The sequence below is a fragment of the Dermacentor andersoni genome, chromosome 5 (genome assembly GCF_023375885.2).
Source record: "Dermacentor andersoni chromosome 5, qqDerAnde1_hic_scaffold, whole genome shotgun sequence".
Classification (NCBI taxonomy): Eukaryota; Metazoa; Arthropoda; class Arachnida; order Ixodida; family Ixodidae; genus Dermacentor; species Dermacentor andersoni.
This window is the reverse complement of record NC_092818.1, coordinates 97,275,829-97,347,917: the sequence shown is the minus strand read 5'-3', so window position 1 is coordinate 97,347,917 and position 72,089 is coordinate 97,275,829. Positions and strand designations below refer to the sequence as shown.

General features: G+C 43.5%; 1 long non-coding RNA gene across 3 annotated transcripts; it reads right to left on the bottom strand.

Annotated features, from left to right (window-relative positions):
• Positions 1-42,468: 42,468 nt before the first annotated feature.
• On the bottom strand, positions 42,469-54,394 carry LOC126530931 (uncharacterized). Of its 3 annotated transcripts, none has more exons than XR_011894772.1 (4): positions 54,344-54,394; positions 52,535-52,640; positions 49,957-50,026; positions 42,469-42,603 (listed from the first exon to the last, which is right to left on the bottom strand). It is a non-coding gene; the product is annotated as an uncharacterized lncRNA (long non-coding RNA). The 3 variants fall into 3 exon arrangements; XR_008612570.1 differs by lacking the exon at positions 54,344-54,394 and adding an exon at positions 53,475-53,627; XR_011894771.1 differs by lacking the exon at positions 54,344-54,394 and having other exon boundaries at positions 52,535-52,928.
• Positions 54,395-72,089: the final 17,695 nt, after the last annotated feature.

Below are 72,089 nucleotides of genomic sequence, written 5' to 3'. Positions count from 1 at the left end.
CACTCATTCATAGTCATATCACCCATGTTATTGCTTCCTGAGAAAGCACATATAACTGGCACGTCTAGTTTATTCAAGAAATACTGAACCATGCTGTTTTATTCGTTCTATTTAATTTTATTTTCTCCCGCTACCTCTGGCTAACTTTATTTTACTTGTATCTGGATTGTTCGAGTATCATTTGAGTATTCTCCTCTTTAACTTATTTAACACCTTGTTTACGAATTTGTAGACTGCAGATTACTCACTGCTACCAACTGTACTAGCTTTGGGCATAATTTCAACGTTTTACAACCTAAATGTAACACCAACTATGGATAAATTACATCACCATTTTCAACGTTATATATATGGAACAATCTACCGCATTCCCTTAAACAATCGTCATCTTTGAATGCATTGACACACCAATTAAAATATTATTTTTTTAAAATAGTTTTATGCCCAATATGTTCTGCTATACGGTTATGCATCGGATATACATGATTTGTTTATTGTCACTCAACAATATATTGCATTTCGCGCGTTCATTTGTTTTCCTGTACTTTTTGTTTTTTTTAATTTCGCTGCTTTAACCCACGTCTTGTATACAATTTTTTTAAACCGAGGGTGCCGTTGAAATCGCTAACTTTGAGACTCTAGTCTGCATGCTATCTGTACATAATGAGTGCTTGTTGAATGGATAATAAACTGAAACTCAAACTGAATGTGAAAGACATGTAGTGACGACGTCCAGAAGTTCCTGAACTAACTTGCCGTAATGTCATAGCTTTGGACAGCTTCTGCTCAGGTCTAATAAATTGTTTATCGGTAAAGAAATACTTGATTCCAATAAAATGCAACGAAGGTCTGTATCCAGAATGATAGAACTTTTCTGCAGCAAGATGGCTTTAGTTTTAAGGAAGTATATGGAAATTCCCGTCATGACACAGATGTACTGCCGCCGTCGTTCAGGCACGAAATCGGAAAAAAGAAAGAAAACGTAGACAAGAAAAATAGAAAACAAAGTTTTACGAACGTTTTCTGTACTATTGAGCAATTTTCCTATATTAGTGGAAATAGTGCAATAAAGAACACTTTGCCAATTTATGTTTATTTAGTGTTTGTGCTACGCGCTGTTTTAAGAAGTAACGCAGCCTTTATCAGTGACTTTTTCAGCCAGATGTATGTGTAGACCAGTATTACTACTCCTAAGTTCTCGTCTGTAGACAGAAATTACTAAAGAAAAGAAAAATTTATTCTCATAGTCCAACCATTCATGACAGTTTTGCCTATCAGTCCTCTATTTTCTACTTTTTTAACCTTAACTACATAACGATGTCATAGACACTAAGAATCTACGTTGCCGGTGCTGCCCAAGTCGAGTGACATTGATATCTAATATTTACCGGTGTAAACATTCGGGAACATCAGTTGTTTATAAATTTTGAGTAGTTTTGAAGCGCATAGTTATGTTGTCGAACGCGTAGGAAGAAATGCGACTCCGGTACTCTAAGTGCAAATATTGTCGAAGAGGAATAACTTGGAAACTTTGTAAAGCTATTTAATGCGGCATATAATTGTGCATGCAAATCTCCTCGAAGGTTTTCCCTACTTTCGCATTCACTTAACGTTATAGATTTCATTGTGCATACCCTAGTTGTATTCCAGAGCACAATGTTATTACTGTTTGCGACAGATATGTAAACTGACCCAGTGGAGTAGCAGTACTGAATGCAAGTAGACCATAGACACACTGACAAGAATGGTCTTCTTTTTGACAGTGCTTTCTTTTGAAAAGACAAGCTGTGTTAAAGCAACAACATTTTGTGATAATGCTTTCACAAAATGTAAAAAGTGACAGGTGGGTATATACACTGCCACAAGGTCTTTTTCATCAATATTTTCAAAGACCTGTATTTACACGAAACACACAGCTTTTTTACTTCTAACGATGGCAGATAGCTGTAGGGAAATGAACAAGGTTTACTGCTTGTGGAATTTGTCCTTATTGAATTTTAAGCAATGCTTAGATTAACATCCACTGATTCCTTCTGAACATCGTCCTCAGGATCTGAATATCATATCCAACTTTTTCCTCCTGATCATTTGCAACTACACCCGAGGCACCAGTCATGACAAACGGGCCCTCACTATTTGCGTAATGGTCGTTCTAGATGCTTACGCGAATATATGAGGGCGATAAAAAATAGCATTATCTGAAAATGTCCTTTTATTTACTGATATCTGCCCATCCGTCAGCGGATTTCCCTATACATAAATGGTCGGGACCAAGTGCAACTCGCACAAGACCCGATAGCATTTTCAGTTTCATAAGGGCAGCGCTAAATCTATAATATCGTCATTCCTACTTAAAAGGCTTTCTTCAGCAATACACGTAAAATAGCAGAGAGAAAACTCAATGACACTTCGCATTACGAGACTCCAGCCAACAACTTTCTCTTTTTTGGCAATACTTGGCAACATATATAAAGAAAACGCAGAAGAAAAAAAAACTCTACCATGTTGATGCTACCTAAAGTGTCCTCCTTCTTAAATAATTGAAATGAGAATCGAATTCTTTCAACGTTCATGTTTGGCCATCTGATAACCTACCAAGTAGAAGTGCTTGAATCTTTGCAGATGCCACAAAAATATTCAAAAATAGTGACTATATCGACACCGACAGTTGTACTTCTATGTTCAAATACTAGTACCGTGTAGTTTAAATTTAATTCATTTCATGAAATTGCTGGCATTGCGGAATAGATTTGCTGGATTCAAAATATGTAGCCCTCTTTTTCCGAAATCAACACTGGTAAAATATACAGTGCGCTGGGTAATTTTGCATCAGCGCTGCTATTATAAAAATAAATTTCTTCAACATTTACTTTTAGCACGGTTGTAATATCGGAACCCTACAGATGCGTATATAGCTACCAGAACACTGGCAGGTACTTCTTGCGGCGCACTGTTCAGGTAAGATAGATTAGAAACACTTTTCTTTCTTTTCATCCCAACTTTTTCATGTCGAAGGCAATGAAAACAGCCAGTATGCAGTAAAGATATTCTGGCTATCGACAAACGCGTGTCAGTAGTAGCACATAGTCTGTAACCATAATATTAGTTTTGTTCCACTGTTGTTCAACTAAATCACGCAAGGTAGTGGCAGTAGGCGCCATTTTTTTCTCGTTGATTTATGTTAAGGGCATAGGAAGACCTTATAGACCTTATAATGCTATTAGCGGACAGTGCAAGATATTTACAGACATTTGCGGATATTTATGGCGACAAGGCTGGGCCTTTAGTTTAGCACAAAGAAAGCAGGAATTATGATCTTCAATGAAGATACGAGTAATCACGTGCTAATAATTCAACTGCAAATCATACTCATAGCCAAGCAATACAAATACCTGGGCGTATATTTGAACAAATGGGAGACTTACTCAATCAGCAACCAAATAACCTGAAATTAAAGGGGAAGCGCAATGCAACATTAATGAAACATAAGTACCTTGGGGCTAGAATAAATGTGAGGTGGGGCGTCGAATCTGGAAGGGAAGTAAGGGTGCCAGCGCAAATATTCGCAAACGTCATTCTGTGCTTAAAATTGAATATCTTCTCGGGGTTGGAAGCTATCCACAAACCACTAGGCCGGTCGGCTTTGGGAGCCCACGGTAAAACTACAAATGGGGAGTGCGTGTTGCCATTTGATCGGACTACATTGAAGTCAGACAAGCACCGAGCAAAATTATATTTGAATAAAGACTCACGAACATAAATGAAAAGAAATTGCTGGTTAAAGTGCACAAATATCCGTACCTAAAAAGCGTGGACACGGAATGGAGGAACAGACCAAGAAAGTTGGCGACCAAGTGCAGGGTAATTGAACGTGTAAATAGGCAAAGGAGGAGTCATTGGAAAAAAAGGGAGAGAAACAGGGACAGCAAATTGTATGCAAAAAAAAAATGGAAACAAAAATGACCATGAAGATTTAGAAGGTTGGCAAGAAAGAAATTGGAAGACAAAATCGGTACGATAACACAAAAGGTAGTGCGTTGCTATTTGAGGCTCCAGCTGGTGGCCTAAGGACAAAAACATACCGGCGCAAATATTCCCGACAAGATGAAGCACGTGTCTACTGCGGCAGAATCCGGAGTACGTTTACCATATTCTAATGAAATGCGAAAGTATTCACCCAGCGATAGCCGTACGTAACGCACACATTCCAGAAGCGCTTGGACTTAAGGTGACGGAATGCATCAACCAGCCAGCACTCAAGATAAGGAAGAGACATTCAGAATATTGGTGGAAAAACAGCAAGTAAGAGGTTGATAGGACCGGATGCGTTACAGGTATAGGCAGTGATACTAGGTTTTAAGAAAGAGATAAAAGATAAGGAAGACAAAAAGATTAATGATGTGCATACAAAATGCTAAACTGAAACGCATTTATAACATACCTGATTAACTGAAGCAGGCTAGGTGACTATTTGTCAATGCCCTATTTCAAGGGAGGCCAATGAATCGTCATCATTATCATGCGGGAGCGGGGGCCTGCCGTAAATCTCTGCGCTTATGGCATTTGGCTATTTTGCGAATGGCAATACCCATGTAAATGAAAAGAGTGAACTTTATAGTATATCGGTCTTACACAACCTAACAAAAATGCTAGTTTTCAAATTCAGACGCTAGTTTCTTTAATTTCAAACCGCAGAGCAACCTTAATGCTCCCTGTCTTTGGTGTCTTGCTTAAATATTTTTCAATTCCAGTTTAAGCATTTTTTTTTCGATACAAAGAGACCAATGACAAAGCAATGAAACAAAGTTTCCGCACTAATTACTGTCTCTCGTGCTTCGAACATGCGTCATCCCACCTTTTGTTGGAAGTCAAGCTCGGTGAAAGCAGTACAATTATGTAGATTCCAAAAGGGCAGTTCTTAGCGGGAGAGTCCTTTATACTTCTTTATCTAGCTTTTCCCTTTTTCTTCTTTTTTTTTTTTCAAGCCTGGAAATATGGTCGCCGCACATCTTTGCCGACGATATTAGACAAATGCTTTAAAGCTACCGTGGCCAGGATAAAAGCCGCCGCCCGCCGCATGCGATATTATGCACTATCATGAAGGACATTTTTTTTCATACTGCGCTAGCAGTTAGCACCTCCCAACTTGGTTTGCCCGTTGTTATTCTTCTATTTCACTTTCACGTATGTGTTGATAGCCATGCTTGCTAAATGTTTCCTACGTATAAACATTACAATAGTAAAGATCCACGGTCTTCTTCCTTCGTCTTGAGGGTACGGATGTTACTTCACTTTGGCGTCCGAGACGCACCGCCAAAGACGGTCTACGCAAGTGACTACAGGTTTTCCCGTTCAATTGAATCCAAGCGCCAGTCAACTTAATGAGAGTGCCAGTCAATTTAATCAAAGTGCCAGTGATTTTAATCCGAGCGCCACTCAATTTAATCCAAACACCACTCAATTTAATCCCAACGCCAGCCGAAATAATCCAAACGCCAGTGAATTTAATCCAGGCATAGTGGAATTTACGAACCTTGTGATTTCAAGACTTCGGAAAATTTGCGAACACATTAGGAGTTAATACCTTGAAAATGAAATAGCGAGCTGAGAGACCAGTAGCTTTCCTGCCACGTGACTAACGACTACTTTTGGAGGTTTTTATTTTCTACTTCGTTATGAGAGCGACACAGCAGATGACAATTCGTGAAATTGAGAGGAAACGTCAGCATGAGTACGTTGAGCTAATGATACACATGTGATTTGGTCATGGCTATCAAACGGAACAATAAAAAGTGATTCAATGATAATCACCAGGACCTCGCCGGGAGGCTTCGGTCGCTAGCGAACACGATTCACTATTTTACTGCAATATCTGCAGCCTCCAATCAAACACCTTGTCATCGATGCCACCAAAACACTCATAATAAATCATGCTTTTCCAGCGGCAGGCTTCGATTGTTATTGAATATATTGATTTTTTTACTTCTATGCAATGTTTTCAATTCTCGATAAGTGAAATGAACCAGTCGAAAGCATGCTGCTCTCAGCTTCTCCAGCTGTAGCAACTTACCTACATCTCCTGATTGTTACCTAGGGGTGACTTCTTTAACAAGCATGCGAGATTTACAGACAAAGCACGCTTTACAGGCTTTAAACGAGGCAGTCGCGATAAATCGGGAGTTTCTTGTTCTGATGCACAATAGAGGCCAGAGGGGCACGTAGGGTGGGTTGGGTTGGGGGGGGGGGGGGAGGAATGATAAGTAGCGTACTTGAAAACCGTCACCGATTCATTAAAAAAGGTCCGACACAATGTTTAGGTTTAGCACAAGGCCGCTTCCGCAGGGGAACTAAATAGACACTGTTTCTCACATGGGTCATTCGATCTTTAAGATGTCAAGCATCTGCTTAGCAGAGTGAGAGCACCCGGGCAATTCTAGCATGTTGAATAGAATAGGGGATTCAGAAAACAATGATCAAGACATTTGTCCGTAAAAAGAAACACGAAATGAATGGTCATGGAGTTGCTCCGAAGTTATGGGGCACTATCGGTTAAGGATGAGGATTGCCTCGTGTATTATGTGGCTTTGTTAGAAGGGAAATCATCTCAGACAGCATGTATGACGGAAATAAGATGAAACTCTTCTGGGAACATATGCATAGACGTGATTTTTATACACTCGAATAAAGAACATGCGTTGTTGTCGTGTGCAGCAGCTAGTATTTGGTAATATATATTCTATTTATTCATACCTCCTTAGTACTCTAACGATGTATTCTTCGACAATCAGTTCGGCGGTACCATCGCCTTCACGTGACATAGTGCTCAACCAGCCAATCATCTCAACCGGTTTTAACGCGATAGCGTTACGGGCCCCGTGTCAAAAAAAAAATCCAGTATTGGCGTCGGACATCGTTTACGAAAAATCCTTCCGAACCACAGCTACGCAGGCCCTCCGCGTGGCGCAGAGGCGTTACTAAACTAATTGTTTTCCTCAAAGTAAGGTGCGTGAGAAAAAATTTTAAAGTACAGCCTAAAAGCAACCTACAGACATGATAGCGTCGGATTGTAACTTGGATATACCAGAAAACATAATTCTATTACGCGGAAACTCGAACTTAGTCCATTTCGCAGCGTTTCTACCATTCATAGACCGGCGCGGCCCACTCGGTTCTTTGCAATAACACCATCCAGGTGGCGCTCGCCTCCGCCCATCCGCGGCTCACGACAGAGGCCGCGTTTCTACCCGAAAGCTCGTCCGCTCGCATTCGTGCATAGCGTCCGCCGCCAGCCTTTCCCGGTAAACATTGAGGCTAGATAAGGCGCAGTTGCCGGAAAGCGTGAGAAACACTCAGGGATCTTTCAATTCTTTTGCGTTCCACTCTCCCAGGCGAAGCCTAAGCGCCCTGTATCCAAATTTTTCTCAAGCAACCAATCAGCGTGCGCCTGACGGCGATACCATCGTCGAGACGACGCTGTCACCGATAGTGATCTTCGCAGAATAAGTCCCCTAGATAGCTATCGCAGGAAAGGGCGGAAATTACAACAGAAGGTGCCTTAACGAAAGTGCACATAATGATTGTTGTCCAACAGAGAAGAAGCACAACTGCTGTAGAAAAGGCAACACGGAAGCATGAGAATATGTGATAACCAGTTCTACAAGCAATTTTTCCAACGGAAGAGAATTAATGTAGCCAGGTAGCGAATTCCAGTCTTCTATTGTGCAGGGAAAGTAGCTGTATGTGAACATATCAGTATGAGCATGAAAGGGTGCCCGATTGAATTGGTGGTGACAAGCGCGCAAGAAGGTTTGGCGATCGGTAGAAAGTCACCTGATAGATGTCACGATCTGGTAATGATGTAGCGAAGGAACTTTAAAGCTTCTTTGTGACGACGCGACAATAAAGAAGTCAAGTTTAAAGTAGCAAGAGCAGAAGACAGCAAAAACATTTCTCATATCAGTGACAGACGAAGCAGACAGATTTTTTTTTTTTTTTGAAATGCTTGAATTTTACTCCAATCACATTGGCTGTGCTCAGTCAATCAACAGTAGCTCAGTCTATAATAGGACATATGCATGTGTTTATGCAACAAAAGCTTAGTTCCTTTTGGAGCAGTAACGAGTGTTCGACGCATATGCCAATGCTTCTATAGCTTCCTTAAATACTAAACTGATATGGTTGCACCAGGATAAGTTAGAGACGAAAGTGACTCCGAAGTACTTGTGCAGAAAATTTAAAGACGAACCAATAAAAACGAAGTTATACAAAAATTATGGTGATGTGCTTTTAGTGGAAGAAATTGTGGCACTGCTGGGTGAAAGTAATACTCATTTGCCACGCTTCACATGAACTGCAAAACATGACAAACGAATTGTTTAGAAGAGTGATGGTGTGTATACGCCTTTCAGAGGCAAGAAGTGGCGATACCATAGCGGAGATGGACAATAGTGTACGTCGAGCCGCGAGTATTTCCATGAAAAGCGTGCCTTCAGTTTGGTGCATGTGTGTAGTCGCAATCAGACCTTGACTGCACAACTTTCGCTCAGGAATCACCGTGAAATATCAACGAATCGTAGAGAACACTTCAGTCGGGAGGTGGCGTTACCATCCTTTCTGGACTTCAGGTAGAGCATCGAGTGATGAAACATTCTAGAATACGGAACGTTCTAGAATAGTGAAGGCCACTGCCTACGGTTAGTCAAAGGTTACAACGTGGCACAGAGAAAGTCCATACGCCTGCTAGAAGTTATATTTACATTATTTTTTATTTATAATGTTCTATTGGTGTTTCTTTTTCATCGAAGCACTTTTGTGTGTTACGGTAGCACATATTGTCGAAGGTTTGTGACTGACGTGAGCTTTGCACATGATATCAGCCTGGGCTGGCTCACAGTCTGTTTTTCTACGCATTGCTGTACGCGTCTTCTTATTCTCCCACCCTGCGCTGCGATTCTGAATGGTTACGAACTTCCCAGACTGGAGGCGCTAAGGTGCAGCATTACCGGAGTGTATTGAAAGGCTACATCTGCCTGCAGCCAACACTCTCTTGTTCCTCTTGAGCTCATCCAGTAACCGCATTCCTCTCACTTACCGTGGCTAATATGCAGCGTTATTGTTTCTTCTGTGCGCAAATTTGCAGATCGAATTTCTTCTTTAGTACCCGCATTCTTATACGGCCGGAATTAGAAAAGGCCCATGATTAGCCTTGGGTACGCGCTAGCGGTAACCGTGCGTCACAGATGCGCCGAATCCTCGCAGCAGCGAGCTTTTTCCAGAGCACAGTTGTTTTGGGCTATATATATTAATTAATTTTGTTACCTTGTCTTCTTTTTGAGTGGTGTAGGTAGCACGCACCATTTTTACTATACTAATAACGAACTTCTTTTCTTTCAGGTAAGCACATCAAACCTCTTGTTGAAGTCCCATAAACAACAATGATGGGTGAGTACAGTTTCATCGTGCCTGACTGGGCCCCGCCGAACTCAACAAGCATTGCAGAATTACATAGACTTCTGGCCCTTAACTACGAAACCGGCTGGAATTAATAGTTTAATGTTTTTATCTCTCAAAGACAGGTTAGCAAAAAAAAAAATTACCGACGATTAGGCTAGCACACTCAGACTTCTGCAAACCCGTTCGTATCCCTCTCCTCGGTCTCTTAACAGGATAGATCCTGCCCACTCACAGTCGTGCCCCAAATGTGGTCACGACTCATGCTCTTTTGAACACATGCTCTGGCTGTGCCCAGCCCTTAACGCCTCTCCACCCATCACGAAAGAACAATGGCAGGAATCGCTCAAGAGCAGCAATCTCCACATGCAACTCCAGGCTGTCCAGAGGGCCCACGACATTGCGGCGGAACTTCGTCTCCCGGTCCCATCGTGGGTGGCGCCACCGACTTGATCTTCGGGAGCCTTCGGTTTTAGCTCCCCAAGATCTCAGTCCCTCAGGACTCAAATAAAGTTCTTGTCATGTCATGATTACGTTACTTCCTAATGCGAAATTTGAGCGCAGCAAATAAGCTGTTTCACCTTTTCGATAGATTGAGGCAAAGAAATCGAGCAACACATGTATGCGCTATCACAGAATTTTTTTTTTATTTTTCACATGTATTCCTTTAACAAAGACTCCACTAACAGTTCTTGACAGTCATGAAGGAAGCTTTGTGGTCGGAGAAATAGACTGATATATGTTCGACTTGGTACACCAATGCTTGATTCTCAAAGACGAGATCTATACAAGTGCCTCGCGAGGTTGTCACAGCCGTGGGTCGCGTTACGAGCGAGAGGAACGGGATGTTCTCCCGCATAAGTGTTAGGAAATTGCTGTTTGTCTTTATGTCAAGCCGCCACCGATCTGGCTCTCTGATTGCCACCGCACAGGGCGAACGGCAGCGGCAATTTCGGCTCGGGCGGTGCACATATGCAGATCCGCCGCCACCGATCTGGCTCTCTGATTGCCACCGCACAGGGGTTGCATTGGAGGAGGAGCGAAGAAAGGAATTAAGTTCGAGCCGGCGCTTTGACAACCGGAGACTCGCAGGAAGAGGGGGGAGGGGGGCGGCGTGTACACCCAGCGGCAAACGATGGGGGCAGAAGCGCGCGCAGCAAGCGGACAACATGATAAAGGGAGGAGGGAAGAGATAGCAGCGACTGACTGATGCCACTGACGCCGATAGTGAGTCAACCCCAGCTGCGGAGTTGGTTTCAGGGACAACGCCGCCGATGCCGACACAAACAATATGATACCCTCGCTTCCGCAGCGCTAAGAACCAGGTCTCGCCGTGGGAAGGTGGTCACGTATTCGTCGACGTGCCGGGGCCTACGTGAAATAACCGGCGCGTCGGCAACTGAAGAGCACCCTATCCGCCACACAAGAACAGGGGGGGGGGGGGACCCTTTCCTCCTTTTTCTGCATGGCGGCGACGGTGTTCTATGCAGTCACGTTATCTTGACTCTCTAGCGGCGTCAGCGGCATCCAGCGGTATCAGTCGGTCGCTGCTAGCACTGGGGGGATGAAAGGGGGGCGGAGCTGGTTACGAGGCCGACGACAACGCCGACGACGACGCGAAACCCAGGAACGGACGCCAAAGAGCTGCGCTCTAAAAAAAGTGCGCGTAATTGGTTAAATAAGCTTGCATACTAAGGTAACAGAATGTAAAAGCTACACCAGTATGTCGCTGCAATCATACGCGCGCTTTAGGCAATAAGCTTTCTAGACGTTGTGTGCATTACGGATAACTTATATGCGTCATAGGCAGATTTCACACGATTTCGTACAGTATTAAAGTTTACGGGCCTTGTGTAATGTCTGTAGAGCGTGCACAGACTGCGCACATGACATGTACTAGATTCTTAAAATGTCACTAGCTGTAAACGATGTTAGTATCTCAGTACTTTTCGAACTGCACTAGGCGTCGCTTTCATTGTGGTCATTACTGCTAGTACAAAACAGGCGTTGATGAAATGTTGGCGCGAATAAGAAAAGGCCATTACACACACACAAAGAAAAGAACTTCTGCTTGCGCTACACTCTGGTAAAAAGTGGATGGCGTCCTCTAGTAGCAGCCACAAGAACTGGCACGGCGGTCTGCTATAGTTTGTTCAAAGCTGGAATTGCTGTATGTACGGCAGTGACCAGGCTAAAGCAGTGCTTAAGGTTGTCTTCTAAATGCTGCATACGGGAAGCTCATGAATGCGGATGGCTGAGACATCTTAGTTTAACGAACGTAAAATAGTTTTTTTCTGCTGTCTCTGACTTGGAATGAACACTAAAATACTGCATCGTATCGGCACCATCGGTTAGCATGTCAATTTTTGGCACACTTAAGGCAATACAAGTATGCTGGCGATAAGTATCGTTCAATTTCTAAACGTTCAAGTGTATGACCACTGCTACATAGAGCGACGGCTGTTCGCGTAGCGCGCAATTTCGGTTTGAATATTGGGCAGTAAGATTACACAGCGAGGCAGCCCCGCACTTTCTCACCAGCCAGACCAACGCAGTAGCAAGAGGCCGCTATAAGATAAATTATCATTTCTAGGGAATGATCACAAACATCTTGCATTTACGAAGGAGCTATTGGTGGCTTCTTCTGTATTCGCATACTTCCTAACTAAATTAATAAGCAAGTTCTCAAACGTGTACACGCAAACATGAACACATCTAACTGTATGACGGCGGACAATCCCTGTCAGAAAGCTCGTGTGATGAAGGGAGGCGGCAACTGCGAGTGAATTTCCCTATTTGCTTCCTCTCACTTCAATGCAAACTAGGCGCGCGAGAAGACAGCGCATGCAAAGCCATCACATATCCCAAGCCGCCTAGCGTTCTAACCCACTGCAAATTACCGCTAAGATAAGGTGTGCGCCGCCCCGCACTGCCGCCGCAGAGGGAGTAGAAGGAGATGCGTATTAGCCTGCCCCCCCCCCCCCCCTTCCCTTCTAGCACGCGCGCACCATCCCCGCCTTCCTTCTTCGCGCGCGCGAGAAGACGCCGCCGCATCTTTGCATGCCATATGATGGCGAAAAGTAATGGAGCTGGCACATAAAAAACCTTGAGCATAATCATTGCCATATCATTGCCATAATCATTGCCATAATCATTGCCAAGTCTATAAAGGATGGTAGCGCCACCTCCCGACTGAAGTGTTCTCTGCGAAACTAGTAGAAACGGCCATCCTTCTCGGCTCAGCCTCACAAGCTCTCCCATGCACCTACAAACATGCGGCGCGCGGTCGCGATGTTGTCGCACTTAAACTTTGTACGGAACATCACGGCGACGGCGACGACAATGGCGAAAATTCGCCTGGAGTGTCCATTAGTTTGCTATCGCTTTGAAAGCTAAAAATATAGATTATGCTCAAGGTTTCCTCTGTGCTATCTCCATTACTTTTCGCCATCATGTGGCATGCGAAATGTATTATATCCGCTATTGCCCCGGTTCACCGTTCAGATTAGGCAGGAAGCGCGTGTCACAAGAACAGTCACGATGCTTAGTAAGGCGTCGCCACAAGAAATACAACACTAGTCCAGGGAATATCTTGAACACTGTTACGCAATCTATGAGATAAAAATATAGGCAAGAAAGCAATAATCAAACTACACTTTATTAAAATAATAAGCCACATATGAAGTCTGAAGTACACACTATCAATATAGAAAACGGTTTTTTTTATGTTCATCTTTTCTAATAGAAATGGTACCACTTTTACTTACATTTTTAGTTATAAATGTGCTATGTTGCGAAAGACTACGTTTACATTAAACAAAAAAAGTCGCTTCCGCAAGCAGCCCTTCAGCGTATTCATTTGACAGCCGTGGTTCTACAACCCAGCCACGGCAATAATACCCCGCCCCTTACACAGCAATGCACGCCCACTGCTAACAATTTCGTGTCTGCATCTGTGACAGTTCAGGCGCAGCGCCTCTGTGACCTGACGTTGGAACATTGATACGAGACATTGCCAATTAGAATACTGATTTAGCAAATTGAAACGAAGTTAGGATTTGAAGCATATATGAGAAATTCAGAACACTGTTCAGCGACCATGTCATAGAAGCAGTTCTCGCAAGCCTCGGAAGATCACGTGATTATGTCTGAGTGAATTTGAGTTGAAATCATTATGATATACGATCATGTTCCACTATCCACCGCTCTCTTTCTGTTTCCTGTCGCCTAAATTTCACCGCAGACACCTCGAAAACATGTGTTTTATATATTACTGTCGTCTTTTTTATGCATACAGAGACTTGGAACGCTTTAGCACGCTTCTACCTGTTTCGATAGAGTATGGTCTAAAGGCCGAGAGGTGGCTTTCTATTATACAATGCGTTTGCATCGTTAGTCGCGCGTTGAAAGATCTGTTCTGCGAAAACCTCCGAGTGTTTTAAAAAAATGATTTTCCAGTAATGGATCACGACGTTCATTAAAGTTCACTTAATTATTACGGGGACAGAAGTCTTTATTTCCAGGCAAGGCAAACAAGGAGGTCTACGCATTCAGATTGTAATGCCTGGGTGATGGTTAAACTATCCGGAGAACTTGTCAAGCGCCAGGCATCCCACCAATAATGTAAGCTTGCAACAAAAGTCAGGGCTCTTACTGCGACTTAGGGTGGATTACCGTGGACAAGCAGCTGATAAGCTATTTACACGACTGCCGCACATTGTCATGCTTCAAACCTCGCTCTTTTTGTTGTCGAAAAATTTCTTGTAAGGGCGCCGCTTCCTATACTTAAGTGAAAAGAATAGTGGCAGCAGTGTAGCGCCTTGTATTGAAGAAAATGAACTGGAGGAATGGTGTTTTTATCAGCGAAAGGACCAACAGATCGCGTGTTCTTCTCTTTAACCGAAATTCTTTGGAAAGGACGGATGCCGCACTAGTATAGCGGCTAAACGTTTGTTTCACAGCACAGTTTCGCCTGTTGTAATGGGGCACCTGCTAGTGCTGACAAACTGAGGAGCTCAGTCAAGGCGACGTGATGATCAGGGGACCATAACAGATGTAGTGGCTTTATTACCGTTCCTAATTCGGTTGCTTGAAGTTTTAGCAGAATTTCGGGCAACCTAAGTGGTGTTATAATACGTCATGGTTGAGTTGCAACCAATAATGTATAGTAACATAGATAATTATGTCAGTTTGCATAGGACGAAAACCGCCATAGTGCCAACTATTATAGCAGTGATATTCTCTACCTAACCGTTCAAAATACCGGCAGACGGACGCCAGATATTGTGGCACAGTGCTAAAAATGTTGTTGCCGAACAAGAAAACAAGAATCTATGCATTCTATGAGGTAACCAATATCCGAGAACGGTGTTGCCTGTCTGCTGTCTGCACGCCACTTTCAAGACTGAGCTTCCTTTTTTTTCTGTTTACGAAGATATCAGCACGAAAAAAAAAACCCCAGTAATTTCAGCGTGGGTCAATGACTCACGAACACGACACAGCAAACGATCAGTGGACGGCAGATATCATCGTGATAGGAGGCCGCTTCGATGTTTCCAGCAAAAGAATTGCAAGACAGGAGCGGATGACTGGTTGCGGCTCGACAAGAACCGTACAAGCCCCAAGCTTGCAAGAAATCACAACTAAAGGACGAAAAATCGCTGCTGCAAACCACGATCGAAATGTACAGCGTAAAAGAAAGGTTTCTTGCGCTAATGAACTCAACCACCAGAACACGATGGTAGCATGAAATAAGAATGAGTGGGTGGCTCGTAAGCTCCCACAGAAAAAAAAAAGAGTTTCGAAACTGGCTAATCAAGAAAATTGCTGGCCGACGTATATCATCCGACGTTTTGAGATTGGGATAGCAAGATTGCAACATGTGCGGAAAGCAGCAAGGAGGCAGAGATACAAAACAAAACGTGCGTTACGGACTGTAACATGTACAGGCCGAGTGTCTGCGACGAAGAGACGTCGCCTGATTGACGGGACCCAAGAGGCGGCCTAATGAGGAAGGCTGGTTAAGAACATATATGTGCCCAAAAAGAGCAAAATGTAAATTACACGCGATCAGTACCCATATCTTTTTATTTACTTTTTGCGAAATACCATGTATGCCCACCGAAGCAGGGACCGTAACGCTTATATTAGTTGACAGAAAATGTTGACTAGTAAAGACGAAGCATATACATTCAAAATTCGCACATAAATGTGCGTGTGTTTCTTATACTTTATTACGGGCAGTTAAGTGCACGCTGTTTGTAAATGTATTCAGTTAGTCTATAACTCGGAGTAGCAAATCCAGATAATGAATCCCGTGATGCTTACAACCTTGTCTTGTTTTCCTTTTAACTGTAGACGCGCATAGAGGGTTCTTGAAATTGAAATACTAATTGAAATAATTGAAATGCATGTCATAAGCTGAACTTTTACTGTTAGAAATGTTTAGGCGGATTTTTGTAGGGCGTACGTACTTGTAAATACTACTGCTCTGCAAGTTGTTCGAAAGACGGCATGTGTTTTAGAAAGAAAACAAGACAGTTTGCAGCAGCGACCTTCGAACAACCTGTATCCCGTAAATACAAAGTTAGGTGTGTAGATAAAAGAAAGAAAAATAATGCACGAATTTTTAAGATATTATATAGTTCTAGAATCGTGTAGCGCAAAACTATCCAGTTTTATTTTCTTCAAATCTGCTCACGAAAAATTTACGCAACCACCTACGGTCACTCTAAACGTTGTTTCAAAAGCCCAATCAAGCGTTCTCCTCGTTCATAGGAGATCGCTTGTGTTTACCTGTGTGCCCTCGTCATCCTTGAAAGGGTTTCCTTATCTGATCGGCTGACAAGAGGCGATGAGCTCGCAGAAATGGAAAGGATTTCGGAGGAACCACCAGCTCAGTGAAAGTAGTTAGCCGGATGGTGAGGGCGTGCCGGCGTTGAAAATTGTGGCGGCGTGCAACGGGAGGTTAAAAATGCAGCTGAAACGGATCTTCAGCGAAAAAGAGTTGGCAGAATGATGTCGTACACGTGCTGAACGTGCTCGACAACATTACATTTTCTCGCAAAAGTGTTTATTGAACTGAAAAATGTCCATTATGCCAGCCATCTCCGAGTAGCCAGTGCCAGTGCGATCAGCGGGCAGCCATATTACATTCCTTTCGGAACGTGTTGAGTTGTCGCGGTCTTTTTTTGGAGTCGCGTGAGAGACAGGCGAAGTGGGCGCAGCCTCAAAATTTTAGATCAGTATAACAAAGCGTAATGGCAAAAAAAAAGGCGTAGAATTGCAAATAATTATTTTTTTCTTTTGTGCGGTCTAATTATACATAATCAACATGTACACGTCATATTAGACGAAGAGATTTTGCGGTTTTCATGACGTCGTGTGGCAGACAGGAAAAGCGGGGGTGGTCCGAAAAATTTGTTTCATCAATCATGGAGAGCTAGACGCAAAAATGAAATAGAAACAGATTGCAATAACTTTGAGCTATAATACCTTGGTCTTCGTTACACTTTTTATGAAGAGATCACTATGCCAAACCAACCAATGAAACGGCGTTCCGCGCTTCGCGAAGTTTTTCTTGAGCAAATTGCGTTGTCTCATGTGACAGCCTACTGCTCTCGAAGTAAATGAGTTGAAAGCTAGACGAACTGCTCAATTCTGCAGATTTCTTTCATGTGCCGCTTCGGTTCAGGACAGGTCGGAATATGTATACTGAAAACGGAAGTGACGTCATTTTTTTTTTTTTTTGTCCAAGCAGCTGTATGGTTCTCCTGTTAGGAAGCGTATGAGACGTAACTGATGAAAGAAGCGCGCTGGGTCATGCGCATGGCGTTCGCTTCTGGTTCCAATCGGTCGGCGAACTCAGGAAAATGTACTGCGATAATGGCAAACGTACAGTGGCCTTATGCTTTTACAGAAACCCCCTTAGCCTCTCTCCTTAAGCCAATTAAGCCAATTAGACTTGTGCTATACACCTGTAGATTCCCTTAGGGATGAACGATGCTTTTACTTCGCATAGAATAAATTTTATGAGGTGTTGCAAAAACTTTCGTAGAATACGAGCGTGAATAAGAAAAGACATATCAGTGACATCCATTTACGCTTGTCCTAGTCCAAATGAGCTTAGCGTGTAGCCATTATTATTTCTGACTCTATCTTTTTCATTAGGGTTTATTTGACACTGGATATCTGGCTTTAGTGTGTCGTCACACTTTTATTCTTTATATTGCACTTAGTTGTAGCTCAACCACCAGCCATACGGCATAATACAAAAGTTCGCAACAGCTACTAATTTCCCCAGCACATTATGGCGGAATTCTCGTAGCATTAGAGATAAAAGTTAAAGTTTTCAAAGGTGTAACTTCAGAGCATATCGTGCTTAACATATCAAGTAATTAGCGGCATCAGATTTTCATTATATTATATCTTACCCCTTGTCCTTGCGTGAGCATTTGACGAAAATAGTTTTTGAAATTTGGCTTTACAGAAATTCGTCATATAGTGGCGCAGCCAAGGCAAAACTTTATGCCGCATTTCACTATTGCAAAACTCTGGAGCATACTCTGTCTTTTGTTTTGATTGATTTCCTCGGTGAGATTTCCGCCTCGGTACTCTCACTTTCGGTGAGCCCGTAGTTTACGATTATTCATAGAAGGCATTGTAAAGACGGGAAAGCGTTGGACTGGAGTTAATTATATGCCATTTCAAGCGTCCACAGCAGGTTCTGCAACAGCGACGCACTCAACTAATTTAGCCGATAGAGAAGTAGGCAGACAAAAGAATGAGGATGGCATTTGTTAATATTGTTAATTCGTAATATTTTTTTTCTTTTACTGTTCAGAGTTTATTTGAATATCACCTAGCGGATGACGGGGAAATCGGCACTGTTAAAGATCCTGAAGGGCTTTCCACAATTAATGCCAGGAGCTGGTAAAGATCTGTGAATGACTTAAATAGTTTGGACAACCTTAAGCCTGCTCTTCTGTTTGTTTTGAGTTTTCCTTTTTTTTTAGTGATCTCTCTGGCTTAAGCGCATTTCACTTTATTGGGAAAAAAGTGTACGTTGCTCTGACGGTCACTCGGCCATCGGAGAGGCGTGATGACGTATGGAATTAAAGTTCCTTGAAGCGTGTAATCATTTTTTTTTTCGTATGTCTTATTAGCTTCTTTTCGCGTTTTTACGACGTCACCATCAAAACTCCCATTTCGCTTTCGAAGTACGCCGAAATTAAAACTTGACCATTCGATTAGTTATTAGCCATTCCGCCACCATTGAGAATATCTGATTGCATGTCTGCACACCAAGAATTGCCACAGCACCTTGCTCATTCTAAACGAAGTAATCTATTTCTTTCCATACTGCCGTTATCAATCAGTGCTAACGAAATGAAGGAATTGTTACCTAAGTTTTCTTTTCACTTGAACTGTGTACTTCCCTTTGGAATGAGCAGACAAAAATTATCGTAGTGAAAGCCAACACAGAACATTTGCATTCTTTACGTCTAACAGTATTGCCAGCCTGCTCCTCGCTTTCTATTTCCTTTTAGTTGTATATATGTGTTCAAAACAAATAATATTACATGAAAGTTATGTAAGCGTCTTAAACATTTTTCATATACGCATTTAAAATGCAGCCTTGGAAATCCCATCGCGAAGGTACGCTCGATTCTATTGGTTCTTTGGGTTTTTTTTAAATGTAAAATCAACACGAACCACTATACTCGGTAGATTTCGGCGCTGTTTACAAGCAGTGAAGCATAATGGTTACTTTGTGAAAAATTTTCTCAATTCGTTTCATCCTATATTTCAATTTCTGGCTGATTCATACATTTAATTTTGACGCGATAGCGTTAAGGGCCCCGTGTCAAAGAAAATCCGGCGTCGGCCATCGTTTCGGTAAAAAGCATTTCGTACCTCGCATACCCAGGCCCTCCATGTGACGGAAGGAATTTACTCAACCAATTAAATTCCTCAAGCTTGAATTCCTTTACAATATTGTAAAGTACGATCTATACTCAAGCTATAGGCATCATAGCGTCGGATTGTAATTTGAATATACGAGAAAACATAATTCTACTACGCGGAAACTCAAATAAAACACGAACTATTTTTCTAGCGTTTCTACCCTTTATAGAGCTGCCAATGTCTATTCGCATCGGTAACGCCATCTATTTTTTTTAACATATTAGCTCACATGATTCACATCAGTCACTGCAAATAGACACGCAAAAAAATTTAGTTCATTCAACTCTTGCAATGGACACGGCTTCACAATGGTAGTGACATGGGTCAACGTTCTGACGACTCACCGAGCTTGGAAACCGAGACGTCTTGAACGCGACAACAGCCGCATCACTATCGAGTTATACAATGATTTACACAAATACACTGAATTCTAAAAATGATGTAAGAGAATTTTACATTTCAATGTCATTTCAAATGACACGCAGCTGACACGTCGTGTGTGTAGGGGCTCGGAAGTTCTCTTACTGAGTTATAGAAACAGATAATGTAAAGATATGAAAGCATTTCTCGCAATTATTACACTTAACCAGAACGCCACATCACCACTATATATATATCAATACCGTGCAATATTGCGGAATCTACGCAAGACGTTCGGTCATCAAAATCTATTGCTAGGCGCGTTTTAGACATCCAGCACTGCATAAAAAGGGCGTGTGTTCAACGCCCTACCTGAGAAATTTCCTTTGTTTCTGTTATTGGGATAGTAATCATAGGAATTAACGCTCGAAGGTCGTTCGCCGTTAGCGCCGTCATAGTCGTGCTACCATGATATGGGTGTGCATGTGCGACCCCAGCGAGGAGGGAGAGAAGATTTTTTGTAGACATGCAGTGCCTTTGGCTGCAAAAGCAACGAAGCCAATCAGACCCTCCTTTAAGCTCAAACGCGGTTGCATTCTGGACACAATAAATTTCCGCCACAATTGCGAAATCGCCCTCTAGTCACCTGTCATTGGCTCACTGGTTTGCTGGGGCTTCTCTGTACGGCGCAAGACGCCGCCGTAGAAGAATTTGACAGCATGGCTGCCGGGCCCAACGCAGTGCTCTGGTTTCCTCTGCTGGCATGAGCCTTGTGTGCGCCCAGATTGACGTTCCTGCAGAGCAGCTGTGTGCATAAGACAGCTTGGTGCATGCACTGGTCTGTGCGGAATGGACAGTGAATGACAAGCTACAGCTTTATAATCTTTCCTTTGGGCGTTGGAAACGCCACAGAACTTTTTCGTTGGTCGCATCTCCTGTACCGCCGACTTGCGAGGCTGTCGCTGCCGGTAGAAACGCTGCTGGCGTTGCGCGTTGCGACAGCGTCGTGACACGCCTGTGCTCCGTTTCAGACATTAGGTACAAAGCTGTGGTAGCTGCACAAGTTCAGTCACGCCCGCTGTGGCTGCATAGTCGTTATGGTGTTGGGCTGCTAAGCACAATGTCGCCGGATTGAATCCCGGCCACGTCAACCGCATTTCGATGGGGACGAAATGCGAATACACTCGTGTACTAGGATTTAGCTGCACGTTAGAGAAGCCCAGGTGGTCCAAACCTCCTGAGTCCCTCACTACGACGTGCCTCAGAATAAGATCGGGGTTTTGGCACGTTAAACCCCATAATTTTTTTTTAACAAATTCAGTTACGAACATTTACCATCTTGCGTTCCGTCCGTGCTTCACTCCGTACCAATAGCGCTTGCTCGCGCGAGAATGCACGTGATTTTGTCGCGACAGGCTGCAAATAAAAAACACAGAAAGAAAAACAACTATAAGCAAGTTGATCTAAAACAACGAATTATCAGCCGTACGCCACTGTCTGTTTGTCTATAAGGATTAAAACATTTTCCATTCAGTATACGAGCCTATACACCGGGTGTTTCAGCGAACACTTTCATTTTTTTTTCTTTGGCGTATAGCAGAATTCTAGTCCTTGAGCTGGTCTACTCAAAAAGGCGGACATTACTTGCAAAAAAATTGAAATGCATAATCGACTACTTCACAAAATTCACTAATTATGTTAACTAATTAGCATACGGCACATATTGCCATTTACAAATTCCAGCCGTGGAGTTCGCGGGGCGGATCCACATCGAACGAATTAATTCTCGAACTATGAGGAGAAATGCATTGGCGTTCCAGTCAGTTTTGTACTTCAATGCATAGTACGACGTTTCGTTAAGAAAGTAAGCGGAACGTCAGTGCATTTTTACCGCAAGTTTGACGGCGCATGTCTCATAAATGGTGTCATCCACACAATTCTTTTCAGGCGGATATGCCTTGCAGTCTCACCTACTGGAATTTGTAAATTTCAATACGTACCCTAAAGGGGTCAGTTAAAAACGTAGTGCATTTCTGTTACTTAATCGAGTATGCACTTCAATTTTTCTGCAAGTAATTTCCACCTCTTCGAGTAGACTAGATAACAGACCAGAATTGTGCTACCTGTCACAGGCTATTTTTAAAGAAATTTGAAAGTGTTCGCTGAAACAACCTGTATAAAGAATGATTTTGCACAATTACTGTCAAAAGACATCGAATTATTTCCAAGTGCGAACGCAGCCATTGCTTAAAATTATACAGGAATTCTGAGAAAGCTCTGCTAATGCGTGAGGATTCATTGGCTCTGCTCTTACTTAGCTTTTGCTTTTGCTTCCCAAACTTCAAATTGACCTGCCCCAAATTTCAAGTTGGCCCACGGCCAAATTGCAAGTTGACCCAACCCGAAATTTAAGTTGGCTCATCCCCAAATTTCAGTTGCCCCACTCACAAATTTCAAATTGGCCCACCACCAAATTTAAGTTGGTGCAACCCCAAATTTGAGGTGGCCCACCCCTACTATAGGCTTTTACATGCATATTCTATATCGCCTTATGTATCCCTACTGCTTTTGGTGTTGCGGACACGATTTCGCTAACCAAGCTGCCGGGTACTCACCAAAGAATGCTTAGCATTAAATAACACTATTTTTAATTGTTTTTATCGCCCATAAAGCTACCACTCATCAACGTTTACGCTATTATATCGAGTAAATGTTTAAACTTCGCAGATTACGCATTTTTGTGCACATAGAAGGCACTACACTTTTCGCGGTACAGACATATTTTGCTGGGGTACTCGCCAAAGAATGCTTACGCGTTAAAGGTCTTTCTACCATCCGCAGCGTTGCAGCTGACGTCTGAAACGGAGTATAGTATCTGCCGCAGCGCCGTTCCTGTGGTAGAGCTGCAGTTGTCCTACTTGCGATGGTACTCCGTGTCATCTCCGCATATTGTTCGAACAACGTGCGAGGAGCTCGAGTGCAACGCTATAGAGGAGGAGGAGAATCAAGCAAGGCGGATTATTCGCAGTGAGGATAGGCCAGGACATGTCCATAGCAGATAGTGTGCTGCGGTTCGCGCACTGGTGTCTCATGTTCTAAGCTTTGCTATTGTTTTCGATGCTTCGACTTTGGCCGAAACTGACAATTTCTTTCGTATCCAGGAATATATAAAACTTTTACATTTCCATAACACAGTTGCGGGTGTATTCCGAAACTGTGTTCCGCGGTGTTAGCTTAAAGAATATGAAGAAAGCTCAAGCAAATGTATCTTGCTTGTAAGGAAAATCATGTGTGCGGACGAAATCCAGAGGACAACCAGAGAATGCATGGAGGCCTTTCAATATAAGATGTATTCTCAGTGTTCTGTATTCTCAATATGTATTCTTAATGTAATGATGAATTCTCAATATAATGTATTCTCAGATATAATGCGAAAGCATTATATCTCCGATGCGCCAGAAATACTGGCATTGTCCGCAACAAGCGCTACCAAAAATTACCATCGGCGGATTAAGATGGATAAAAGTGGATTAAGGTGCATCAATGTAGGTAGAAATTTGAGCAAGCTGCTTTAAGAAGTATTAAGGTGGATTAAGCTTGGTACAAATTATAGCAAGCTGGATTAATGTAGATTAAGGTAGGTGCAAATTATCCCAAGGTGTATTAAGATGGATTAGGGCGGATTAAGGTAGAGTTGTGCAGGACACGTGACAATGTACGACCTCACGTGTCATAGTCGTAACGAACTAATTAGAGAGGTCATAATGCTTTTGCATTCAAATCAAGTATAGATGCTTAAACGACTGTCAATTTTTGGATGATCGAAGAATCTAGCAATAACACGACGACCATCTGTTGTTCTCTGGGAGAATGCTGCTTTCACGGTAAATAAGTCCAAAGCTCAAAGAGTCTCCGAAGTGCGCTTTTTTTCGCCAACTGTATAGTAGAGGCAGTGCATACTGCAAAGCAATGATATAGGTCTTCTACAAACGGAACTAAATCATTTGGAATGAGATACAATTTGTTTGGTACATGCTTTTCAATACACCAGAAGCATCAAATTGTGGATTAAGAGCCCACGCCCTTACTGAGATTAGGGTAGCAAACCGGATGCAACCTGGTTAAGCTGCCTGGCTTTCCTTCTTTCTCTCTTCTATAATGGATGCAAAAATGAAGGACTGCGGTGCATTTCCGTAGAAATTTGTTTTACAGCAAACAACTACCTTTCCTACAGACGACGCTGATTCTTTCCGTATTCTCTCCGTTTCTTGAAACCCTCTCTCTAGGCCTTCTTTGCTGAAGAAAGGAGAACAGTGCCATCCTTGCCGCTCACCACACCGCGTCGCACGACGAACACGGTACGCTTGTTTAACAAAAGCAAGGAGGTGAAATATCCTAGGCGATGCTGGCAGTAGCTCGCTGTCTATATATTAGTGCCGGAAGTCCCATATATCTTCAAGCATATTCTGGCGCCCTCCATATCTCAGCGCGCTTGCAAGCCTACTCTTTGCTCCAAAGAGTGCGGGTTTCGTGAAGAAGAATTCAAATCTTGAAATAGAAGTGAAGAAGATGAAATAGCGGCTCAGCCACGGCGGCTGTGCTTGAACGTATAGATGTCTCCGTTGTTTAGTTTCTGAAGTCGGTGATGAATTCTTTACTGCGCCGTGACGGGTGCTTTCTGACAAGCATTACGAACAAGTAACGCAGCCACTCACGATACGCAGAAATCATTCCTCTTACATGTGCAGCACGCTACAAAAAACACTTGCAGAGAGAATATACCAGCCAGGGAGCGTCGCATGCGTGCAGTTCGCGCAGAAAGTTTAACATGAAGAGTACTCAGTTATCTTTGGGTGAAGTGCGAGAAAGCAGGGGAGCAATGCAGATGTCTTCGCTCATGACCGCATCAAAGGAAGCCCTTTGCTGCTCTTGCCCTCTACCAACGCCACTCGCAGCTTGAAGTGGCTGAGGAGTTCTGTGCGCGGGTTCAGAGTCCGTGGTCGTCACTACTGACACAGCACTGAATGAAGACCCTGAGGCACGTGTAACAGAAAGTAACGTGTCAGTTTTACTGGAAGAGCTCGATGCTGCGTTGGCGACCTGCAGGCGTTCTTCGTCACCAGGACCATATGGTTTCACGTACGCTGCCGTATGCCACCTTGGACATGACGCACGTGGTGAGCTGCTCAACTACTGCGATGAGACTTCGCACAACAGAGTCGTTCCTAAACAATGGAAATCGAGCCGCTTGATTCCTATCCTGAGACCTGGAAAGTATCCGCTTGGTTTATCATCATATCGTCCGATTGCGCTAGCGAAGTGATGGAAAGAATGATGCTTGTTCGCTTGGAATGGTACCTCGAGCGATTCCACATCTATACCGAAGCCATGGCGGGCTTTCGTCGAGGTCGGTCGTCCATCGACAACGTCAGGGACCTCGTTACCTAGGTCCAAGAACAAAAAGCCTCAAGAGCCTATCAGTGGCACTTTTTCTAGATATAAAAGGAGCATATGACAACGTCGCCCATGAGGCCATACTGAACTCACTTGAGGCTATGAGGGTTGGTGGCCGGATGCATCAAAGGATTCGGGACTGTTTGACTGAGAGGTGCTTTTTTCTACAGACCGAAGACGGCCCAACTTCGGAACATTACATCTGCCGTGGTCTTCCGCAGGGTGGACTGTCGAGCCCCATATTGTTCAACCTCCTCCTGGCAGGACTAGATGAGTACTTACCGCGGACAGCTCATGTCTCAATATACGCCAACGACATTTGCATCTGGGCCTCTGCGGTGACTAGCCCTCAGGTGCGGCCACACTAGGCAAACATCCAGGTCTTATTTGCCTTTTTTATTGAAGTATAGCTTTAGTTCGGAATAGAAGGAAACTCCTGCTTCTTTTAACATTAATCAAGTGACTCCAAGAAACGGTTTACTTTTCCAGCCGTTTCATTTCTACCCAGGTTAGATGGTATACCTAAATATACAGTCACAGTGCACATCTAATGCATATTCAAAAGAAAGACCTGTACTGTTTTATTTCGGAGGCTAAGTCGGTTACTGCATAAGCTGCGGCCGCCGTGTGCCGTAAGGACACTGAATATAGTAATTCACCATTGAAAGGTGTATTAACCATCGGAGAACAGTAAATTTCGTTGCCATAACAGAGAAGGGGAAAAATATTCATTAACGCCAAGAAGTGCAGGGTAAGATGTCGCTCACTGAACGAGGCTCAGGAGTGCAATTACGCAGCTGCGCGTTCTCGAATCATGCAATCACTACAAGGGCGATTTCATACTTCCGAGTTGAGATGAACCCTAGCAAAGATAGCGTGTATGTTTGCGTGTGCTCCCAGAAGCAACGCCAGGCCAATACAATAGCACGTGATGCGTTCCACTTCTGCGGTAAAGGCATGCGTTACGGAATCGATCGAAGCGACGTTGTGGTGAGCCGGCGAGACCAAACGGCACACCTAGGGAGCATACATGCAGACTCCTGGGCGCACCTCGACTGCAGAGACGCACAACGGACTACCGGCGATAGACGGGGCCCGCAACCGTCAGCCCAGACGGTCGAGAAAAGCGACTCAGCGCCACCACCGACCAAAGATTCTAAACCTCTCGCGTAAGAGCACGTGCGTCTCAAAGAGCTATGCTTGACCCTTTTACCCGTTTGGGCGAGAGCACGTGCCCTTAGCGGAGATCGTCTGAGTATGAAAACGGGGCGAAAAAAGAAAAGCCAAAGAAAGCTATTCGCTTCGAAACGCGGGAAAAGCAAAAAAATCAATTCAATTTAATTAAATAAGGGGTGCATACTTGAAGACGTGCGTTTGTTGCAGCGAGAATATTTGGGAAGGGTTTGTTTCTTCGGTTCCTAATTCGGCAGCGAACAGATACGGTGACCGTCACATGGCGAGTTTTCATTTGTGTGCTGCCCTGTGATGGATTACCGCGGGTGAGGACTTCGTTTCCATGAAATAGTACTTGGCGGGATACCTGTGTTATTTCTTTAGTGCTGGCGCACACGACAGTTATGTAAATTTCGAAGCACGGTACTATTTCTAGGCTAGGATACATTGTTAGAATATCAGCTTGTCTCAATGACTAGTCTTTGAAAAGAGCAAGAAAAATGTACTAGTTTGTATATAACCTGTTTCTGTTAAAGTATTTTTGTGTAAACTTCCCTTTAAGACATACCGCAAGAAAAACTGCTTCTGTTGAGCAAAAAAAAGGAAAAAAAGAAAAGATATTAGAGGAAAAGAAAGATAATTGGCATTAGATTCGTCGCCTCTATAACAAGCTTCGGAATCTCTGTTTTCCTTTATACTAGTTCTAAGAGAACCTTCGGAAGTTGCGTGCATGCAGGGAGGAGGAGGAAAGAGAAAAGTAGAAGGCAGGGAGGTTAACCAGAATAACGTCCGGTTGGCTACCCTACACCGGGGGAATGGGAAAGGGGGAAACAAAGATCACAGGGAGAGAGAGGAGGGAAGGAAAGAAGGAAATTGCGGCGAGTTCGCTGACGCGAGTGGTCTTACAGAAATCGCGTTAATAGTCACAGATGGTCGCACAAACCCGTCGTCCTTAAGAAACACAAAAGCGCCTTCACCGCTTTATGGGCCGACGGGCGATGGGGGCGGTGTTCTAGCAGCACCTGCACAGAAAGCGGCCGATTGTCCAGTTTTTGGAAAGCTTTGGCGAGTTCTTGTCTCTCTGAGGCATATCTTGGACAGTGGCACAGCAGATGGTCGGTGTTTTCTTCGGTGCCACAGACCTCGCAAGCTGCACTGTCAGCCATTCCAATTAATGTAGAGTATGCCTTTGTGAAGGCCACTCCTAACCAAAGGCGACAGAGAAGCGTAGCTTCACGTCGAGGAAGTCCGAGTGGAGGTCGGAGTTGCAGGGAGGGGTTTAGTCGATGCAGTCGCGTGAGTCGTAAGTTTGGTGAGTTCCACTCGGTCACTGTGAGACTGCGTGCCAGGTGTCGAAGCTGCTTTGCAGCATCAGTCCTCGAAAGCGGAATTGAAACGCTGTGCTCTCCTTGATGTGCTGTGCGAGCAGCGTTATCGGCGGAATCATTGCCACCGATTCCACAGTGACCAGGTATCCATTGAAAAACGACCTCGTGACCTTTTTGTTGGACATCATGGTAAAGTTTCACAACTTCGTATGTCAATTGGTCATGACAACCGTGTCGGAGAACTGACTGCGTGCCCTGTAGTGCTGGTTTTGAATCGCAGAACACAGCCCATTTTCTAGGTCTTTCAGAATCAATGAATTCCAGTGCTCGACGCAGGGCCGTTAGTTCTGCCGCCGTTGAGGTCGTGACATGCGATGTCTTGAACCGCAGTGTCATTCCTCGCGTTGGTATAACCACGGCACCAGAAGAACTGCACGACGTAGTCGATCAGCTGTTTTAGAAGCTCAGCTGTTTTAAAACAGGGGCCGGTAGATCTGTCTTCTTATGTAGTCCCGGAATCATTAGATGTACTTGTGGACGGCTCAAACACCACGGAGGAAACGCTGGCTTGGCCGCAGGTGCGTACCCTGAAGTAAACGACGCACGATGTGCACTGACAATACTGCTAAATGTCGAGCAGGGCCTTGCAGCAGTGAGGCTCGCCAAGTGGTGGGAAGGGGTCCTAGCATAATGCCTGAGATGCATACGCATTGTCTCAACGGTAATGTGCGTCGTGATTGGGTTATCCTGCGCAAGGGCAATGGTTTCAGCCGTTGATGCACTGCGTGGTAAGCCAAGACATATCTTAAGGGCTTGGGCTTGAATACTCTGAATCGTACGCAGGTTAGTCTTGCAGGTGTTGGATATTGCAGGCAGGCTGTATCGCAGGAATCCAACGAACAACGCCATGTAAAGCTGTAACATAGCCTGTATAGATACTCCCCAACTTTTTCCTGCAAGGAACCTGAACAGGTGACAGATAGCAGTCAGCCGCTTTTTCACGTAATTGACGTGCGGAGTCCAAGACAGGTCTCTGTCAACTATGACTCCCAAGAATCTGTGACTTCTGCTGTATGGTATAAGTTGTCCGTTAATAGATACGCCGTAACCAGACATTGGCTTCCTCGTGAATGCCACCATTGCGCACTTTCCGCACGAAATTTCAAGTCCTTGTTCACGAAGGTAGCAAGATGTCATTGTGGCTGCCTTCTGAAGCCGAGCGCGAAGCTGAAGTCGTGTCACACCTGATGCCCAAATGCAGATGTCGTCCGCATAGATGGAAAGTCCTACCGTGCTTGGCAGGTTGTAAACTAATCCACTGAGGGTGAGATTGAAAAGAGTCGGGCTAAGCACTCCTCCTTGAGGGACTCCTCGGCTACCGTAATGCTCGGATGTCGGGCCATTTTCTGTGTGCACGTAGAATGGTCTCCTCTGTAAGTAGTTGAACACCCACATATACATCTTACCACCAAGTCCGACGGTTTCTAACGTGCTAAGGATGGCTTCATGGGTGACAGTATCATAAGCTCCTTTAACATCTAGAAACAAAGCAGCAGATAGTCGCTTACAGGCCTTTTGGTGTTGCACATAGGTTACCAAGTCAACAACACTGTCTGATGACGAATGGCCCCGTCTGAATCCGGCCATAGCATCTGGATAAATTTCATAGTATTCTAAGTACCATTCCAGACGTGCATGCAAATCACAACATTTTCTAAGGGAACTCAGAGCCAGAGAACAGAGCCTTTGCCACGATTTCATATGATAACTGCAACAACTGTGTCCCATGCATTCTGACCATGGTTAAGAACCGCATGCGGTCAAAATTAATGCGGAGTCCTCCACTACGGCGTACCTCATGATCAGATCGTGATTTTAGCACGTAAAACCCCAGACCGTAAATTTTTTTCAGCTGATAGCTGAAGTTTGATTTGTTGTTAAAATTAATTGAAGCAGGCAGATAACTGTTGGCGTCTTTTGAAAGAGTGATATCCAAATTTAAAAGCTATTGCATGTATCGTAATTTACGGCAAAGTGGTTCACGTGGCTAAAGCGGCATTAGCATACCTAACGTCAATATGAGAAGTGCAGCGTGCAGTTTTTTGCATAACGCACATATCTCATCAGTGCCATTGAAGACTATTGAAAGTCCCATTGCATCATTATAATATACAATTTGCAGCAAGTACGAAAATATTATTGGTAAAAATGTGGGGAGTTATACCGCCCGAGTAGCAATATATGACGCCAGCTTAATAGAGAAGGCACACACAATAAGGCTGCCATTCCAAGTGCAATGTCCCGCAGAGCAGGAAGCATTCGGAACACAGCAATCCGCAGTCGGCGCTTGGCGCGATAGGGTCCGCCAAAGAACCTTGGTTGCCATGGGAACTGACATTCACCGTAAATAGGACACCCGAGTCATACTGCGGAGATAGGACCCCAGGGAAACGAAGCCGGCCACGAATGAAGAAAAACGCGCCCATGGGTTTTCGTGAGGAGCCGTGCATTCTTTGACAGAATAAATCGACCTCCGGGATGCTTATGACCACGAACTCTTGTGACGTGTACCTGCAGATATAAGAGAATTTATTACGTTGACGTGCAAATGGTGGGAGCGATCTGCGGCAAGCATGTCTCGGGTTTAGGAAAGTGCTACATTGTGCCTTCTGGTGTATTTCTCGCTTTTTTTTTCTTTTGTCGCTGATTCTTTGCGTTCATTGTCGCTAAGTTCTTTACCAGCTTGTTAGAATATGTTACCCTTACCATCGTTGCGGACTGTTCTTTCTCCCCGATCAAGGAAAGTGTTATTGATCATCTTCTGTATATAGTCTTCCTCGTGCTATCGGTGCAGTACCTTTTCTCATCCACTGCGCCTTGTGTATTTGCATTGGTAGTCACAAAAAAAGTACGCATGAGTGTCCCGTTTTTACATCATTAAAACTACTACCTTTAGATCTCGTCACAGTCAAATAAAGACAATCGGTTCAGAGAGGTCCCCTATGTTGAGCTCCGAACAATCTCTGGAACTTCTGCGCATTTACGGAAGCAATCCATCGCTGCCCAGCAGAATCAAGGGAACGCTTGCGCCGCTAGTCATTGGGAATAAACTTCCTTTGTGACGTAAGTTCTGCGATATTAGAGAGTTATAGCTAAGCGGGTTTACGGGCCAGCAGGCCCAGTGAAGATGCCACTTCGCATCTACGGTACTCTGGGGCGGCCAGCGTTTGTACGCAACGGGCCGCTCGCTCACTGGTATCCTCTCCCCAACGGTGTCCTCTCTCTCACTGGTATCCTCTCCCGCTGCCATGTTGGTAGCATGTTTACATTTAACCCGCGGCCAGCAGCCCCAACCCGGCGTTCGATTTTGCAAACTTCGGGGAGCTTCGGGTAGTCTTGAGATCCCAGCCCACGTGACTTCCTATGAGGAGCGGAAGCAGCTGGCTGCCGTCTGGCTGCCAGCGGGCTGCCAGAACTCCAAAAATCGAAGAGGCCCACTAACTGAATTAACAAGCTTGGTGTCAGGGCGCACAAGCAAACATGAACACATCACACTCGATGCTCACGCTAGCAAAACGCTGGCGTGAGCAAGCGCGGCAGCAGCAGCGAGCGAAGTGACCTTCGTGCTGTCTATTGCTTCAACGCAAACTGAACGGCGAGAACACAACACTTACAAAGGTGTGAGCCGTTTTTTTACCTTAATACGTTCGATAACATTACGGGCACAAATATAATAAAGGTTACTTTTGAAGTTTTCCTGCCTGTCAGATTTTCTTTGTGGTTCCGCAAAAATTGCGAATAAAGAAAGCAGTAGCAAATTAGTTTGTAATTGCACTGCTTGGTTTGAAGATGTCAGAAGAATGCGATACCTCCCCGGCTAATTGCATAATGAAGCTATTCATAGTCGCCCGCTTTTTCTTACGCGGAACAGTGCATTTTTGTTCGTGCAGCTGCGTAGATCAACAGGAATTACTTACCGCCGTTTAAGGCAGAGCACCGATACTCCAAATAAAATAATGCGCGAACAAGGAATGACTAATAGCAAACATCAGATAAGAAACCAAGGCAGTAAAACACCGAAAAGGTAACACTGTAAGACGGCTTCTAAATAACACAATCCGTGAATTATTTAGTCTAGTATTAACTGTCAAGTAGATCGCCATTTTATGGCAATCGTCGAAACAAGCCAACTGCGACTATGAATCGAATTTGACACATTGCACTGTATCCAGAGGGTAAAATACATTGCTGTTAGTAGAGATTTCTTGCATGTTTGTTTGTTACACGTGGAGTTATTTGTCGGACCTGGTTCTTTCGACACTGTGTTCACTTCGAACTTATTCACATTATAGGTGTGATTCCTATTCCCCTGTGAGCCGATATGCTCTCGGTGCTCTTTGTTCGCCGGGTTGCAGCTATTGCATGTAATGCTTGCGAGGGTGTTGAGCCATTGGGCCTATGTGTAGATATCGCCGCCATAACTAATAAGCATCGGTGGTTCTAAATGCAAGTAACTCCCCGTTTTCTCATTTGCGAACGAAGTATTCACGCTGAGCCATGATTATCTTATTTATTTTCTTCATTGCGCAGCTGCAATCGCAGAGGAATGATCGTTCGCAACGCATTTTTTTATCCTCATTTGTTCTTGTCATGTCATGTCATGCCATCGTCATTTGTTCCACAAACCCAGTAAGTGTACAGTGTCAAATTTCATTGAAGAATGCCGCTTTTTTGTATACTACAGAGCTTGATTTTTATGTTATGCTATAAACTAAATTGTCGGAAAGTGCAACATATATAGGGTGTCCGAGCTAACGTTAGCCAAGTCCGTCAGCCAATTTAAATGTATGCTAAATCATTCTAGAAGGACACGACCAAATGCATTTGGTTTATTGTCGTATGGAGGAAGTCGCACTATGTTTTGTCTTCTGCGAATAATTAACATACTCAAGATTAATTAACCAACATCGCTAGTATTAACTTTAGGGCGAGACATTCAATGAGAAAAATGCAGAGCGTCCTAGAAACAACCTAATTCAGGAGCTTATAACTTCCTTTTTGTCACGTAATTCTTTCTTTTTGCTTCCAAAGAGCCCACAAGATATTAAAAAAGGAAAAAATCAAACACGTGAAATGCCTGCTTAAGCGAGGCAATTGCAGCTCACTCAAAGGTACCGCGTACCTTAGCACAGCGGATGCTACCGCTTAAGAAGTGAAAGGACAGCGTCGCTAGTATTACCTGGTCGATTTACACCAGTGCTATTCCTTCCTCGTAGCGGTTTGTGGTAGCAATAAATAGATCAGGCAGCGCACCAGGCCAAATGTTTGTTAATCGCGGTATGTTCGAAGGCAAGGCAGTGCAATCACGTAGCGCTACCGGGCATGTCACGAGCTTTTTCTTTTCATATATCAGGGGCTTCCTTAGGACGCGGGAAGAAGGATTACTTAACAAATAAGTTCAAAGCAGCTGAGTTAAGAGTTTCGTATAACGCTCTACTAGTTTCTCAATGAAAGTTTTGCCCTAAAGTTGATACTTGCCGTGTTGGTTGATTATTCTTCAATAAATGTACAATTAGGCATAACACAATAAATTGTGCGAGTTGATGCATACAATAACCAACGATATTGAAACACCTGTTTCAAGTATTATGGTATAGTAGTCTGCTACACTGGGTGGCGCAGGGACGCCAACGGGAAAGAGGTTCTCAGGAGTGCGAGTGCCACGCGCAATGCAGCGCATGGAGCGAGAAAAGAATCAAGCATGAGCCATACCACTCTGGGAAGGTGGATGACCAGCAAAGCTGCGTAGCATAATAGATAGCTTTTTTTAATTTTTGTTATACATTCGCATGGACGGTGGGACTGCCACCCCGAGCAGACGAAGGAAACTAGCCACGCGTGACGTTTCGACGGGAGGGCCACCGCGGGAGAGCGGAAGGAAAGGAAACTAGACACGCAAGTTGCTTGGAATGCCGACAAAGAGAGGGAGGTGCGAACGTAGACATGGGGCCCTATAACGTAAAACTATTCCAATGTGTTTTTATTCCAATCTCCTGACGTCAAATTTGCGTAACCACCGACGCAAGCACCGGGCGGTCACCCGCAGGGTTCTCTGAACCGACCAATCAAACGCTCTCCTCCTTTATAGGAGGTCACATTTGTTTGCTTGAAAAACGAATAGCATTGCCTACACTGAGCGGCTTGTCGTATCTAATTGGCTGATAAGAGGCGAGGAGAACGCTCAAGTGGAGAGGGATTCGATGGGGCAGAGCCAGTGCACTGCAAATCGACAACCGGATGAACAGGGTGGTGCCGGCGTCTGTGACTGGTCCGCTTTGTCTTACTCAGCTTGCGGTGGCTGGTCGAAAATCGCGGCGGCATGCAACGGAAGCTTAAGAATGGCGCTAAAACGGATCCTTAGCAAAGAAGAATTGGCATAATGAGGTCCTAAACATGCCGAAAGTGCTCGAAAATGTTACGCCGCCACGCAAGAAGATTTATTATACACAAATAAACCCATGCTCTCCGGCAGGTGCGAGTAGCCAGCGCCCGACCGATCGGCGGCAGCCATCTTTTATTCCTTTCGGAACGGGGCAGCCTGTGGCTATACAGAAGAAAATTAAATTTTGTTCGGCATATTAATGCACCTTTAATGCGTACACGTCACTTTGACGCGGTGAGTTTTCGCGGTTTTGTGACGTCGCGTGACAGGCAGGTGAAGTGGTGCAGCCCGAAAACATTTAACCAATAGCCGGGGGCTAATGGCGAAAAGGCGTCGAATCAGAAATAACTGTTTTTCTTTTTTCGGTCAAATCATGCATAATGAGTGTGTACACATCATATCAGATGGAGAGCTATCGCGGTTTTCGTGACGTCGCATGACAGACAGGTGAATCGGGGATGGCTCAAAAAAGTGTTTGACCAATCGCGGAGGGCTGATAGCAGAATTCGCATAGAAAAGTTTTGAATAGTTTTACGTTATAGCGCCCATGGTTGACGCGGGTCGCATAGCGGCAAATCTTTGAGAAACCATTTTTATGTACCTGAGAGTCTACAGGGGCCCTGTTGTGCGAAATTATTCTAATATGTTTTTATTCCAATCTCCTGACGTCAAATTTACGTAACGACCGAGGTACGCATCAGGCGTTAACCCACAGCGTTTCTTGAAAAGCGCAATCAAACGCGCTTCTATTTTTTTAAGTGAATAGCATTGCCCACATTGAGTAGTTCTCGTTATCTAATTTGCGCATAAGAGGCAAGGAGCTCAAGGGAAGAGAGTTTCGATGCGGTCGAGCCAACACAGTGAAAGTAGATAACCGGATGATGTTGGTAGTACCGGCGTCTGCGATTAGTCCGCCGCCCTGTACTAAGCTTGCGGTGGCCAGTAGAAAATTGCTGCTGCGTGCAACGGGAGGTTAAAAATACCGCTAAAACAGATCCTCAGCAAAAAGGAGTTGGCAGAGCGATGTCGTATACATCCCGAAGAGTTTCGATAGCGTTGTACCGCCACGCAAAGCTTTTTTTTATTTTACGCAAATAAATTCATGCTCCTCGGCAGCTCCGACTGGCCAGTGCCAAAGCAATCGGTGGGCAGCTGTCTTCTATTGCTTTCGGAATGTGGCAGTCTCCAGTTACTCAGAAAAAAAATCAATTTTGTTCGGCATATTAATGCGTCTTTAACGCGTACACGTTACTTTGACGCGGTGAGCTTTCACGGTTTTGTGATGTCGCGTGAGTGACAGGCGATCGAGGTGGGCGCAGCCCGATAATCTTTGACCAATAGCATGCCACCATAAAGTCTATGCCACCATAAACAGACCCGCGTTAACATATCTGTATACTGGCGCGCTTTGGCCACATCTTGCCCTTGCGTCAATAAACTCTACAAATCAATCAATCAATCAATCAACATACCTGCATACTACACCCCATCAACAATAAATGTCCACTCCCGGGGATTTCTTGCATCGTTGGAGGCTCACTGTCCTTCCCAATTTGAAGATACCCGAGGTTAAACCCACGACGCATACTCAGCTGCAAGAAACGTAGACTCAACTGCAAGCAATTCAACAAAGCTCCTGGAAGAGAGGGTATAAAGTGTATCTCGTTTTAGAAACGCCCATGATATACCCACAATGGTTTCAACACAAATAAGAACAAATGACGTGGTTATTATACAGGGTAAAAATTTGGCAAGAGTTCGCTGGCAGGGGGGAAAAGTGATGGAGTCTTTTCCTGGTGCCGACGGGCAGTTCGTGCTTTCCGCTTGAGATTGTCGAACGGCCAGGTAGTAACGCGACCTGCGCAGCCTTCGTACACCTTCTAGAAATACGCCCCTAGCACATCTCGCGACGGCAGTATTGAAACGCCTGTTTCAAGCATTGTGGCAGCGTTGTCTTCTACATTGGGCGGCCCAGGGGCGCCAACGAGTAAGAGGTTCTAAGGAGCACGACTGCCACGCGGAATGTGGTGCACAGAAGTCTACTCTGCCTTGTCCGTCCCTGACGACGAAGCCTGCTCTTTACCCGCCGTGGTTGCTTAGTGGCTATGGTGTTGGGCTGCTGAGCACGAGGTCGCGGGATCGAATCCCGGCCACGGCGGCCGCATTTTCATCATCATCATCATCAGCCCAGTTACGCCCACTGCAGGGCAAAGGCCTCTCCCATACTTCTCCAACTACCCCGGTCATGTACTAATTGTGGCCATGTTGTCCCTGCAAACGTCTTAATGTCATCCCCCCACCTAACTTTCTGCCGCCCCCTACTACGCTTCCCTTCCCTTGGAATCCAGTCCGTAACCCTTAATGACCATCGGTTATCTTCCCTCCTCATTAGATGTCCGGCCCATGCCCATTTCTTTTTCTTGATTTCAACTAAGATGTCATTTACCCGCGTTTGTTCCCTCACCCAATCTGCTCTTTTCTTATCCCTTAACGTTACACCTATCATTCTTCTTTCCATAGCTCGTTGCGTCGTCCTCAATTTCATCAGAACCCTTTTCGTAAGCCTCCAGGTTTCTGCCCCGTAGGTGAGTACTGGTAAGACACAGCTGTTATACACTTTCCTCTTAAGGGATAGTGGCAACCTGCTGTTCATGATTTGAGAATGTCTGCCAAACGCACCCCAGCCCATTCTTATTCTTCTGGTTATTTCAGTCTCGTGATCCGGATCCGTGGTCACTACCTGCCCTAAGTAGATGTATTCCCTTACCACTTCCAGTGTCTCGCTACCTATCGTAAACTGCTGTTCTCTTCCGAGACTGTTAAACATTACTTTAGTTTTCTGTAGATTAATTTTCAGACCCACCCTTCGGCTTTGCCTCTCCAGGTCAGTGAGCATGCATTGCAGTTGGTCCCCTGAGGTACTAAGCAAGGCAATATCATCAGCGAATCGCAAGTTACTAAGGTATTCTCCATCAACTTTTATCCCCAATTCTTCCCACTCCAGGTCTCTGAATACCTCCTGTAAACATGATGTGAATAGCATTGGAGATATCGTATCTCCCTGTCTGACGCCTTTCTTTATTGGGATTTTGTTGCTTTCTTTGTGGAGGATTACGGTGGCTGTGGAACCGCTATAGATATCTTCCAGTATCCTTACATATGGCTCATCTACACCCTGATTCCGTAGTGCCTTCATGACTGCTGAGGTTTCGACTGAATCAAATGCTTTTTCGTAATCAATGAAGGCTATATATAAGGGTTGGTTATATTCCGCACATTTCTCTATCACCTGATTGATAGTGTGAATATGGTCTATTGTTAAGTAGCCTTTACGGAATCCTGCCTGGTCCTTTGGTTGACAGAAGTCTAAGGTATTGCTGATTCTATTTGCGATTACCTTAGTAAATACTTTGTAGGCAACGGACAGTAAGCTGATCGGTCTATAATTTTTCAAGTCTTTGGCGTCCCCTTTCTTATGGATTAGGATTATGTTAGCGTTCTTCCAAGATTTTGGTACGTTCGAGGTCATGAGGCATTGTGTATATGGGGCGGCCAATCTTTCTAGGACAGTGTTCCCACCATCCTTCAAAAAATCCGCTGTTACCTGATCCTCCCCAGCTGCCTTCCCCCTTTGCATAGCTCCCAAGGTGTTCTTTACCTCTTCCGGTGTTACTTGTGGGATTTCAAGTTCCTCTAGACTATTCTCTCTCACCTTATCGTCGTGGGTGTTACTGGTACTGTATAAATCTCTAAAACTCTTCAGCCACTTGAACTATCTCATCCATATTAGTAACGATATTGCCGGCATTGTCTCTTAACGCACACATCTGATTCTTGCCTATTCCTAGTTTCTTCTTCACTGCTTTTAGGCTTCCTCCGTTCCTGAGAGCCTGTTCAATTCTATCCATATTATAGTTCCTTATGTCCGCTGTCTTACGCTTGTTGATTAACTTAGAAAGTTCTGCCAGTTCTATTCTAGCTGTAGGGTTAGAGGCTTTCATACATTGGCGTTTCTTGATCACATCTTTCGTCTCCTGCGATAGCTTACTGGTTTCCTGTTTAACGGCGTTACCACCGACTTCTATTGCGCACTCCTTAATGATGCCCATAAGATTGTCGTTCATTGCTTCAACACTATGGTCCTCTTCCTGGGTTAAAGCCGAATACCTGTTCTGTAGCTTGATCCGGAATTCCTCTAGTTTCCCTCTTACCGCTAACTCATTGATTGGCTTCTTATGTACCAGTTTCTTCCGTTCCCTCCTCATGTCAAGGCTAATTCGAGTTCTTACCATCCTATGGTCACTGCAGCGCACTTTGCCGAGCACGTCTACATCTTGTATGATGCCAGGGTTCGCGCAGAGTATGAAGTCGATTTCATTTCTAGTCTCACCATTCGGGCTCCTCCACGTCCACTTTCGGCTAACCAGCTTGCGGAAAAAGGTATTCATTATCTGCATATTATTCTGTTCTGCAAACTCTACTAATAACTCTCCTCTGCTAATCCTACACTGTAAACAAGAAAACACCCAGATGGGCGTTTTTTGCTTGTCCTCTAGCGCATTCCCTTTTGTACATCTTTTTGCTCCCATTGAAAGGGCGTACGATAAAACTCCCATTGACGTGGGCATTAATTGGGCACACAACGGGGGTACGTAATACGCCCACTTCACCCCTCCCCCCCTATTTGACTGGGAGGTACAATGGGAGTATTGTGAAGGAATTAAAGGCATTTTAGTTTAGGTGCGGCAAGCTCGTAGCGAAATGCATGGTGGCGCGGGTCACGCGCTTACGCAGTACCAGACGGAACACCGCAGGCCGATATGTCGAACGCCGGCGATCAAGGCTCAAGGGAACTCGGCCGTCCGTGAGCTGCCACCCGAGCAGGCGTCGCACCTGCTCGGAGCGAACGCCGGCGTCCGACACCTTGGCCTGCGGTGTTCCGTCTGCTGCTGCATAGGCGCGGCGTACCGCCACGAAGCATTTCGCCGCGGGCTCGCCACACGTGGTCCAATCGACGGCACAGGGCCACCGCTGAATCGACCAAGTCACGCGCACACGTGGTCCAATGGCGAATGAACCCGTCACCGCACGTCTTCATTTTTTTTCCCTTTCGCTGATCACAGAGCCCCTCTTTGCAAAGCTTTTATACAGTCGTCCTAGCTTATCGGCAGTGCCTCCGAGGCCAGCAAACGTCTTCGAGAGCAGTTGCTACTTGCTGAAAGGAAAAATGCACGAGACACACTGACAGTGAAGAAAATTTATTTTACACCAAATGTAAGAAATATAATATGTTCACTTCCGGGCCCAAAAGAAAGCACATTTCTGCCCCAGTAAAATAATTGTCTGGATTTTAAAAAAGAGCACCGTACATTGTAAGCATGCCAGTTGCTAGTATTCTACATGTCCTAACACAATGAAATTAGTAAATGAAAGAAATGCTAAGAAATCTTATCTCCTTTCATACTGAACTGTAACTACAGAGCCATGTGTTTGAACTGTTACTTTGTACTGACACTCCACACTTTTGCACAGACTATATATTGAGCTCGCTTGACTAAGAGTAAAACTTCATTTGGCCTAGTTGGTACATAATTCTGAACTTAAAACTTACAGCGCAAACACCTAAGACGAACCGCAAAAGGCAGATACGACAGACGCTGGCGCTAACTGACAACTTTATTTCTTCGTCGTCGATGCATATATATGCCCTAGGCCACACAACTGCACAGGCGCACACATTACATTACAGAGATCTCCCAAATTATCACATATGCAAACGTAGGAACTCAAATTCAGATGGGTGCAGGGACAAAGCTATGTCACTGATGCATTTATCATTTTGCCTTCTTATGTGGTAGGCCTCTAAGGCAAGCCGCGCAAGCTCATTCATGCTTTTGCCAAGAATCGACGTCCCATCAAGTCGTGCCTCACAATTTTTGCAAGAGTTTATATGCGCAACAATGTGCACTCTTCTATCTACATTTTTGTTTACTTTTTGTGCATGTTCCCTGCGCGGTCCCTTAAACATATAAGGTCATGTATCAACTCAAGAAAATTGCTTGCAGTCATAGTGTTCCTTTGGTGTTTTCTGCACCGAACAAGCTTTTAAAGCTATGCTCCCGCACCTGCGGAGAGGTCAGAGGAGGATGCCAAATTCGGCATGATGCTTCATACGTGTTGTGCGCGGTCGGCGTGGTTTATACCATTCACTCTCATGTGGTAAGACATAGCTTGGCTAGATAGGGCATTGCGTCAATGAGCGACTCAGGGAACATGCGCAATAAGTAAACAAAAATGTAGATAGAGGAGCGCACCTTGGTGCGCATATAAACTCTTGCAACAATTGTGAGGCACAACTTGATGGGACGTCGATTCTTGGCAAAAGCAAGAATGAACATGTGCGGCTTGCCTTAGAGGCCTACCACAAGAAAGGCAGGGCGATAATTGCATTAGTAAGATATCTTTGTCCCTGCATCCATCTGAATTTGACTTCCTACGCTTGCATATGTGATAATTTGGCAGATCTCTGTAATGTAATCTGAGTGCCTGCGCGGTAGTGTGGCCTAGGGTTTATACTGCATCGACGACGAAGAAATAAAGAAGTTGTTAGCACCAGTGTGTGTCGTATCTTCCTTTTGTGGTTCGTCTTAGGTGTTTGTGCTGTAAGTTTAAGTTGCTTGACTAAGCCATTCCTAATTAACAGTGGCTGGTATAATGAGGCCGATCAGTGGTATTTTGCATGGACTAGCACACAAATATGATAAATGTCAAAGTACTAAATTAAGAAATTGGGACTCATCACAAACGAGCTACATAATTTAGTGCTGGATTTCTGAGCAAGCTATTAAAAATTATTGTATTTTACGAACCAGAACCCACCTTCTGATTATGACACATGCCATAGCGAGTAACCCCGAATTAATTTGGACAACCTAGGGTTCTTTAACATGCACCTAAGTACACGGGTGCTTTTGCATTTCGCTCCCACTGAAATGCGGTTTTGTTTAAGACTACATTTACGAAAGTTCCAAACACGATCCCCCCTATATTTTTACAGTGGGTGCTCTTTATATGGAGCCTCAAGGTGCCAGGGAAATTGGTTCCATTTACCAGGCATTATATTTACTGAGAGACATTGCAGAGAGCCAACCAATTATCAGGATGGTGTCCTATTTAAGCGGCAGTTTCGAAGCGATTTTCGTTTATCGAGATTCCACTGTAGTCCATAATAGTGGATGAGTTGTGTTCTGCATGGACACATTAGCATGGCTACCATGTTTAGTTGAATATTGTGCAAGCAGCAACATTTCACTGTACCCAGCGCAATATATAAAGCCAGCAATGTAACATGTTGCAAATGCAGCCACGAACAAGTACCTTCCCTGATCATATCCAATAGCAGCATCTTTAGACGAAATTAGTCATGCTTTCTCCCGTTTAAGTGCCTTGTTTTCAGAAATCAAATCCTCCTTATCACATTGACCTCCAATTGTGTCATTCCCCGAGCTGAGGTCATTTGAGATTGCATTTAATTGCCCTTCATATAGCATATTGGTCTTATTTAAAAAGCACATGGCATCACAGTGACCACCTAGACATAGAATTTGAGCTGCAACACAGTAGCAAACATTCTGAGGTAGAAGCCCAACTATTCTTTTGAATTTGGATGCATGCTCAAAACACTGCTATGCAATTGCAGACAGGGCTGATAGTGTAGCAACCAGGACAGATTTAACGGACATAAAGGAGCAAAATTGTGTGAGCTTCGAATTATTATTCTCTCTGAGGAACCATGCTGTCCAATTATAAAACGGGGATCAAAATAAAGTAATTAGATAGCAAATCTGCATTTCATTAAGTAAATAAAATACTGTTCATGCTACCTTCCAGGGTGCACACTACATTCCCTTTCCTTGAATGTGAATTTGCTACCTTTCCATGGGTTACCAAATGTATAGGTGTATTGTTGGTCAAGGGTGGTGGAATGGATATAGGTCTCAGGCTAGAGGAAATATTTCGAGAAGGAGACTTGCCAGGTTGAACAACGAATGTCTCAGGCTGGAGCCATTTGGTTCTCTTGCAAAGATGTTGCCTCCAGCTTGAGACTTCCTTTGTTGGACAACTGTTGATGACTAATTTCGCCATCTTTTCATTTAAACTCGTCTTATTCAACCTATTGCTCCACGCAGGAGCTGCACTTTCTTTAAAAAATAAAGATATTAATGAGCTCAAAGGCTTTGTGCATGGCTGCATCCCCAAGTGCAAAAATTTGTTTTCAATGAATGACAGAGTTGGTACCTTTCTTGAGAATTCAATAGGAAGAACCAAAAATTAAGCTAACAGACTGGTTATGACGACAAGTAAACATGAATTGATGTGGAGTGCCATTTCTTCATTTTGCACCAGGCTTGGGGCCAGCCAGACTTCTTCCTAAAATTGAGAAAATTTTTCTAATGAAATACATATTAAGAGTATTTTCTTCATAATCTGAAAATTTAAAAACATGGTTATTTGGTTATTCATATTTAGTTGGGAACAGTGCGAAGGACACTGACGAAGTAAGGGCTTATGCAGTAATGCCACATAGTGCTGGCTGAGAACAGATTCAATTTTAGAACAGACAAACAGTTAAGTACTTTGGAATGCTTCCTAAAAGCCATAAAAAACCAAAGCAGGAAGCAGTTGTACAAAATAATGTATGTGCATGAAAAATGCATCTGATCATCGGTTCGCAGACATGTATGACATTTGCTTGTCAGTTAACAAAACGTGTTACACTGAAACATTTCTCCTACAATTTGGCAATTCTGTGGGCTTTCATTATTGCTCGGGTCAGTTGGTTGCTGTTGTTACTGCTACTAGTGTACGATGAAGTGTAATGTAGATGGGCAAGTGCTACTGACAACTATGAACATTGGCAATTTTTGCTGCACCAGGATAACGCATGCATTGTCCCGCTGCAGCGAAACTTTCCAGTAAACATTCACAGTTGTCTGTAGCACTTTCCCATCTGTCTCGCCTCACACTGTTCCATCTATAGCGCTTCACCATACTGTAATATGCACCACCGACACAAAATTCTACCTTTCTGAAGTTCTTACTGCTACTTCGCACTCGTCACATTCAGGCCGCCAGGCGTACTGAGCCCAATGCATAGACTGGCAGCTCCTGTCATGGACTTATTCTGGTGTAATGGCACCACAGAAGCAAACGAAGACAAAGACATGCAGGACACAAGTGCCTAACCTCAAGTCTCGCTTTAACAAGAAAACAGACATCATATACAATACATAGTGACAGGAAGTGATGTCATTAATTCAAAAACAAATTCTTTGTGCAATGTAACTGAGAATGACTGATACATTTGTCCTTTTCGTGCTAATCTGCCAAAGCTTAATTATCTTATGTACATCTGCTCATAATTTCTGGCTACGAGTTTTGATGAACACAGGAACGAACCAATCTATTTTGCAGTGCATCACTATGTGCGAATGAGAGTTATTCCACACAAACTTCATTAGCCGCAATCTCAAATTAATACAATGTGTGTATGCAATGCAAGCATGACTGGATGGGAATGGCTGACTGTACATAACCTCCGTTGCACAGTGCACCGCCTGCAAATTGTGCTGCACGCAACAAATTAATTTGTTTTCCTGGCTTGTCTTTTTTTCTCATCAGAGCAAATCTCTCATCACATGTTTCATACAGAAAAAAAATTTTTGCCCGTAGAGACCAGCTACACAATTACCCATGAAAATTACAAATGCATACGAAACAACTGCAACCACTTTTTTACTTCATCTCATTCATTATATTCCATATTCATGCCTAATTTAGTTGCGCAAATCATTGTTTTCTCAGGCCCTTGTTAGGAGAGTTTTGTGCTGTAATAAAAGGCAGAAGCCAAAAAAAAAGGAAAAGGTTGGTTGTGGTTGAAGCACAATATGCATCTAGTGAGCTAGGCCGCAAGCGTTGTGTAGTATGCTGCCATCATAAGGCCGTGCCTACATTGGACAGATGGGATGCTCTATTAATGCGAAATCAGGGAAATTGAGGGAGTATGAGTCATTCGTGTGAAACAATCCTCCATCACACAATGTTGAATACTGCAAAGAATGTGACTGCGGTCCTGTGTTCCACAAAACTTGCGTTGTAGCCAGGTATTATGACCTGACAACATGCAAGGTAATTGTGGCTTGCAACATTTAAAAAGAATGACGAATGTATCAGTGATCCATTAGTTGCACTGCATAAAGAATTTCTTTTAACAGATATCATCACATCATGTCTCCACCTGTTATTAAATATTGCCTGTTTCCTTATTTTAAAGCTTGAAGTGAGATCCGGTGCTTGTGTCATGTGCATACATATCTTTGTTTACTTTTTGTGGTGTCATTACACCAGAATTTATATAACCAAATGGCCACACACTGCTTTTGTCACGTTATAGTGGTGCTTGCAAAGCCTCCCAAACAGCAGCCTATTTGGTTAAAACATGCTTTTGTAAATATGCTCTTCCAAATAGAAAAGCTATCAAGAAGGTAACAAGAATCAAGAGCATTAAGTTAAATCCACTGCAATGCTTTACTTTTTTGCCTTTATTCCTTACACCTAAGTGGATAAGAAAGAGTGTGAATGTTACAGAAATGCACTAAATAAGTTGTTGAAATTATGCAAAAATGTTAACGCAACTAAGCATAGATTTATGTGCAATAGACACCAGTCTCAGTTTCTTTCCTTCTGACACAAACATAGTATATCTTATTCCTTTGGCATGAAGGAAAGCATATGTAGACCAGACAAGCTTATATTTGAATGAGAGCCTTCACGATTAAGCACCACTATAATGTGACCATAAGAGTACATACACTGTAAACAGTGCAGATGACAGCCCAAATTTCATAAGTGCAACATGTTAGCGAAAGCAGCAACCATTAACCCAGAAACTAATCAAATCCCACAAAATAACAACAAGAAAAAAAAAGAATAATGTGTCAGCGCAGCACCTGTTCTCAGAAGTTACAGAAAAGTGGTATGCTTAACAAACCTGAAACCACGGCACATTTGTATCTGACCACCCCCTGCCTCTTTATGTGCTTTCGTGCCTTTGACAAGGCATTACTGGATATTTATGTGCTTGTCTGTTGCAAAAACACATCAATTATTAGTCAGTGCACAGTGCACCATGCCATTTATCTATGTGGACTCACTTTGTGTCCTTAGCACTGCTCTCACCTATTCAGAACTAAGGATTGCAAAAAGACTTGTTCTACTTAAATCTACATGCCTTAATATGTGGGTTCTGCAGTTGAAATAGGGTAATTATAAGTAAAATGCATGACATGTTCTGATGAACTTTGTTTTCATAATCTAATTGTTTATTTGGGCACATAACCAGTCAGATCATTTGTACTAAAACAAGAAAACAAATTCAACACACTGGTTTATACTGGTTGGTGCTCTATTGACTTTAGTACACATTGAACAAACGACAGGCAGTGAGGAATACCAACAACCACTAACTTCCACACGGCATTATTGGTCACATGTGCACAATATAGCTACAAAAACCCAAATGAAAGTAGACAAAGAAAAAAGTACATTTTAACAGAAAAAGAACAAGACAAAAAAACTTCTTTTGGTAGCTAAGTCACAATCAAGGTGTAAATGACAGCTATAGTTTGGCAAGCACACATGTAGTTACTTTGCTCAGTTCCTCGATATCCCAATTTCTTGTTTGACAGCAACACCAACGGGACATCTACGCATATCTATTGCACATGCCATTTTTGCTCGCTCCAAAATCCTTTCATGGTAATTCATTTAGTGCCTGCTTCGCCTGTACTGGCATTGCAGGGGGGGTATACATTCTGTGTAATGTAACTTACATTCAAATCAAGCACACAAAGCACGAAGGGAATTATCTTTGAAAACTATGCAAACAATTGCAGGCTGAAAAACCTTGCAGTCCCTTTGGTCCAAGGAAAAAATGTGAGGCATCACCTATAAGTAAAAGGAAATTAATAAACCTTTTTAGTGTAATCTCTTTCTTGTGAGGTATGATGATAGCCTGATATGAATTTCTCTATCTCTACATGTTTGCAACAGTATATGCTTGAAATAATTTTAACTGAAGAGATTTCCCAGTCTTTTAAATCCTGCCATTGCAGCTTACCCTTACTCTCAGTAATACAAAGCCTTTTAGTATGACTTCCTATTACAAATCTAACTGCCATATTTTGAACATTTTCAAGCAGACCAGCTGACTCAATATTATGGGGATTCTAGCAAACATGTACTTATTTGATTAGTGAATGCACATAATCAAAATACAGCTGTTCTTTGAGGTTTTCGGGAAGCCAACAAAATGTGTATGGGTGGACACACGACAGCTACTACACCGATAAGCATCGTGGCCAACCAAAATTAAGTTTATTCCTATATGGGCGGGCGCGGCGGAGTGTGAGCAGACAATGGTCGGCTTTTTCTGGAGTCATATACAAAGGAACCCCAACATAACGAATGCACTAAAATCAGCAATTTGGTTTGTTGTACTCAGATTCGACTGTTTAGTCAAATAAGTACATTTGCAAATGGATTGTTTTCCCACGGAAAGGGCCGCAGTCAGAAAACACAAATCTGAATGAGAAAAAAATTTTGAATTTGAGAGTCAGTGACCAAAGATACGGTTTCACGGTGTGTTAACGATACCTTCACATAGGTAGCATGAAGCAAACCCAGCCTTGCTTTCGCATCCACCCTGTCCTCTTTGATACTGCCACACACAGTGGAACGACACTATCATGAAAAGTGCTGGCAGTGGAGGCGAATGCTTTGTCTGTCTCAAACTTCAATGCATCTCTGAAACTACAGATTATGCAACCCCGTGTACTAAACACGTGGGAAGACTGTGCACATAATACCACGCCATATCAGCACGTCTAGTCTTTCCACACGCAGCAGATCACCTCTAGAACAGGGTGTGCAGGCTGCAGATGTGCTCAGCTGCGCTCACAGCCATGGCGCTAGAAAAGAAGACGCACGGACTGGGCCCTTCTGAGGGCCCCCTTAAAAGCTCAGTTTGTCATTTTTTGTTTCTGTAATAGGCTAGTGATAAAAGTGAATTTGCTTCATGCCTATTAAGAAATGTTGTACACATGGTAGAAAAATTATGAAAGTAGAACATTTTATTACTTTTCACCCCTCTCAGTTGGAATATCGTACAAATGCATAAGCAGCCATTTTTGCCTTGTTTCATCTAAGATGTTTTTTTCATGCTGAAAGAAAGGCATGTGTTTAAAAAATAAGCTTGGTTGCAACATGTAAAGGAATTGTGTAATGTCACAAGGGTTCCTGAAATCAAAATATATTTGTGATTTCTTTGCGACTGGAACACTCAAAAGAAAAACGACCTTTTAAACAGACTAAAACAAAGCCACAGCACATGCACCCATACTAAGCCAGGGACTGTATCAAGCTGATATGAGAAGACTTTCAAGCAAGAATCTTTCCCGGTTTGGTAAAATTCTTAAAGCAATGGTTAATACCTGGCCCCACGCCTTAAATCTAGAAGGAATAAAGTTTTTAAGCTACTCTGTGTTCTTTCTTGAACCCAACAAATGTGCCTAGAAAAATGGGTCAAGTCTACATCTTGTCGCATCTGTGGCAAGGTGTGAACAAAAAACTCGCTTTAGCTGGCTGCAGTGCTCCCTGCGATGAATATTCAGGCAGAAAATTGTTACCCCAGTGTGACTGTGCACCCAAGAAAACAAAATGTGGTAGACTACATCAATGCAAACGGAAAAATCTTTAGTCCATGCTTGCTGGCAACCTGTGTCTGTATTGGCCTCTAGGAGAATTGTGGCCCCCATGTGCTGGAATATTTCCGTGGAATAGAAAACATTGTGTGATACCAGCTATCAAGTGCTACCATCAAGTAGCTACCAGCTACCAGCTATCAAGCTATCAAAAGAGCTATAGGCAATTTTGCTGCAATAACAGTACTGTTTTTATAGCATTCGTTGTGGGGAGTGCGGCTTGCCCCTTTTGCCGGAGTTCTTGCTGAACGGCGATTTATTATCAGTTTGTTATATGTGGAACTTGAACAGCTTATATTTTTGTCTCCTCAATCCACACTTCTGCTGCACTTTTGTCAGCATCTCTACACAGGGTGTCCTGACTGAGGTCATACCAAGTAGGCACGCTACAAGCCTTGTGTGCATCGTTTTCATGACTCTTTCGATGACCAAATTTCATTTTCAGTGACTTCATCAACTAAGTATCTAGCGGCAGCTTGAACATGGGTACTCATGAGAACTCGCACCAGGCTTGGTCAAATACGTCCAGCACTGCAGCACTGAGTAGTGAACCATGCTGTAAGAGTTGGCAACTAAATTGCCACCTTGTGATTGAAACTTTTCATCCTTACAATCAAGGCTTCAATTGCCCAGCCAGCGAGCTGCAGCAAAGGTGTGAACTATAGTCAGTCATCTGATGTCACATTCTATGTCATAGCGATAGCAGGTGATCCCTCCAGTGGTGGCCCTCAAGGCCAACAGGCATCCCTTTCTATGCACGTGCTTGTGTAGGACTGGGGAGATGGTGCCAGTTTGTTCTTCAGCATTAACACTGTTCACGCTGTATCAGGAACACATTTTCTTACTCAGTGCAATAGCCCTTGAACCTACATAATTGCCAATGAGTCCTTTGTCGACCAACCTTTCCTTTGCCATGTCATTTGCTTCTGCCTTGATGTCACAGCAACTTCAGCTATATGAAGCAATGATGGTGTTTGAGTACCCACACAGCCTTGCAGCTTTCCAACCTGAACATTGCTTCATTAAAAGCTGACATGATTTGGTCTCAGCAGACAGATCAGAGTTAAAAAGAAGCCTTAAACTTCTTTCAAAGTCATTCTAACCTTGTCAATAATCCCGTGCCTTTTGATGTGTTATTCAGCATTGTCCAAAGCAAGTCTGCTCTTAAAAATCAAAATAACAACTTTGTGAGGCCACCTACTAGGCTACCACTGTCTCTTCAGCCAGCCTGAAGTGTCTTGCAGCCATAAAAGCTGGAGTGCACAAAAAACGACAAAGAAAAGTGTGGCAGACAAAATGCTCATGGAAATCCATATGTTTATGGACTGTTACACTGACTGAAAAAAATGGTGGCTTCCCAATACAGTCTTGATGTACGTAGCTGTTTCAGTCACGAAGAAACAGCCAGCTGCGCAGTCCTGCACAAGCGCAGTGTACAGATGCCCATGGATTAAAATTTGTTGTTTGTGCATGTGGTACAGTGTACCACATTTCATGTTCCTGAGGCTGCAGTACACTGGGAAGACTGGTTGCAACTTCAATAGTAGGCCCTTAGAGTATTGCAGCCCTTTGTTCATATTTTGCTGCAGATTGTATCAAATGCGAATGCAAACTGTTTTGCAGGACACGTCAGTTCAGTTCAAGCAATTAGACAGAGTAACCCAAGAAATAGTTTAAGCCTCGAAAAGGTCTTAATACAGTTTCTAGTTTAGTACAGGTTTTCGCCTGATGTTTTGGCTTCTTCTACGGTATAATGCTGTTGCTTGCTAGGTACTGGTGGTGTGATGTGCACACTCTCTTGTGTTGCTATAACGACAACTTGTAAAAAAGATTTTCCTTCCTAACAAACATTTGGATACAGTGCCTGTGAGCTCATCTTTTAACCTGTTTTTCATTTGATCTGTGCATTTACATTGAACGTAAACTAGAAAATATCAGTACTGAGAATCGCAAAAGAACACACCTGTGTAACGATTCCGCCGAGATCGCTGGAGTGGTCCAGCCACAGGATGCAACGCAGGTAGAAAGGCCTCCTGAGTTAAAGCAAAATAACAATCGTTGTAAGATGCGAATAAAAATTTTATTCTGCGAGGCTTTCGGCATGTATACTAATTACCACATTTGTATGTAAAATAGTTTTGCATAATAGCTGAGCAAGGTTAACGTCTCGCCCTGTGACTGTCAGCCAATGCTACTCATGGCAATGGTGGCAAATATGGCACATCCTTTCAAATGGAACTTTTGTGGGTTACATGAATTTAAAAGAACTTAGGTTTACATAATAGATAACACCTGTGGTTAGAAGGATGTCTTGCATGCAGCACCAATGCCACAAGTGGCACTGCTTAACACTTCCAGGGCCAGACTTAGTACATAAACAATACAAATGTGCAACAAAGTGAACAGGTGGTTAGCTGCTGCTATAACTCCAAGATTGCATGCATCATGTAGATGTGAATGCAGCTCCCATCAGGAGCGAGTTGCCCTTTAGTGCACTTCACTTCTCTTCCTCTTTTGTCTTCATTGCATGTTGGTGCCATATGGTAATAATGAACAAAAATTAAGCACTTCAGTTCCCATTCTTGTTTTACTACATGCTGTAAAGTCATCTAAGTGCGCTTAATACTCTTAAGAATATACTTTAGCCATTTTGTCAATATTTTTCGCTTGGCTTCACTACACCTTAATGTAGTGCAAATTCTAGACAATGCTTACAAAAAAACCTACTCCACACAATAACACCTCCAATTAAGAGTACACAGTCTATGGCTTCGACATGTGTACATACATACTTTATACATGGTTACAATGAAAATATAAGTGGCTGTTCTAATATGCACACTTAGCATACTGCATAACAGTCACCTGGTTCCAAAATGGCTTTTTGTTATCACACATAGGACGGCCACAACTATAAATTTAATTCTGGCAGTAACTTAAGCCACGGCCAAAACCTTCATAGTGCAATCAATGAAAATTTTCGAATTTAGAGCAGTTAGACATAAACAGGGCAAGTAGTTTTAAAGTGTTAAATAATGAACTGTTATGGAATATGGCGGTAGAAGGCCATGCGCCTGAAACATAGGTACTGTTTATCATATAAGCACATTCTTATATTTTTGCTTACTTCCCTAGGGATTGCATCAAACAGTTTGCTTGTGTAAATTTTGCTACGTGGCTGTATCGTATTAGCCCTTATCTTTTCACATTTGGCTTACTGCAGCTTTATGCACATGCATAAAGCTACTACTGCTACCACTCTACTGCTACACTACTACCTACTACCTACACTACTACCTTCAGCTGAAGGCCAAGCACTATGCTGTCCAACATACATGCATTTAACAACACCGAACAGTAGACAGAGAATGAGCAACTCTTTTAAAAAGTGCAGTTCTTTGGAGACACATTGATGTATATCTGGAAAACAGATTTTTGCTAAAATTATAACTTAATATAATTGGTACTGAGCATAATGCATCTTGCAATAAACTTGCATTTACCGGACACCACTATACACACTGCGACCTCTGCAGCTTCTCCACAATCTGGCACAATGTGCTCAAGCTGCCTGTAAACCCTGGAAGGGGTCTATGATAGTTTAAGAAGCTTAGCAAACATGAGAAGGACCTAAAATGAAGGTCAGAGAAGCAAAGCAAATTTTTAACCATTCCTCTCTATGTTGCTATGAATGTCAAGGTTCCAGCAAATGATGTATTTGAACTGTATTTTTAATTGTGCAATACTAGAGAGCACATTTTTGCAATAATAATGTGACAGAAAAGAATGACAGAAACTAACTTAATGAATATTTTTCTAAACTTGCATGAGGTTTTCGTCATTATGCTGATGCACACACCTGCATACCTCTACTGTGAAGTCTTGTTTCAGTTTATTTTATTGTCACATAGTAATTTACACCATACACTTGTCCTGAAATACATCACGTTGGGCTCCTTCAGTATTTTTTTTCTTACTGGAAACACACATGCCTATACAGGGCAAGCACTCAATACATGCAAGACTGCCACGGGAATGGCCACTCGAGGTCGACTGTTAGTACAGCGCAAGAGACGAGGACTGAAGGAAGAACACAACACAGGCGCTGTCACACAGAAATATACTCAAGGCACTTTGCGAGATTCTCAGGCTTCTTTCATGCTCTAAAAACACATTATGTAGCACATATTGAGCCACAAATAGCTGTACTGGGAAATTTTCACGTTGCTCTACAATTTTATAATTAAGACTTTTTATCTAATTACATTTGAGAAGTTAATTAATTGATTAAGACTAATTAGGTAATTAGGCAAAATGCAGCAAATCCAAGTATTCCCAAGAGACAGGAAACAACATTACATAGGTTCTGTGCAGCTAGGTGGCATATTCATATTCTTAAAAGTTTGCTAAAGTTACGTGGGATAACCTGCATACCTCCTATGGAACAGGTGTCACACCAATCACTCTAAGTAATGCCGCTAAACTAGCCATTGCGCTCAAAACATACAGGGTAAAAAAGCAAACTCTAGGTAAGAGCATACCAAGGCCTCTATTGCTGAAAAGGGAAACTGATGGGAGGCACCCGATCTCCGGCCATGAAGCTGCTTCATCCTCACAGTTGGCAATGAAACGACCGCAGCCGCAGTCCTGAAATAAAAATGAAAAATTTGACACTACAATGATCACACAGAACACAAAAAAGCTGGTCACAAGCTTATCTTGGAGAACATCTGCTGCTACATTAGGTTTTGTATATTCGTCAGCTTATTGTTAAACTAAGCTTGCCAATATTTTATATCTTAATGGCTCTGCTCTTTACAAACCAATACCTTTGCCCAACTCATGCACATATGCACTACTTAAGCTATGAGATGTTTACTGATCCCTTACAATGAATGGCTTCTAAGACAAATTATTTCACACAAAAGATGCATAACTTATGAGTGTTACTGACATTGAATACCAAGGTAGTACCTTTTTTTTATAGACAATGGCGGACTTGAAGCACATTTTTCTCACAGATACAGGTTACAGGTTGATAAGTCTGCCTTTTTTTTCACCAGCAACAGAAATTTTGTTATTAATACTCGTACAATATAGGATGACGCTGTGATGTGTGATATGATCCTGAGTTGAAAAGCGCAACTTCTTTGTGTGAATTTGGCACCTAGAATTCAATACTAAATATCTGTACCTAATACGCAGTGGCACAGCAGCAAAGTAATTAAACATTAAACAAGTTCAGGTATCCAGAGCACAGCGCCAGCTGTTGAATAACAACATTGCACAAGCATCGACTATATAGATATAGCGTAGTAAGTGCACCGCAGGCGTAGTGGCGGCCTCAGCAAAGAACACAGGCATGGAGCGACGCGCCCGTATGACCTATCACCGGCAATGCTATCGCGTAAATTGATATATCTCGTCACGGCACGGGCACAGTTTTCTGCCCGCCGAGGTGCCGCCGCCACTGGTACTCACCTGCTCCGGCCGCCGAGGTTCAAGTGACGGCGTATCCAGTAATCTGAACCCAAGCAGGACACCTGTTACCGCCAAGCAGTACGCTAACAATAAAGAGGTTCTTATACTCTGACCGGCAGCTCATGCGGCGTTCACCCGTAGTGCCGTTGGAAGATCACCACACGCTTTTAATACCACAAACGCGCCGCCGACATTTCACGCCCGTAGATCAAAGTCGACGGGCGCAGGCTCTACATGCTACGTGCCGCAGTCGCGCACTGCCTGCACAATCAACGACGTGGGTGCGAAGAGACACAGACGATAGAAAGGAGCGTACTGGCAAATCTGCACAATGCGCGCTAAGTGGGCGACCTATTGCACACAATCGCACGAGCTAGGGGATTGGCGCCACGTACGCGCCAGCTAGCAGATACCGCGCACAAAGAAGCGCCGCTGGTTCTCGCTCAAATGATCGCTGTACAAACACTCACACACGCGCACCGCAGTAAACCCTTAACGAGCCGCCACATTTTCAGGCCGCGGTTAGGCGGCGAAGCTTAGCTCACCTCGCACTGCACGTAACTATTATGGTAGTGGCTTGCGCTTCGGGGATCATGTCGAATGCTCACATCCGCCCAATTAAAGACGCGGCAAAGTCCCTCATTATATAAAATCCTAATGTTTAAGTACACTCGCTTGACTCTGAGCACTCAAGTCGATTCGATTACGACAAAGCTCGAAGAAACACAGTGATCGTGCAAAATGGTTCTGGACGGCCAACTGTCGCGCCATGTTGTACCGAGACCTTCAATAAGTCATATCAGCGCGTCTCCTCACTTAGAACACATGCACACTCATAGAACATGTAATAATCGTTCAAAGTCACTTACCGTGGAGTCTTGGGGGTTCAAAGCAGTGAGAAACACCAACCACGGTAGAAGAATGTGCCGTCGCTGGCAAATGGCTGCTCGATCGCAGCTTTCAACGCACGCGCGCGCGCTCCGAAGGCTGGTGTTCCTCCGCGCGTAGTTCCGACTTCGGCGTCCTCTGCAGCACCAAGGCGCGGCTACTCCGAACAGAAAAACAGCGCCGACACACATTGCGCGGGATATTTCGAATCTGACTGCAGAAACAATACTACTGAAATTGTCGCTGCGGCTGACTGCCTTGTTGGTCATGGCTGAGTTATTCTTTTCTCTGTTTGGCTCGTCTCAATTTCCCCTACGCCACCGTTATTCCTTGAAAACCCCCATTTTACAACCGCAATGCCCCATCAAATGGGGTCGGGGGTACAATAATGGTTCTAGCTTATTTTACTTCTTCTCGTGGGAGTACTCATTTTAAGCTAGGGGGGAAAAATGGCATATCAACTGTTAAAACGCCCATATGGGCTCATTTGTGTTTACAGTGTACAGCCTATGCCATATTCCCCCACTGACTTGTCTCCGGCCTGCTTCTTGCCTACCCTGGCATTGAAATCGCCCATCAGTATACTGTATTTTGTTTTGACTTTACCCATCGCCGATTCCACGTCTTCATAGAAGCTTTCGACTTCCTGGTCATCATGACTAGACGTAGGGGCGTATACCAGTACAACCTTCATTTTGTACCTCTTATTAAGTTTCACTACAAGACATGCCACCCTCTCGTTAATGCTATAGAATTCCTGTATGTTACCAGCTATGTTCTTATTAATCAGGAATCCGACTCCTAGTTCTCGTCTCTCCGCTAAGCCCCGGTAGCACAGGACGTGCCCGCTTTTTAGCACTGTATGTGCTTCTTTTGGCCTCCTAACTTCACTGAGCCCCATTTACTGCGCTCTAATTCCTCCAATAGCACTGCTAGACTCGCCTCACTAGATAACGTTCTAGCGTTAAACGTTGCCAGGTTCCTATTCCAATGGCGGCCTGTCCGGAGCCAGGGATTCTTAGCACCCTCTGCAGCGCCGCAGGTCTGACCGCCACCGTGGTCAGTTGCTTCGTAGCTGCTGGGGACTGAGGGCCGGGGTTTGATTGTAGTGTTCATATAGGAGGTTGTGGCCAAGTACTGCACCAGGGTGGCCAATCCTGCTCTGGTGAGAGAGTGCGTTACCGGTTCTGGTCACCGGGATCAGGCCGCACTCCAGGCCTGTTTGTGTAATATTCTCAACACACGGTTCTTTTTTTTTTGTATTTTCCGGTGGAGAATTGTGCGGCCCGGGATTTGAATCACGGTCCTCTTGCACGGGAGACGGATACTCTACCGTCCCCGCAGGAGTTAAATTAAAAATTAAATTATGGGATTTTACGTGACAAAACCACTTTCTGATTATGAGGCACGCCGTAGTGGAGGACTCCGGAAATTTCGACCACCTGGGGTTCTTTAACGTGCACCTAAATCTAAGTACACGGGTGTTTTCGCATTTCGCCCCCATCGAAATGCGGCCGTCGTGGCCGGGATCCGATCCCGCAACCTCGTGCTCAGCAGTCTAACACCATAGCTACTGAGTAACCACGGCGGGTCCCGCAGGAGTTGTACGCCTCATTTAACCTACAGTGGTGCCCTATTTGATCAGTCAAGGTGGACCAATCTGAGCTCGGTTATACCGCACGGATTGCACTCGGCTAGAGAACCTGGTATTTATGACCTGCACATGTGTGGCCATACATAATTGAAGATATATATATTTCTCTTTTTTTTAGGAGGGTTCCCGTACAGTGATAAAATAAAGGAAAAGACATTAAAAAGAATGAAAAAAAAGAAAGAAAAAGGGGGAAAAACAGGAACATAGCAGGTGATTTCAACTCGTGACCCTTGGATGTTGCCCGGAAAGATAGCTCAGTCGGTTGGTTCGTCAGGCCCCAGGCTACTTTCAAGCGCCACAGCTCCTGCTCCGAGCCTCACACTTACGTGGAAAGGGACTGATGTTGTCCGCGATAGTCGGTTTTTGCTGATTCCGAGTGGTTGGAAGGCATACTAATGGGGCCGCATTTTAATGGGGGCGAAATGCGAAAACATCCGTGTGCTTAGATTTAGGTGCACGTTAAAGAACCCCAGGTGGTCGAAATTTCCGGAGCCCTCCACTACGGCGTGCCTTATAATCAGAAAGTGGTTTTAGCACGTAAAACCCCATAATTAAATTTTTTTTTGAGGCCTGCTCTTTCTCCGAAAGAGGCTCTCGCCTTTATAAACGACATTTCTTTAGTCAGTTCCTTCTAGAATGTTTCCACGTATTTTTAAGTCCTGGCTAAGGTTGGCTGGGACTTCATTCATACGCGCAGACTAGTTTTCTTATTTCTCTTTAATAAAATCATTATTGAAATATGCGCGTCATGGTAATTCACCAATCTATTGAGCAAATTCACATCAGTTGGTCATGCCCCGGCTGTATTCTGACGCATCTGAAGTGACATTCTGCGTTGACATTAAAGATGAAATAAACATCGTTAGTATAGTACATGGTAGCTCCGTGTTTAGTCGTTAATAAAACAATTTAGAAAAGCACCCAGGACTTTGTTGTTTGCAAACACCATGTCATGATTCTAAAAAGCCAGACTTTACGTCGCATTTTTGAGAGAATATATTATTCGAGGCAGCCAATTCTAACGCAGCAATAAGTCAACTTTCGATTTATCTGTTCAATATTAAAGGTTGCTCAGGTTCTTTTTACTCTGTTTCGTTCTGTTTCTGAATATTCACGCAGAGGTATCCGCAATTGTTTAAAATATTTTAAAAGAAACAGAAAAGAAAGAGAAAGAGAAGGAAACTTGGTGTAAAAGAGTTATGCAGGTGAGCTGCTTGAGGACAGTGATGGTAAATAGGCCACAAATTCATTGAAATATTTATGAGAGCAATTTTTATCGCAAACTTTGTGCCTAACGAAATCGGGACTTTTTCTACCGGAATTATAAAGAATATCCTTATTGTGGCTAATATCGTTTCTTCTCACAGCTGCATCAATATCCACACATACAGAGCAACAGCTGTGCTCCCCGATATTCACGGTAGCAAAAGAGATTCGTCGTTCCCTGCGGAAAGTGTACAGCAAAATGTTACATGTGAAGCTGAAATATTAAACATCGTATCTTTGAGTGCTTATATACATCGTTCACAAAAAGGCAGGCAACACGATTTACATTAGATTCATAGTTTGCTTATATTGCAACACGTACGCTTGATATTTCAAGCCGTAGACGTAGCGTACAGAACAAGAATATGAAGAAATATTTTAAATGTAACAATGCTTCATAAAGGAACGTAAGATTAATTTCGCGATGAAACCCACGAACGAGAACAATTTCCGACGAAAGTGAAGCTTTACGTAGGTTGTTTCGCCATATGTAATATACTCCATTTCTTCAACGCCGACGCAAAGACTTACGCAACTGAGGCACTAGGGAAGGCAGCAGAAAATGTTATTTCCGTGATTCACATTTAAAAAGCTCATTTCGTTGAAATTGGACCGGAGCTTCCTTGTGCACTCCCAGCATACCTTTTTTCTCGGAGAATGAATGAGCGCTAAGTTAGTACTTCTTTTCGCGCTATGCTACTTGCCTTTTTTTCACCGCCCAACCATCCTTCATAGAAAGTCGCTCGGGGCTTCTGGGATCATGCTAGCAACAAGAATAGCTTTTCGTGGACCGTGTTGTCGCTCTTTTTTGGGCCGAGGGTATTTGCCGAACACAAACAGAAGCGCAAAAGGAGACTGCTAGTCCCACCACGAAGATGTATTTCCCGAGAGATCTTTATGGATGGAAAATACCGTGGAAGGTCAAGCTGAGAAAGAAAATAAGATTGTACAATTTCGTTTGATGCCAAGGCTCAGTCCACCTACGATTTGCCATTTAGACAGCAAAAACTCCGGTGTACTTGAGGATGACGTCATTACACGACGGCGTCGGCCAATACAGTTCAGGTGCAGCATACTGACGCTCTGGTCGTAACCGAAATGCTTTAAAAGAGACCTTAGTTTTCATTGGTAGCCACATACAATTCATTTCAGTCGAAAGGACAGCGTTGTCACGTCGCAGATGAAATAATATCCCCTGATGCCAACAGCAACGTTCCGTCATTGTATGTTTTACTTTTTTTCCTGGTGATGCCTTGGCCGCATCTCAATTCTATATACGTCTTGTAATTTTGAAGGTACAATGGTAGGGGTGCATGGTATGGTGAGAAATGATGATCAAAAGCATATTTATTATTGCAAATGTCGCGATTGGTGTCAAGTTCGGCAGTCCCCCAGTTCGGAAAAGACGAAGGTGTAGCTCTTTTGCAATTCATTGTACATGAGTTTTTTTTTTTTTTTTTTGCACTTAGCTATCTGATTACTGAATTTGTAAAGTATAACTAAGTAATACTAGTTAGTTAGTTAGTTAGTTAGTTAGTTAGTTAGTTAGTTAGTTAGTTAGTTAGTTAGTTAGTTAGTTGGTTGGTTGGTTGGTTGGTTAGTTAGTTAGTTAGTTAGTTAGTTAGTTAGTTAGTTAGTTAGTTAGTTAGTTAGTTAGTTAGTTAGTTAGTTAGTTAGTTAGTTAGTTAGTTAGTTAGTTAGTTAGTTAGTTAGTTAGTTAGTTAGTTAGTTAGTTAGTTAGTTAGTTATGCAACACACATTTCCTTTAACAACATGACAGTGCATCAAAATACGTAACAATGCCCCACAGTGTAAAACAACGGCTGAGGTTTTATTGGAAGAATTTTATTACCATTTTAAGATCCGGACATCAACACGCGAAAAAAAAAAAAGAGATGAACAGGAATTACCTTCTTCGTTCTGTGTTGTTTGTACGGTCTTTGTTCTAAAAATTGAGTGGCGATCGAGTCGGGGAGCGTTGCAGTTTAGCTTGTCGCAAGCACGAGCACTTACGTTACGGAGTGATTTCGGTAAAACTCGAAAGAGTTGCAAACATTGCGAGGTAAAGTGGTGAGGTTAACGAAACTCTGAACAAGAATCGCTCCACGTCGTCTGCGCTGTATAGCCTGTCAACAGCTGTCTTCGGAGCATTCTCATGCTGTTCTCAACAGTTTGAAAACAATGCAAGCAAAAGCGGCCTCTAAAGCAACGCAAACAAATGTGAACTTTAATCGAAAGACTGAGCAATTTCCCATATCTGTTCCCATCGAGCGGAGCATTGCCCTCCGCGATAGCAGGCGAAACAGCGGGACTTTGGACGCAACAGTGGTAAACGTTACATTTTCAGTCGTAAAATTTATGCCAGATTTTATTCTGTGTTTAAGCAGCAGAAGTGTTAGTGATTAAAAAAGGCAATCCCCTAATGATGCATCTTGGTACTTCAATTTCTCTTCCTATTTTTTCACTTTTTATTTACGTACATATCTTGCTTCTTGGTGTATTGGTTTTGCGAATTTATTTGCTTGTACTAGTTTCCCCTAATGTAATCGCTCCTGGCATGGATATCTTACCATACGCTGGAAATTAGCTTTAAATCATATAATTAGTGAAAAAATGACTTCGTCTGCACAAATTCTTTGCCACCGCCCTCTTTGTCTGTCGCACATAGCGTGTGTGCGGCCAATATTCAATGAGTAGACCAGATGAGTAGATGTTAAAGTCGAAGTTTAGCAGAAAATAAACTGCAGTAATGTTGAAATTTGTTAGCGCTGGTGTTCGTTCATCCTCGGAGCAACGTAAGAAGACGGATCATAGAAAAATGGGGCAAAGCGGCGCTGTCTATCAACTTTTCGTGAACTGTTAGCCATCACTGGATAGACAGTGATGTCTTGTATTACCCTTCTTCACATTTACGTATTTCACGGTGTTGCGAGAATAATGCTCTGCAGCACAGAAGAAAGCAATTTGTAGATACTCGTGAGAGTACTAGAAACTTCATGATAAATTCCTGTTGCCGTATTTCGTCAACGATATTGAACTGAGCATTGGTAGGGCAGGCAGGCACGCGACCACGGGTGCAGAGTCTTCTCAAAGTTTCTGACTCCTTTACGATGTCTCTTTAAAGAGATTGCATCAAATGAAAACTGCATTTGAAAATCTTACGGGCTTTTTACTCACCAGTGGTTCGAGTTGAGCACGTTTCTTCATTGCTACCGTAGAACATCGCAGGAATATGACGAATATCTACTCAGAAAGAAAGACAAACTCACAGCACATTTTACAAACGTTTATTTTGCTGGTGGACAGGTGTATATACCCATGACTCAATAAGGTTTGGGCTGGTCCCGTGCTCTTCCTTGTGCGTGTCGTTTTGGTGCTCTTTAAAATTTATAATATATAACGATCGCCACAACAAGATAAGTTTTGCTGTGGCGCTGTAAGCTTCATTGGTTCACTTTAAGCTGACGCTGTTATTCTTGTCTGGCTACGCTATACTTACATAGATCGGCCAAATATCGTAGTCCTATATTTGCGTACTTCGAGATTCTTATATCAAGCCACCATGAGCACGTCTGATGGGTCTGATATTCCGATCCCCGTTCCTCTAAAGACGCTAAGATGGATGCTATATCTACCACGCTTCCTGTTATGAAGAAATCTGTTCCATTCAGTATACCCTGAGGCCCTCTGTCGGCACTCTTCGGGAAAGTCTAGTACAGACGTTTGCATACAACTTCTCAGGTAACTGGAAATATTGGATGCGCTTTGTAGACGATCACAAGGAAGAAGACAGGACAGGCGCATCTTTCCAAATACAATAAACCAACTTGCCCAACAATGCATTCTGCTAAACTACGCTTCTCAGGTAACGAGAGTCTGCACCGGCTTTACAATTTATCGTTCTTTTATTTTGCAGAGAAATTCTCTAGGTTCGGTGTATACCTTAACGCGACAGCGTTAAGGGCCCCGTGTAGCAGAAAATCCGGTGTTGGCGGCCGGCGTCGGGCGTCCCGTAAGCGAGAAATATTTCCGACCCGCGCATACCGAACCACGCAGGAGGGCCTGCGTGGCACAGAGGCGTTACTGAAATAATTGAGTTTCTCTAAGTGAAATGCGTCAGCAAAAGCGTTGAGTATGCATTACACACAACCTACGCACATGATATCGGATTGTAATTTGTATGTAGGACAAATCGTAATTCTGTTACGCGGAGACTCAAACACAAACCCCATTTAGAGCATTTTTACCATTAATATGGTGGCGCGCCCATCTCGGTTCCTTGCAACACCTTCCGGATGGCGCTTGCCTCCGCGCATCCGCAACCGTGGCGCGCCGAGGTCAAAGAGGAGAAAAAGAACCTTAATCCGTGCGTAGCGTTCGCCGCCAGCGTTTCCTGATAAACATTACGGTTATATGAGCTGCAGCTGCCGGGAAGCGTGAGAAGCAGTCAGGACTCTTTGAATGCTGTCGCATAGCAGTTTCCCACGTTTTTTTTTTTTTTTTTTTTGTTGTTGTTGTTGTTGTTGTCGTTGTTGTTGTTAGTGCGCCTACATGTTGTATGAGATGAATAGTAGGACACTTAGGTTTACTACAGCGATGACTGTTAATGGTGTTACCTTGAGCTGTTGCGGTGCCTATCGCAAGTATCGGCATTCTGCTCATCACCCTTATCTATTCTTCGCGGTAGCAGTCACTAAAGAATTCCATTTCTCACCGTTCAAGACGCGTGAGCCTTCATGCCGTTAGTTTACCATCATCGGCACTGTTGTTTTGTTGTCATTGTTGACGTGACGTCGTTGTCGTTTGTCCCTTGTCGTCGCCGTAGTCACGACGCCTTCATGGTCTGATCATCGTCGTCGTAGTCATTCTGGCGTTGTAGCTGTTTCGCCGCTGCCACCAAAGTGGCATCGTTTTCGTCATTCCTGCCACTGTCATGTTCATTTGGCGAGCTGCTGCATTTTCGGATGGCTCTACAACCTTACGTCATATTTCTAGCAGCAAATTCACTAAAACGTGGTGGTGGGCTTTGCGAAAAGATAACTGAAAAAAAAAAGAAATATCTGCAGCAATTAGAGATAGCCAGAAACGCGTTTATGCTTCAAAATATAGAAATATTCACAACGAACAATAAAGAAAAAATTATCTTATAACTCCACATAATTTCACATGCTATCAACATATTTAAATATTTTTCTCGTTCTGAGAGATTACAAATTAGAAACTCCTGCTTGTATAGGAATTCACAATAAAGAACGATGAATACGATTCTTATACGCTAATATTCTTAGTGAAAGGCAACATTTCTTCATCTACAACGGTTCACTAAGGAACGTTGCGGTATTCAACATTTCGACAAGATCACTTGCCTTCATTGGGACAGGACTTGCTTTTGAGATACTGCTACTGTTTTCAGCATGTGCTGTGGAAAGCAATTGTCGTACTGACGAAGACAAATCCCCTTGTCGAAACGTTGGCTACAGTGAAATTACCTGTTCAACCCCTATTGATCACATCGAGCCAGCCTTAACTCCTGCGTTGTTTTGAACGTCCTTCTAATATTTGTTGATTCCAGCGTAGAACACTAAAGCACTCAGAAATAAACTGATCCTCTCCTACTTGTTACTATGGCTGTTTGGTTATGCCGTGAAGTTGGCTCCGTCCAGAGACGAAAACACGGTTCTTTTCAGTGAAAACGCTGCGCCTGCACCAATTTATAGGGCTCCTTTATTCTGTTACCAACAATGCCTCTTACGCTCGAGTGCCACTTAGCCGTGCCTATACGAAGCTGCACGATTGCTCTAGCCTCCAGTGTTCTGCATTGTACGCCCAAGCACTTGCGGCAATGAATCTATAGCGCTGTGCCCAATCCCCTTCTACGCGCACAACGGGTCGAAAGATGCAAACGTTAGCTGTTCTGTATTGACCAGTCAGGTTAGTCTTTTTGTCTTGAAAACAGAACGGTTCACTCGCAAACGTATTTCATCTAGTTAGAGACGGCGGTGTTCGTGAATTTAGGAGATTGGTCTGTAGTGAACTTCCAAATGGCTTACACAGATGACCGTTCAATGATCCCTTCAAATTTAGCAACAAGATGGGCAGTATACTATAGTGCTCGTATAAGCAGATAGTTTCCTGCTCCTGAATGTAATACTGTGGAAAAACAAGCATGTCGAAAGAGCCGATGGTGTAGCCTTGGGAGAGAACATCTATGTAGAGATTCCCTCTATACCGACAGTGACAGTGACAGCATCTCACAACCTATTCCTACCCAAGCCCCAGAGGACGTAGCCAGCAGTGGGCTAAAAACATGCTACCCCCAAAGCGCTTCTCATCCACCTCCACCCCCTCTCTATTTTTTCGCTTTCTCTCCGTGATGATGATGAACTGTGCATAAGAGACAACGAAATCTCCCTGGCATATGTGTCCTTGGTGTCACTGTCATGTGATTGATTTGCGAGAGACTCTCCTTCGTAGAATCGGAAAGAAGAAAATCTGCGATGGCCAGGAAGAAACAAGCACGTTCCCTGAGGTTCTTCAAATCAAAGATGCAACAATATACGCACCGAGGGAGCGGGAGTTCACGAAACCGTCTCTTGTCAGCGATGTCTCCTCGCGTTTGTCACGTACGACAGCTCAAGTACTTAACGTGCACAAGCTGTCCTCTCCACCAAGACGCGGCTGTAGCGCCTGCCTGTCGGCAAAAAAAAGAACTTGGAAGGAAGCGTCTTCCTTTCCCGGAATTCGTTCTTTTACCAACAATTTTCGCCTCACGCAAAGCGAGTCACTCATGCATCTTGTTAAGGCTGGTACTTCTAAGTTCATGCTCAAAGATTACACTGCTGCCACTAAAACTTAGTGATGTCTTCCCGTCACACGCCTATTTATTTACTTTATTCAAATGTAAAATAAGAAAACCAATATCGGCTTCACTACAATGGTAAAGTGCTGAACCATTCTAGGAAGCTGTGTTATAGTAAATCCACGCGAAGGATACAGCAGCTTATATGCCACATAAGGTGCATATTTATCTAAATAGAAAAGCGACCTTGCAGACCCGCTTCTGAATACAATTTTAAATAGAAAAAAAGTAGTAATGTAACTGTCTGTTCGAATGGTGTTCTCCGTGCTTTTAAACATTCGGTTTAGCTGCACAAATTCCAACGCGCATTGCACTTGCATAAAATAGTGGTTTATTCTAGTTGTCTCTTTGTTATTTTTTTATATGTGAGTCTCCGTACTCTTGTTGTCGTTCTGAAAAACAAATGTTGAAGAATAGCTGGGTGGCTCTATTGAAGCGTGAAATAAATGCCACTAGAAGAAAAAACTACACAAGGCGGGTATAGTTGAGTATATTCTTACAACAGTGCAAAACGCACGACTCGTTTTAGGTGTATCGAATATAAAACAATTGGACAACATATGCGCATATACGGATTAACAAATAAGGATCACTGACATAGAGGCTAGCACTTGTCTCCTCAACTGGATACCAAGCTCACTTGCCTGAAGAGCAGAGAAAAGAAATCAGTGGCGATTTAGCCATGAATGCGACAGAAAGGTGTTAGCATTACATTACACCTCTTTGAGGTTCCAAATACCTGGTTTAAACTGCTTTCAACAGATTACAAAGTGTTGTTCAGGAGCTCACTTGACACACGTCCTACCTCTTTGGGCAGCGAAGTGCAAACTGACGGTGCTCCGGAGTAGACCATATATATATATATATATATATATATATATATATATATATATAGAGAGAGAGAGAGAGAGAGAGAGAGAGACGCTCTTTTAAGCTCTCTCGTTTTTCCTCTGTGCCTATACCACATGACTAGCTTGCCATCACACTTCACAAACACACCCATTCTTCACCATTTTGACAGTTCTAATGCTAGCGCAATAACAAAAAAAAAAGAGGAATGCTCACTACATCAGTAGTAACCACTCTGGGAGACAACCAAACAAACAGACAAACATCACATCGCACTAAGTATCAGCGCTTCAGACGAAATCCGAGTGTAGTCATCATCATCATCGTGATCCTAAATTAATGTCCATTGCAGGGTGAAAGCCTCTCCGTGCGATCTCCTATTACCCCAGTCCCCCACCAACTCATTACAGCTTGCGCCTACAAATACCTAATTTCATCAACCCACCTAGCTTTCTGCCATCCGCGACGGCACTTCCCTTCTCTTGGCACAAATTCTGTGACTCTAATACTCCACTGGTTACCCATCCTACGCATCACATGGCTTGCCCAGCATCATCTTATTTCTCCTAATGTAAATTAGAATTAGATTGTCCTATTTCAAGCTTCTTATTTCAAAAGTAACCCGAGTTTTCGAAACAGGCAGCTAATGAAATTTCCACAGCAAAGGTGGTAGTTCTGAAATCCTGTCTTTCTCTCTTTACTTTTTTTAGTAAACCAGAGTGGGCGACATACGCACTTCACATTTCCTGTGCTATGCCTCGGTTACTAGTCTTCTGAAGCAAATTTGTGTGGGTTGTTTTATTCAGGCAGGCCAATTTATGATGAGTAACTTTCAGGGTCTAAAGAGTTTCGCCTGCACACATTATTCTTGAGAAAAAACAAAGCTGCAGTGGATCCCATTGCGAAATTATCAATGTACTCACCGGTATAACCTCACTTTCTCGTGGTTACAAAGACCAGAAAAGAAATTTCTTGCCGTAACGACTGCCCTATATTTTCGCTTATGCAGCTGATCTTAATAATTTGATCTTTGATCACTCCGTGCGAAGTATCGCCGATCGGTAAAGCCAACAGCACGTCTCAACCATAGCACCTCTGCAAGGAAGTTACTTCTGCGGCAACCAAGTGCCCACTATACTCGCGGACGACTTTCTGTGGCAATGAAGGGAAAGCTACGGAGGCAAAAGCGCGCACAAGTGAGAGCGCTTCTGGAAAGAGTCCCGTGTGTTCATCCACCTTAGTTTAAGCTGGGGAAGAGAAAAGAAACACCTTATTAGCAACAGCTGAATAAATTGAAACACACCGCTGGATGTAAAAGTTTACTCATTTTGAGGCTTTTCCCTTCAACGTCCGGGAAAACGCGAAACCATCGACCGTGACGCTGCGTCGATTCAGCGTCTGTTCCGAGCAACCAAAAGCACTGTCGAACGCTGGCAGACTACTTGGCGCGGTAACACGTGTGCAGAAGCTTTGCCCCCGTGGATTTCCCTTCATTGCCACAGAAAGTTGTCCGCGGGTATACATGGTTTCCATCTTGCGAGAAGATGCACCACCGAAAGAGGACAATTATAAGAGTTTATAAACTTTTGTGTCCTGAATGGATAACATAGTTGGCAACATATTTGCTTTTGGCCAGATTTAATAATACCCGATACTTCGCTGTTTACGGTGTGCAGCAGTTTATAAACGCAAGAATGGGCAGTAATTATTCGTTAGTTAACAAAAAAAAAGGAGGGGGCGATGTATAGACGAGTGTTGTTGAACTTTTTTAGAAACATACGCAATCTTCTAGAAATTGTAAATCGGTAAGCGAACGATGACGTGCTCCAAAATTACAGTACGACAGTACAGACGCAGAAACAAAGTTCGTCGAAACCTATCTTCGAATCAACTTTATCCTTGTAGCAGCGCACGCAACTTCATCTCACTGCAGATCCGGGGTCGAGTTCACCTCGTTTAAACGAATCTACTCTCTAATTAAGAGAAGTCTAATAATGAACAGAGAGAAAAGTATACTGACTATATATCCTCTTCGTCTATGACCTGAGAACAAGCGCGCCTCAGAGGGCTATAGCAGTGTGCATTCTTAAATATATTGTATCGGTTAAAATATCGAGATCTAATTATTTATCAATGTTATCTCTTTATTGAAGCGTTTTTTTTTTCTTTCGCAAGGTCTTAAAATTGAGTTCTGCGGAACGAAACTTCTTCCGCGTAGTTATCTTTCTATTGGCTTTTGCACACATTTTCATTGTGCTAATTCTAGGCTGTCTTTGTTCTTTGTTTTGTTTTGTTGACCTCGCTAAGGCACGCAGTGATTCAATAAAAACTGCTGTATGGCGACGAAGGCGTGCGTAACTCTGGGTCTCGAAGGAGGGCAATGCAAGTGCAATACTATCCTCAATAAAACTCGGCAGTCCTTGATTCTCCGTGCCCCCTCGACACATTCTGCTCATAATGAAATTCCAAGCGATATTCGGGGCTGCTTAAGGTAAGCTTAGAAGTTCGTATATGTACAGGGTGTCCCACGGAACGTGCGGCAAGATTTTAAACAAATGAGTTATAATTTAATAATCAACTTCAATAAACATACCGAGCAAAAGTTTCAATGAGGAAATTGTAGACCATACAGTCCGGCTTTCTCTTGCTTAGTACGGGCTACATCAGGATTTTTTCCAACCTGAAAGACGCCCGCGAGAGGCGGTGAAAAGTGCCGCGCGGCGTTGAACTTTTTTTTTTCTGCTTTGCGAGCTTTCACTCGCTCTATGTTCTCTCTCTTTCTCGGGCCAGTTGCGCTTTGCAAGGTTTGTCGTGTGGGCAGTGTCACATAGCAAAAATTTACTAAGCGTGCCAGTATCCCCACTATTTTTCCAGCCGCTGCCAAAGCTCTAAAAAGCCGTGTTAGGGTGCACCGCCATTGTGATTGGCCCACATTCTGCAGTTATTTCCTTATAGCAAAATATCGACACAGGTCGGACACGTATTTAACGCTCCTGCGACGGAGTGCAAATGGCACCGTCGTTTTAGCATAGACAACATGGCGTAGCCTGAAGTACGTTCGAGTGTATTGCACTAGTCGCATATGACGTCATATTTCGTGTTTCTATCGCTTACTCCCCCATCTAGTGCCTCTGTGGAACCCAATAGTCGGTATCTAGTAAGCTCGCATCGAACGCCGTCGCTGTCAGACGATCGTCGTCACGGTCGTTGCTGTGTACTGCTGCTGTTCTCAAACACAGAGTCGCGTCACACAATTAATCGCCTTACACAAACATGTTGGTTCATTTCCTAGTGGTTTGCGGAAACCCAAACGAGGCTAGATAGTCAGCGAGCTGAAAACTTCTTCGCATAACATTGATTCCCACTGTGTGTGTGATCGGAATAATTTTTTTCCATAATAAAAGCAGACCTTTACACCCGCACAAAAATTCCGCTTGTTCCTAGATTTATGCATGGTTCTATAACTACCCCATATAATGAACTAGGTTTTTTTTTTGAAACACGATGGCTGTGCATTTACACGGTGTATCTTGATATGAATGTTGAGGCGCTCTCCTTAGCATATAGCTTGCGTGCAGGGGCACAGATCAGTCAAGTTCCTAATCAGTAGCGGTCGTAAATGCTCGTATCGAGCAAAGTGCTATGGAACGAAAGGAAATTCCTACAAATTAGCGCGTAATGATTAGTAGATCTTAATCAAAAGCTTTTTGAGTTACCGTGGTGGTTTCTAGTTCAAGGTGAGGAACGCAATTCAGAGGTGATATTTCTTAAGAAGAAAACGTCGCAATGTCAGCTCGTTTCGTTATCTCCCCCTTTTTATTTACCTGCATCACGTGGTATCTTACTCATTATCATCATCATTATCAGACTATTTTATGTCCACTGCAGGACGAACGCCTCTCCCTGCGATCTCCAATTACGTTTGTCCTGCGCCAACCGATTCCAATTTGCGCTTGCGAATTTCCTAATCTCATCACCCCACCTAGTCTTCTGTCGTCCTCGACTGCGCTTCTTTAATGGACCACCGGTCATCTAACCTCCGCATTACACAGCCTGCCGAGCTTCATTTTTTTTCTTCTAATGTCAATTAGAATATCGGCAATTCCTGTTTGCTCTCTGATCCACGCCGCTCTCTTCCTGTCTCTTAACGTTACGCTTAACATTCTTCGTTCCATCGCTCTTTGCGCGGTCCTTAACTTGTTCTCGAGCTTCTTTGTCAACCTTCGAGTTTCAGCACCACCGGTAGAATGTATCGATTGTACGCCTTTCTTTTCTATTATAGTGGTAAGCTTCCAGTCAGGATCTCACAGTGCCTGCCGTATGCACTCCCACCCATTTTTATTCTTCTGTAAATGTCCTTCTCCTGATCAGGTGATTCTCATGATCTCTGAGTAATTGACCTAGGTAGGTGACCTCCTTCACATACTCTAGAGCCTGGTTGGCTATACTGAACTCTTGTTTCCTTCTTAGCAAGTGATCATTATCCGTCTCTTCTACATATTATTCTTCAACCCTACTGTTACGCCCTCTTTGTTAAGGTCCTCAATCATTTGTTATAACTCGTCCCCAGAGTTGCTAAGCAGGACAATGTTCCCTGCAAACCGAAAGTTGCTGAAATATTCGCCGGTGATCCTCACTCCTAAGCCTTTCCAGTTTAATAGCTTGAATACTTTTTCCAAGCATGCAGGGGATATCATTGGGGAGACTGTGTCTCCTTGCCTTGCCCCTTTCTTTACAGGTATCTTTCTACTTGTCTTGTGGTGAATCAAGGTAGCTGTGTAACCTTTGTAGATATTTTCCAAGAAGTTTACGTAAGCGTCCTGTATTCCTTGATTATGTAATGCATCTATGACCACTGGTATTTATACTGAATCAAGTGCCTCTTTCGTAATGCATGGAAGCCATATGGAGAGGCTGATTGTACTCTGCAGCTTTCTCGATTACCTGACTGATGACATGTATGTGATCCATTGCATAGTATCCTTTCCTGAAGCCAGCCTGTTCTCATGGTTGACTGAAGTCAAGCATTGCCCTTATTCTATTGGAAGTTATCTTGGGGAATATTTTATAGAAAACTGGAAATAAGCTAATGAGCCTATTATTTTTGATTTCTTTAACATCTCCCTTTTTGTGGATGAGTTTATTATTGGAATACTTCCAGTTCTCTGGAACCTTTGAAGTCGTGAGACATTTTGCATGAAGGGCCATAAGCTTTTCAAGCATAATGTCCCCTCCGTCTTTGATTAAATCGACGGTTATTCCATCTTCTCTGGCCACTTTTCCCCATTTAATGTCTTGCAAGGCCCTTCTAACTTCATCGCTAATCATAGGAGGAGCCTAAATTAAATTATGGGGTTTTACGTGCCAAAGCCACTTTCTGATTATGAGGCACGCCGTAGTGGAGGACTCCGGAAATTTCGACCACCTGGGGTTCTTTAACGTGCACCTAAATCTAAGTACACGGGTGTTTTCGCATTTCGCCCCCAGCGAAATGCGGCCGCCGTGGCCGGGATTCGATGCCGCGACCTCGTGCTCAGCAGCCTAACACGATAGCCACTGAGCAACCACGGCGGGTTAAGAGGAGCCTCTGTAACCTGTTCATTACTAGTTCGAATGCAGGTATCGTGGCTACTCTGGGTTCTGTACAGGTTAGCATAGAATTCTTCCGCTGATATTACTATATCTTCCAAATTGCTGATGATGTTACCCTGCTTGTCTTTCAGTGCATACATCTTGGCTTGTCCTATATGCCAAGTTTTCTGCTCACTGATTTCATTCTGCTTTTATCTTTTACTGCTTCTGAGCCTTTCTCACATTATAATTTCGAATATGTCCTACTTTCTCCTTGTTGATCAGTTTTGGCAGTTCAGCAAATGCTAACTGATTTCTTGAGTTGGCTATTTTCTTGTCGTTTCTTTATGAGGTCTTTCGCCACTCGGGAGAGGTGACCTACTGGTTGCCCTGGTGCCTTACCTCCTACTTCACTTGCTGCTTCTGAAGCCAGTCTAGTTACGGTTTGGTTCATTACCTCTATGTAATTTTCATCCCTCTGTTCTAAGGCTGAATATTCCTTTACAAGCACCAGCCTGAATTGGTCTGCTTTTACCCTTACTGCGTCTAGATTGGCCTGTTTCTTCTTGACCAATTTTTCTCTTTTCTCTTCATACTGAGGTGAATCCTGGACCTCATTAACCTATGATCACTGCATTTTACCCTACCTAATACTTCTACATCCTGCACTATACTATGATCGGCAGGAAGTATGAAATTTATTGCACTTCTTCGTTCGCCGTTAGGGCTTTTCCAGGTCAACTTTCTGTTCCTACGCTTCCCGAAAAAGGTGTTCATTATTCGCAGCATAATCGTTTCCACAAGTTCTACCAACATCTCTTCTCTAGTGTTCCTAGAGTCGATGCCGTACTATGGTGTTGGGCTGCTGAGCACAAGGTCGCGGGATCGAATCCCGGCCACGGCGGCCGCATTCCGATGGGGGCGCAATGCGAAAACACCAGTGTACTTAGATTTAGGTGCACGTTAAAGAACCCCAGGTGGTCGAAATTTCCGTAGTCCTCCACTACGGCGTGCCTCATAATCAAAAAGTGGTTTTGGCACGTAAACCCCCACAATTTAATTTTTTTAATCGATGCCGTAGTTGCGAATTGTTTGTTGACTACATCATACTGAGCTTGCACTTTTCTCATCGCTAATTCAACATCTTTATAAAACTGTTCTATTTCATCATCATCGCGATAGGAGGTTGGAGCGTAGGCTTTGTTCTATCTTAATTCTATACCTCCTATTTTGTTCTATTACGACTACTGCGACCTCTCATTAAGGCTGTAGAATTCGTTAGTGTTGCCCGCTATGTCCTTATGAATTAGGAGTCTTACCCCGTATTGCTTCTTACTTAGGAGTCCTCTATAGCAGAGGACATGGTTGTTAGTCAGTGCTGTATAAGCCTCAACAGTTCTTCTATCCTCACTACGCCCGATGATATCCCACTCGTACCATTCGTAAAGTCCGTATGCGTGGGACTAAGACTAAAGCTTAATAAGAGTGGCCCATCTCTCATGTTTTTGATTGCTTGTCGCCAGTGACG